The sequence below is a fragment of the Lycorma delicatula genome, chromosome 3 (assembly GCF_047948215.1).
Source record: "Lycorma delicatula isolate Av1 chromosome 3, ASM4794821v1, whole genome shotgun sequence".
Taxonomy (NCBI): domain Eukaryota; kingdom Metazoa; phylum Arthropoda; class Insecta; order Hemiptera; family Fulgoridae; genus Lycorma; species Lycorma delicatula.
Genome location: NC_134457.1, coordinates 176,088,570 through 176,160,658, shown reverse-complemented (window position 1 = coordinate 176,160,658; position 72,089 = coordinate 176,088,570). Strand labels below are relative to the sequence as shown.

The following is a 72,089-nucleotide window of genomic DNA, read 5'->3' as shown; positions in this document are numbered from 1 at the left end:
TCAGCAAATAAATTTTTTTACAGTATGACTTTTTGTATTCTACAATAATTCAATAAGGATTTAATAAATTCATTATTTAGAATAAAAACTTAAATCAGTCGTCAATAAAATTTAATAATTTTAGTGTTAAACTTATCATTTTGGATGAGTCTTATATGATTTTTTGTGATACTTCAAATCTGTTAGTCAAATATTTCTAGATGTCAGGATTTTTTAGTTACATACATTAAAAATTTTATTGTTTTAATTTCTCGAGAATTATTTAATAAAATGTACACTTTTATCATATTTATTTTAATATGTTTTGCAGTTACTTGGTGTTGTATTGTACGTCCAAATTTCTATTCCATTAGTTACCTGTGAGCATGATATCTACAAGCGTTCATATCCTAATCACATTTTCAGAATTTTGTAGAAAAGTATCTAAATGAATTTTGGGGATATACTTCCTCCTTATATATATATATATATATACATACATATAAATAAAACTTTATATTTAATTAGTTATTTGTCATTACTTTTTGTGGTTTTCAGCATTCATTCCTGTTTTCCAGAAAAACTTTTCACAACCTTTTAAAATAATCTTCATCCTGCTGCTCTCTAGGTGACATTCAAGTTCCTTCAAAGTTTTTATTCCTTATTAGCTACCTACAAAATTATGGCCATTCTGTGATCCAATAACTCTCTGACTTTTTACATTACTTATCTTCAGAATGTTCTCTTAGGCCTTGACTTCACAATCCATTGCATCAATAATTTTATTTTCTGCCTACTTTTATCTTTAATGGTGGATGCACAATTCCTTAAAGTTTACATGATTTTACAGTACTGTAATATATATGAAAGAAACATATATGTTTCTTTTCAGTACGAAATCCTCCCTTTTGGTTCCTTTATTTTAATAATTTTTTTCTTATTATTTACTATCCCACAGTAAAATGCAGCAGAATTTGTGAATCCAAACTTAAGTCCTATTAAAAAACTGCTCTTTGATCTCCGCATATGAAGCACGAACACTTCTTTATATTGTATCATTTTATACAGAATTCATGCTGCCATATGACTCTCTCATATGCTGTATAAACAATAAATAATGATAGATTTTTATTTTCATTATGAAGATGAACAATTCTCAATTTTTTTTTTCAAATTTATGGATTACTTCAAATAATCTGGATTGGCATGGTGCCCTTATTTAATAAAGCTTTGATATTGTACACTAATAGTAAAACACAAGAAACTGTTATGGTGGTTGTTTATAAGAAAACAAAGCACTTAACAGAAGCAAAATAAAATTCACTGTAAAACTATTAATGTTCATTTTTTAAATGACATTATTAATATATATATTAATAAAAAAACTTATAAACATTAGTAAACAATGACATTAGTAATAATATAGTTATAGTTATAGTTATAACAATGACAGTTATAATATGCAAGCTGAAAATTTACTTCTCGCAAACTGCTGTGTCTAGTGTACTATTTGTACACTATGTTTATGCTAGTCTATTTATACTGTTTATGCTGGTCTGTTGTTTTGCATTTTATATACAAATGTGTCATATTACCTAGTATCAGATGATATCATCTGGTTAGACAGAATAATAAACCCCTGCTCAGTCATCCCACAGAAGTTAGCCAACAGTTTGGTTGACAAAGACAGGGGCAAACCTTCAGCTCACTTAGTGTAGTAATTATATGAAGTTGTTATCTAAATGAGATTATATACTGTGAGGTAACTATTTTAGCAAAAATAGTATTTTTTCTTTTTTTTTTTAGCTAAGATTATTGACTTCAAAATTTATAAAAATAGATAACTTAAGGAGAGCCATGTATTTGATTGCTTTGAACAATTTACTTGTGAGTTTTTAATATGTGTGTACCTTTCAGGGAAAAATGAAGACATTAGGGTAAATAGTGAGCTCATATTCTAAATTCAATGTTAAAAATATATAAACAAAGTCATCCATTTAATTAAATTTTTGTTGACCAGTGTAATTATAGTTCTTTTAGTTTTTATTTCTTTTAGAGTTTTTTTTTTATAAAGGTCTTACGGAAACTTTGCTTGAACGTTTTTGTTCAATAAAAAATAAAATAATTATTAATGTAGATATTGATTAAATTCTACTTTAAATCACTACATCATTATCTACAATAAAAAATGAAATATTGCTGAATACTTTTGTAATGAAATATTGCTGAATACTTTTGTAATAAAATAATGCTGATAGCAGTAATTAAAATTCAATAGTCAATTTTAAAAATATACATATCAATAAAATTTATAACAATTTTAGAATACAAAGTGAAAAATAAAAAAAATGTTATGAATAATTAAGTAAAGAATAGTTTAATTTTTAAGCTTGAGATTTTTTAAAAATTTTTGAAAAGGTTTGAAATAAACTTTTTTTTGTTTTACATCAAATGCCTAAAGCACTTGTTTATACCCAGTGCTGTATAAAAATGGTCACTGAATGCTGAAAAATGGAGCTTTGGCTTCAACAATTTTTTCACAAAATAAGTTAAACAAGAAAATGTTGTTTCTGGTCTAATTCAAATTTCACATGTATATATATTTAAATACACATTAAAATGCTTGCTTGTTAAGCAAGGATTTTGTTGCATCTATCATCTATCACCTTGCTAGGTGATTCAGAAATACAATTTACTACTGCAATCAGGACCATTATAAATTATTGTGATAAAGAAAAAAAGTGATAAAAGAAAAAAAAACTGTTATATTCTTTTATAATTCTTTTTTTACGCAACTTCAAAAAAGGAAATAATCAGAACAGTACATATTTTTATTATCTTTTTTATAGCTGTTAAACTCTTATTACTTTTCACCAAATGAAAGAATTTTGATGACTATTTTATTTTATAAACAAACCTTTTTCTACTGGTCCCGTAAGTTTTCCCAGATATCTTAAGTGAAAAATTTTTTAGGTAAAAAATTAAATGATCTACTATAACAATTAAAGAATTCTTTTTGTAGTCTTCACTATTTAGTGTATTTTATTTTAGTGTAGTGATAAATAGTCAGCAAAATTATGATGTTCAGTGAACTTCAAAAACAATTGGCTAGAATATGTGCATTAATTTTTTTAAAAAAATTTCTGAATTTTAATCGTTACTTTTTAAATGATCTGAAATTATTCTTTTGACATTATAAATGAGCAGATAAAAGTAATGCTTTTCCCATTCTAGAGAGCTTATTTCATTCTTGGTAGTAATTTTTTGCATTTCTTCCTAATATTTTTATCAAGAGTCAATTTTTCATATTTGAAGTGCCAAATCAAGTATCTGGCACTGCGGTACTATTTGAGATCAACATGATGCCGAATTCAAACAGTTAAATTGTAAACTGAAAAAGTTTTTTTTTAACTTTACAATGTATTTTTATGTTTTATTTTATTCTAATTTCACTTGACTCCAACTTCTAATTCTATTTTATTAACATGATATATAAATAAATCTTTATTCTGATAAAATATAAAAAATACATTATATAAATCACATTAATATAAAATAAACTATAACAATAAAAATAATGTTTAAATAAAAATCCATATTAACTATTTAAATATCAACATGAAAAATGTTAAGGCAAATACATTAAAAATAAAAAATTACCAAAAAATAATTCACCATTAATTCAGATGCCACTACTGAAAATTAATCTGAGCTCATATTTAAGTAGGCAACTCATTGATCAGGATGCAGTTATATTGTATTTTTTTGTTTTTAATTGGTAATATTTAAAAATTCACCAGCAGAATAATACTCTTTCGATAAAAGAAAATCTATTAATTGTATTTTAAATAAATTGGTGTTAAAATTATTCAAACAGTTTATAATTTACAAAAAATGTCAATGGAAGCATAATAAGTCCCTTTCTGTAACCTGAAATATCATGTTGAGTTATACAAAAGGAGTCATTGTCTGGTTTGGTAAAGGTAGATATTGTTATTTTTTAAGAATAAGACCATCTTTTTAGCAAACATTGCAGATTCATAATTACAAACACAAAGACAAGTATTTAATTCTCTTAATAAGAGTCTTCACGATTCATCATACTTACGGAAGCAGATGATAATCTAACATCAGATACCCATTTTTATATCTTAAAAACTCATTCTGACTTTATGAGATAGCCCCAAGGAGATAACATTATACTTAACAAAATAAATATTTAATAATGATGACTAGCTTAGTGTTTTATTAAGGTATTTAAGAACAATACATTACGACTTGATTTTGTTAAAACAAAATTAATTCAATCATCCCAAATTTTCACCGAATAAAATACAAAAACAAAATTTCATTTTGTGAGCAAGAGAAATATTATCATTATCATTAATAAAAATTCTTTACATGTAATCAGGAATAATATTATGTATACCTGAGAAGCAAAAAATCTATCCAGTTAATAATTTTTTGAGTTGTCATAGTAGAATTTTCAATTCCTTTTAAATAATTATCTTCAGACACATATACAGTTGTTCATCTGCGAAAAGGGTTGCAATGAATGACTAAAAATTCTGTGGCAGGTCATTAGTAAAATTAAAATAGCAAGGGACCGAGAACAATACTTCTTGAGGCACTCTGCATTTTCTACAACTTGAAGTGAGGATTTTAATTTTACATGTGCATTCTTATCAAAAGATGAAATTTCAACTACTTGGTACAGTGAGTAGTAAGGTTGAATTTAACCAACTGTAAGCAGCTCCTCGGATACCACAGCTAATAATTTTTTCACCAGTAAAAAAATGTGGAAATAAATTGAATGCTTTATTGAGATCTTCAAAAATAGAAAATGGAATCTTTTTATTATCTTCCGAATTTAGAATATTTTCCAAAAACTTGAAAATGGCTGTCAGTAGATAATTTTTTCCTGTAACTATAATGAAATTTTTTTAATATGGTGTGCTTTTAAAGAAAGTTAAAAGTCAATTTTTCATTATTTAGAAATATGGTTTATAATGAAATTGGTCAATAATTTTGTAAATTGACTGATGAATATTCTCTAATGCAGGTTTTTGTAATTCTAGTAGGCAGGAAGATTGAAATATTTAAATTTATTAACTCAAAGCGACTTAATAGTTCATTTGTTGCAAGACTAGAATTCTTTAGAAAGTTAACATTTTAATTGCCATATACTGTAGTATTGAATTTATTCGGAATATTAAAAACAGTTTATGATAATTTAGTCAGAAAGACTGCAAAAGAACCAGAAGTATAATCAAAAGTAATTTCAAACTAGTAGTGAAGATGTTTACCTGAATTACTGTCCAATTCATTTTAAAGAGGAAAACAGTAGAGAGTATAAATATGGTAGCAGATGTTGAGATATTTAGCAATAATCTTAACAGTAGTAACTTTCATTATAAACTAACTTAAAATAATTGTTTTACTTAAATTTATACTTACAACAGATTTTTATCATTAGTCACTAATAAGTGTTAACCACATGAATTGATTTCATAAATTTGAAGGAAACTGTATCACCTCCTATGTAAATTAACTTTGTTAACTCAGACGTAATATATTTCAAAAATATACTTTGGGGTTATAGTTTTATGCCCTATTCCATCTCAGAATGCAACTTCTGATTTTATAGACAAAGTAGATCCATTACACAGTCAGGATGTATGTTGTTTGCTATACTAAGTATTAATACAAATTTCTTTGAATATTACACAAATGTCATATGATAATGAATTATTTGATCTAGGGACAAAGCAATAAAATCCTCTGACAACTTGATGGGTGTATTACATCAAGAAAAAAGTAAGTGCACACCCTGATACACAAACAAAGGACTGTAGTATTTCAAAAGATCAGTTGAGCAATGCTTGGAGCATTCCCCTTTTTGGTGACCAACACATATGATGTATTGATGTAAGAAACAATATAATTCACATTAAAAATTAGTAAGTAAAATTTAAAAAAAATAAATTAGATTATGAAATGAGTAATAATAATAATAATAATAATAATAATAATAATAAAAATGGTTACCATAAAAAAAAGAAACAAATGACATGTAAAATGCTCCTTTTAACATTGTGATTATCAGTGTTAACAACTAACTAAATTACTGAAAAAAGTATTACAGCTGTAAAGCCTAAAATAACATGTCTTAACTCAGAATTTCATGTAGTGAAATTTCTCGAAATATAATCTCTTTATATATGTAAAAACAGAAAAAAGTACAGTAGATGAGCAAGACAGAAATATATATAGCTGCATGCACACGCATGCGGATGTGTACATGGTCATATGTTTTGTAAAACAATCATCTATTTTTTTTTTTTGATTAAATACTTTTTAACACTTTAATAAAATTACTTTATAATACTTTTTCTGATGTTCACACAAAAAAGTTTATTTTTTTAAAATTGTATAAGTAGATTTATTGATTGTATTATGTATTCTCAAGTTTTGCTACACAGCCATAAATATTTTATTACAATAGTAATAAAATAAAACTTTATAATATAAATATATAAAACAAAAATAATTAATTTTTTTTTAAATCTTTATTATCTAAGTTTAATTATCTGGCTACTAATCAATTCAATATGTTATAGTTTTGAAGTAGCTCTTTCCATTGAATTGAAATTTTATTTTACGGCATTTAACTGAACTTCTTGAAATAAATGAACTTATGTTTTATGTCTGAACATTATTCTAACACAACAATTAGTATAGTCTTAACTTGTTACCATTCAAATTTTTCATCTCATATTGCCTTTCTATCTTATGATAGTCTTTTGTTAAATAATTACCTTGTACAATAATTTTTCTTCAACAATTACATTATTTTTATAATTTTTAACTTAACATCTATTTTTTTCTAGTATCCTCCACAGAAAGTGGATATTGTAAACAAAATAATGCTCAAAGTTAATGTTTAAACAATTTTTATCTTTTTAGAATCTCTGAATTTATTCTCGAGTAGCCCAGAATGTTAAGCACACACTGGCTGCTAATAGAATAATCTTCTGGCAGCTGTTTTATTAAACTTCAAGTTCAATCTACATTAACATGTTGACTTAAATTCCAGTTTTTTTACTCTTTTGATAGGATTTGCAGAATAGGGTAGCAGCACAAATCTGTCATGTATTAGTGATCTTTGTAGCGAGCTAGATTTAGACATTTTTCATAGCGTGATACCAACTTTCCAATACCCTCATCATAGAACGGAGCCGCCTGTGTTTTCAGCCATGTTTCTACGCTGGTCAGCAGCTCAATGTCTATGCCAAAATGTCCTCCTAGCCAGCGTTTCATGTGAGCAAAGAGGTGAAAATCGGATGGAGCCAAGTCTGGGCTGTATGGTGGGTGATGAAACACTTCCCAACGAAGATGCTGCAGGAGCAGGAGCTTCTTTGTTACAGCTGCAGTGTGCGGCCGAGCATTGTCATGAAGAAAGACAATACATGATGACAACATTCCTCTCTGCTTATTCTGAATTGTCCTTCGTAGATATTGAAGAGTCACGCAGTATGAGGCTGCAGTGATGGTCATGCCACATTCCATGAATTCCACAAAGAGAACTCCATTCCGGTCCCAGAACACAGTAGCCATACACTTTCTGTTGGAGAAGTTTCACTTGAACTTCTTTGGTTTACTGGAAAATGAGAATGCATCCATTGTTTGGATTGTTCTTTTGTTCAGTTTCGAAATGGACCCGTCTCATCCCCTGTGACAATTTTGTTCAAAAAATCTTCTCCTTCATTGTGGTAGCGCTGGAGAAATGTTAGGGAGGCGTCCAATCTCATTGTTTTGTGATGGTCGGACAGCATCTTGGGAACCCATCTCGCACACAGTTTACGGTACTGAAGTCTCTTACTCACAATGGTGTAGAGCTGACCTTGAAATTTCAGGAAACGAATCACTCAATACAGAAATTGTAAACTGACGATTTTCTCGAATTACCTCATCCACTCAATCAACGAGATCATCGGTTGACATTCACTTCCTTCCCTGACCGCCTGCATCATGAACATCTGTACGTCCTGCTTTAAAGTTCCTGCACCATTGTCGCACTTTGCTGTCACTCATTAAAGTTTCACCATACACATTACTTATTTGTCGATGAATTTCAGCTGCATTACACTCCTCATCCTGAAGAAATTGAATTACCGCACACACTTCACACTTGGTTGGAGATTCTATTGTTGTAGACATGTTAACGTGCTAGCTGCGTGTTCAGAACTAAATGAAGTGACATGGCGTGATTGAAGGCCATACTAGAGATGCTGCACAAAGTTTCATCCGATTTTTGCACAGGTTTTTATTTTGCAACTGATCGGAGCTTGAACCCTCGTATAAACTGTATCCCTCACCTTAATTTTAGCTACATAAAAGTTAAGCATTAATTTTCTTTAAAATAAAACCACACAAAAAAGAATAGAATGTCAACTACCAAAGAGATATAAATTAATTCCATCACTAAGTTAAGCAACATTGGAGGAAGATGTGAAATTTTCTTTAGAAACAGATTTAATTAAATTTGAGTATCTGTGGGCATATGAAGTAGTTTTAATATCATCAAAAGTAATCAAAATATTCTTTAGAAAGCAAGTTGTTAAAATTTCAGGCTTGTACTGAAATTTTAACAACTTGCTTTCTAAAGAATTTAGAAAATTTATGAAAATTGAAGATAGCCAGTATAAAATTAACTTTTAATGGTCAATTTTGTTTTATCATGTTAGGACTATGACATGTTAATACAAATGTAAACAGAAATGAAAGCAGCTAAATTAACTTATTGTGATATACCCAACAGTGGATAAGGTGTCAGCAACACCGTTGAAAATATGTAATAACAGCTGTATTGGTATACCATTGCAGCCTAAAAACAAATAAAACTGGCTATATTTTACCAGCATTTGATTGTTCATATTTCTGGTATAACTCGGCATCATAAAGTTTCAATTATTATTACTGGTTTACATGTTAGCTTTAGTCTGAACAAAACCAATTTGTTTTTCTTTTCTTTTTTTTTGTTTAACCTCCAGGACCAACGTTAGGTAATGCTTCAGAGGATGAGATGAATGACAATTTTTGTAGCATTTGAAAATGCCATTCCAGTCCCGGGTTCAAATCCTAGTCAGGCATGGCATTTTCATACATTACAAAAATTGTTATTCATCTCATCCTCTGAAGCAATACCTAACGGTGGTCTCAGAGGTTTAACAAAAAAAAAAAAACTGATGTGAGGGAGTAAAAAATCAATTTTTTAAAAAACAAATGTTTCCTTCAAGTACATATCATTCTGAAACAATTCAGTTTTCATTGTTTATTTAACAAGGCAAGAATACAAACAATATTTAATTAACATAACAGTATGACATTAAAAAAAAGAACCATAAGACAGAGGAAAATGTAAAAAACTTTTTTAAAAATGGTCAAATGCACTATTAGTTGTGAGGAGTTGCGAAATTAGCCTAAAACTTTACACATAATCAGCAATGTAGTCATTTTATGAGAAATAAATTCATTTATTATAAACAATTTACATACATTTACAAGTACACATAAGGCGAGTTTCAAAACTGAAACAATTTACATACATTTACAAGTACACATAAGGCGAGTTTCAAAACTGCCCTTATCTACCATAAGGGTTTTTTTTTGGGAAATGACAAAAAAACCTTCTCATAATGTTGTAATGTCTTCTCATAATGTTATTGTGTTTAACCTTTTTATTACTTAAAAAATTAGCTAAAGAATTCTCAAAATGTTAGTAGAAAATGTTTTAGTATTAAACTGTGTGAAATATTTACATAAGTATTTTGGATAAGGACAGTTCTGCTGCAAACTTATGGAAAAGGATAATTCTTTAGCAACAACTACTGACTTAATTCTCTTCTTTTTAAATTGTCATTTTATTTTCAAAATAATATAGTTAAAAAAAAATCTATGACACCTATTTTGTTTTTTTAACAAAATTTTTAAATTAACATACTTGTAATATTAAAGATAGACACATTACAAAGAATTTTGATCAAAAATTAGCAATAGTACAAAGTAAAACAACTTAAAGAAAAAAATACTAAGAAAGAGGAAAAATGATACATTACACAACTAAATAATCCTCATCATTGATCATGTGCTCCTCTGTGTATCTTGGCTTCTAGTACTATTATTTCTTCATTCTGCTGATAATCAAACACACCTTTGTAGACTAAGGTCATCAATACTTCTCCACTCATGTCAAAATGTTTACTCAAAAGTTTGTCTACATAATTAATGTAGTTTGTTTAACGGGAACTTTATTTGGCAATTGAACTAATTTAAGGCTACCTAGAGACTTTCCTCACCTAAGCACAGACATAGGAACTCCAGTGTCAGCCTTATAAGTAGTTTCATCCATGACTAAAACATAATTTTTTTAATTTTTTGATAAAATTAATCTCTTGCTTAAAGAAAATTTTAAATGCTGTGCACTGAAGGTTTTAAAATGTCTTGAAAGGCATTTTTCCAATCCATTACAGAAATATCTGAACCTAGTTCCTTTACAGAACCAATTATTTTTTTTTTTTAAATTCATTATACTCTTCAGGACTGATAATAATTTCTGTATATTTTATGATGTTTTCAATTCTGCCAAATTTCTAGTGGCAGAAAAAATGTCCCACTGCTGGGAATATTACTTCTATTTGCTGTACATTTTTTAAAACCAGCTGGATGTGTGTGAAACACATTTCATCAACAGACCAATGAGAATTGATTTTCTTTTTTGTCCTGGACAGCCATCTGCAGAAAAGCGAATAATCTATATGTTGTTCAGGCTGACAATATTAATTGAATCAAAAATGGCAGATGTAATTTCAATGGCCCCTTTGTATTGTTCATTTTCCAACCACAAGTAAACAATTAGAATATCTTTATATTGAATTGATTTTGATTTACCACAATACACAGCAAAATTGTACTGTACTGGTACAGTTGTCAGCTGTAATAAGCCGACTGGTCTGGAACTGTCGGAAGTACTAATTCTTTTTGACAATAAAATGTTAAAACAAGATGTACTCCATCATTGTCTTACTTCAATTAGTCATAATAAGCTTTCGCTTTTAATTTGTATACTCTAAATTTCAGAATTAAATCATTTTTATCACTGCTACAAACAGATTTACTAATCTGAGAATGAAATTGTATGCAAGTAGAACATTTGTCTGTTCCTGGTGATTTAAAACTGATATTGAAATTGTGAACACAAATGTTTCTGAAATAGTGATATTTCACTTTTAAAAGAGTATCATGACTATGATTATATGTATGCCACAGCTTCCTAATGCCCAAGAACGGAGATAGAGCCATGTGGTTATTGATCTTGAATAACAAGATTCAACTGACTTTAAAGTTTTTATAAATTCAATTACAGATTCTCTACGTTTTTTATATCGTCTGTCTCCTGTATTTTGTTTTGATGAATGAACATGATTTAAAACTTGTTCTGCACATCTCTGTATCCTGAACCATGATATATTAAGTACTGACAAAAACTAGCTGGCACATACCTGTGTTGATCCCTTTTTGGGTTGAATAAAATACTTATTGGCAAACATTATTCTAGAACTGTTGGGTACTCTGGCTCGAGACTTCCGTTTCTGGATGCACTGAGAAGTAAACTTCAAAATAACAGCGTTTTGGGCTATTTTATTAGAAGACTGATGGAACCGCTTTTTATCTTGCATACCAATTGCCATACATTTAAAGGTTTTTGTAAGATGGCTACATGCTACCCTACTTGGCAAAGCCTTGGATTTATTCCTGCACAAATCAATAGTTATTAGTCTCCAGGAATTAGGAAGTTCACTAGAATATAAAAAAAAAATATATATATATATATTAATGGCTACTTTAAATATAAGATTGAAGAACTGAAATTTATTCCATGTAATTAAGAAAAATAATCTGAAATGCTAACCTAGCTGTTTTTGCTTTTTTCTTTTCCATGTATGAACTTGTCTTTTTACATATCTACTGTTTAGATCTGTAACATATTCAATTATTACATCTTTCTCCATTCTACAATTTTTTCCTTTAAGTAATATTACATTATTTTTATCAAAATCTGAAACCAAATTCTAAACTGAATAATAAACCCGCCTACAAACGAACAAGTCAGCTGTAAAACAAATTTTAAAAATTTCTGTTGTACCAACAAAATAAAAATAATTACTTTAATAGTAAAAACAATTTTATTTCATTATTTACTTAATATATAGTAAACTTGTACTGATACGAAATAATACTTTCGTATTTTATATTGAAGTTAGTTTTATAATGTAGAAAAGGACAGATTTAAAATAAAATATAAAAAATCCAGTACGTAGAACATGGGAAAATTATTTTTGCTACAAATTATGTGACGTGAAAAGAAACGTTTTGGTGCAACCATGTATGTCGATTTAAACATATTTTTTTAAATTAGGAAAACGTAGTTTTGAAACATGATTTCTACTGTAACAGATTTAGAGATGCGTACTGATTTATAACCTACGGCTAACTAACTTTCGGGTAAGGACAGTTTTGAAACTGAATGCCTCACATGTAAAAAATATTAATTAATGTGACAACTGCGTTTGTTTTTCATTTAAAAGTTTCTCCACACGTTTATTTATTTATGTTAGAAACACACAAAAGCAAATTGTTTTCAAGTGATAAAGGACGATTTCTACATTTAGTTTTTATCGCAACCATAGACGAAAAACACTTTCCACAGTGGTAGGATACGAAGAATAAGACTAATATTTTTATTGCTTCTGTGATTAAATTTTCATATTCACTTCGACGAGTAAGCCAAAACCTCTCTAAATCTTCAGATGTGAATTGTAGTAGTAACGTTTTATAGGTAAACATTTCGATTAGATTATCGTGAATCTCAAATGACAGCAGCTGCATCAACGTTTTCATTAAATAGATTCAGTACCCATATCTTCAAGAAATCATTGTTATCTTCCGGGAAATGCTCGGCCAGCTAAAGATTTTGCTCACGCAAATGCATCTTCATGCTATCCAAACTGTGGTGAAATAAGTGTCTTCATCCAAATTTTTCTTAAAATAAGTGAGTGGAAACATATCAAAATGTTTGCTTAGAAGTCGTATAATCCAGACATTCATTAGGCAATAATCCTTAATGAAAACATGTCTCAAATAAATTGTTTTTATCAGGTCCTTGTAAATTGACATTCAAGTTCTTTAAATGCAAAAATACATTGGTTAAGAAAGCCAGCAGCAATATGTACCAATTACATATTTAAAAAAATATTTAGAATGGAGTTTGTTTATTCTGGAAAAATATTAATTCATTTCGCAATTCCAATAACCTGGCTAACATTTTTCCCCACGATAACCATTTGAGTTTTGTACGGAAAAAAAAAATTATTTTCTTTTCTCCATTTCATTGCAGTTTAGCAATCAGTCTATTCTATAATGGTAGACTTTTAATAAAATTAACCATTTTTAAAATTTTGCAAAGAATTTTTTTAAAAAATTTTCTGTCATATTTTTTTGTGGTAAGAGCATGCCTGTGAAGGAAGCATGCATTCGTTCCCCCTTGGTATAAGACGATCTTTCAATTTTTTCAGAAATTCACTGTTCTTTCCTGTTGTCGCATTTGCACCACCACTACATATTGCAACACACTTTGTCCAATCTATCTTATAGTTTTTAGTAGCTTCATAAAGAACATTAAAAAGACATTTCCCTATTGCATGACCACATATTGATTTGCAAAGCAACATATTTTCTTTGATGATCTGTCCCCATCGAGGGACTACACATATCTCACAAAACATAAAAACTGAGGAATGTTTGCCGCATTTGTTGATAAATTAAATTAAATACTAAAAAAATTCACTTGAACTCACTTACTAAATTATAAGATTGCGAACATCGGCAGCAATGTTATTGATTCGCCCTGTTACTGTGTCGTTAGAAACTGGAATTTTTTCACTTTTTTGCTTCTTCCACCCCTGTTAAAACACTGACCATATCAATTGCAGCAAGGAATATGAGATTTTCTGCGATTGTATGGGGTTTGGACATCTTGGTTACTCTTAAGGCTACGAGATAAATCCTTCAAGTGTACATTTATTCTTCAAGTGCAGCTTGATTTACAAATAGAAGCTCTTGATTTCTCAAAGTGTGTAATTTTCTTTCGAAAAATTCCAAGGGTTCACTTTTATGATCACTTTGTTAGTTTCCACATGTCGAACTAATTTTGATAGCCTCATGCCTTCATCGAAGGCTGGAAGTAATAACGAACTGGAAAGTAAACAACACACTGTGGCCTTCCATATAATGAGGCCAGAAACATAATATAAATAACTTTCATTGTTCAATCTTGCCTTTTTTACAAATTGATTCACTGGATGTAGATGGCTGAATCAGTTTTTTTCACAAATTTATACATTCTGCATAAGAATGTAATTTAAAAAAATAGTTACACCTTAGACCGCACACTAAAAAAAAAAGGAACCTCCATATTTATTATTTTCAATGAATTACGCATTTATAAGTTAAATAAAGGCAGCAGACACACACTTTGCATTCGAAACTAAACTGATGTTCTGCAATCCCTTACACCTCTTTTATATTGCTGAAAGCATGACATATTCAAATGTATCATATGAATGTTCAAACATGAAGCTCTCACAGCGAATATTATGCAAGCAGACCAAACATCAAGTTGGAATAAGTAAATTGCTCATGCTTGCCACGCATTGCTGGCTTGCTCACGCCATTTATGCATGTTCATACCCGTTGCTATCAACAAAGATAAATAGTTTTAACTAGACTTCACTGGGTTGTGGTTTGGGAGGAGTCATGAAATAGTCATTAAATATATATATATATATATATATATATATATACTTTTTTTTACTTTTTGGGAGGAGTCATGGAGCTTAAAAAGGTTAAGAATCACCGGTTTAAAGGATTTCAGCACAATATCTCATTCCAGTTACCAATTTACCTTCATTTACGTTTTTCTCCAGTTTACTCTTTTTAAGAATTTATTTCCTTGTGAATAAGATAATTAAATTAATTTTTTTAATTTGCTTTTTGTTTGTGATTTTTAATTTCTTTTTTTTGATAAGTTTATTCTTTCAAGATAATATCGCTAATTTTTCCACAAAAGAACTTCAACAATAGCAGTGCACACTTGCCACACCATTTCTTTATATAGAAATAAGAAAATATAAATTTAAAATCATATATTATTTGAGGTTTAGATTTAAAGTTTTTTAATTTTATGTTAATTAATCATAAGCTGTGTTAGTTTAGAAAAAATAAATAAATATTGTTTATTTTGTAATATCCATGAACAAACATATTTCTAATTTAAAAATAATTTAATTCATAGCAATTAATTAAGAGATTCATAAAAATTAATCCCATAAATTTAATTATGTACTATTTAATGTGATTAAACAGAAACTGATGAGCTTAGCTGACTGAAATTAAATAAAAATCAGTAATTATTTTTATTACTACTTTATTATTTAGTATATAATTAAATCACAATGTTTTCTACAAACTTTTGTATAGTCACTGTTTAATGATTAATTTAAAAAAATATATATATAATGAAAAGTAATAAAATATAAATTTATTTTTTAAAACTGTACATTTCAGTTAATAGACTTTCATGACCGGAAAGCATCTTGATCTGTCTGGAAAGTTTTTAATTAATATCCTGGCAAAACTTGCAATTTTTTATTTGTTGCAAACATCACATATCCATGAATAAGCCTTTTGTGGTTAATTCATCCAACCAAAAAAAAACTGGTAAAAGTGATGTTGGTAGTTACCTAGAATGTTCAGAAATCTTAACAGAAATTATATTTAAGCAATATCTTCACTTTTCATTGTAAATTCCAAATAGTTAGCTTCTATATTTTGAATTGTTCTGATTAGATTCTATTCTCTTCTTATTAATCTTCACTTATCACTCTCTTTGTCCTTTAATCTTCTCCAGACCATATTTCAACTGTCTCTAACTTTTCTTTTCTCCTTTTTTTTACTGTCTATGTTTCACATCTATAAGGAAGTACATTTCACTAATCACTTCCTGAAGTCTAACTCCATCTTATCAATAATAACTGTTACTTTTTGTTTAACTCTAACTTTGCCTCTGCTACTCTAGTTTTTATTTCTTTTCTTTATGCAATTTTCTGTCAATATTGCCGACATAACCTATTATGTTTTACTAGTTAAATTTTTCTTTCTATTGTACAAAAACTCACTCATTTATTGTCTCCTACCCTATTCTATATTGTCATAATGTCTTGCTATTTTGAAACTGTATTAGTTGGATAACTTACACTTTATCTCCAAAAAAGACCATGTCATCTGTGAGCCTTAAATCAATTTATTTCTTCCTCCTGTGCTGAATCTCTTCATCATCATGCCTTCAGTATACATCTCTTACACATTTAAATTGCTAAAAAAAATAAACTGCAAGTTTATGTTTATTTTCATTTTTTAGCTTTGGTCATCAATGTAAAAATACCTCAAAAGAAATAAAAATCTTTTTGGACTCACGAATGCCATTATTTTCCACACTATGTGTCTGTACATCATTTACATATACATCACTTAATTTCTCCACCTTTAACAAGTACAAAATAACAAATAGAACAAGCATTTCATTTCTTGAAGTGTCTTTATCATCTATTGAGTAATGAATATTGTTAACAAATAAATTTGTAAGTCATATAACAATCTCTACAGTATCAACATTAATGAACAACTGAAATACATAAGATTCCTTTCATTATGTACCTGCACCATAGTTTAAGCATGGGTAACTTTTCCAAAATATTTTTACATTTAGTCTTTCAAAGGGAAGCACATTTAGTTTTATGCCTTGCATGCTCTTACCTTACTCAAAAAAAAAAAATTATTGGCATCAGATTCATAATTTTTATCATCTTCTTCATCATCATTACTACTTTATTCTAAATCCGTTTGGTAGTCATTGAAATGAATTTCTTCCTCATCTTTATCAGAAACTTCACTTTTGTTATATTCATCATTATCTTGCAGCTTCGCTTCAATGTCATGCAAATTTTAACAAGGTTATGAATTTCATTGATAATTTATTTTATGTGGTATTATTTTCCGTGGTGAGGTGGAATACTGCTATGTTCAAAGACATTTTTGCTATATTGGCTACCATATCTACACATACTCTTGTATTACTAAATACCTCATAAATATTTTTACATCTACATTTTGAACAGAAAATCCAAAATTTTACATAGGTTGTGAATAAAATTGGTTTTTCATGACAGGCCATCACAATAAAAATTGCAATTACTGCGTGGTAGATTTAGCTGAAACCTGGGCTGCATTAGGTACAAAACTTTAGAATAGATTTCACCAAGTAAGTAAATAACAATAAATTTAGAGAAATAGTATATAATAATCCTATACATGATTAAAATGAAAAAAAGAATAAAATAAGTATTTCAAATTATAAAATTTTCATTACAGTATCAAAGTATACTTAGATCTTAAAGTATGTAATACACTCACTCAGGGCATCAAATCATAGCTTTTACAAGAATATTATTACAAACATCACAACAGTGACATAAAGTTATGGCTTAACCAACAAATGTTATAGATTAGATTCCACACAAATTCAAATGTAACCTATCATTATTTTGTTAAGCTGTCTTATCACTTAGTTTGATACTGTAATATACTATACTCCAAAATGGCTTTGGTTCTGAATGTATGTTGTAGTGTGTGATAATTTTAATTTACTTCCTTATCAATATTTTTATAATTGTAATTTCTGCCTTCACTTCCTTCCAATTCACAATGCCCATTACTGTCAGTAATGGGCATTGTGAATTATAAACCTAAGCTGCTGGTAGTAAACAGGCAAGAAATAAACCTTCAGTGTTGATACAAAAAAATGAAATAACAATAAAAAAATTTCAAACAGTTCTTCTGCTCAAGAATCTTTTTGCAGTGCAACTCACTACTTAAGCGAATATGAGAAAACACAAATACAAAGTCTGTTGTGGAAATTAAATTGAGCTTAATTGAACAATGACTAAACCAATCTTCATCAAATTTTCTTCTGCACAACTTCAGACAGGCTACTACTGATTTTTAAATTTCAATTAAGTTAAAATCCTACACATTTATTTCTCTTTATTAATATGCATATGCATTTTAAACATTCTTACTTAAATTTATTATTTTATATATATATTCACATAAACACACACACGAGGTCTGTTCAGAAAATAACGCACATTTTTATTAAGCATCAATGGAGAAATTTAGTGATGAGCGGTTGGCAGCATTGTGTTCTGCATAACCTCCTGTGTAACCACATGTGCTTGGATTATTGATATCATGTTATTGGTTTGAGTGTAATGTGTTTAAGTGTTAGAAGCAATTTTTGTAATGTGCGATTTTCAGGAGCAACAATACAACATAAACCTTTTGTGAAACTGGGGACAGAAAAGCTTCTACTTTTGAAACAACCATATGGAGATGATGCATTGGATCATACACAATGTTATGAATGGTTCTCACGATTTAAAATTGGTTGTCGGTCAATTGAAGATGACCCTCGACCAGAACACCTTCGACTTCAACTGATGATACCCACCTTCAAAAAATCGACGATCTGGTGGGTGGAAATCGCCGAATGACTGTCAGAGAACTTTCAGAAGAGGCTAATATTTCAATTTGATCATGCCATGACATTTCGAGTGAAAAGTTGAACATGGATTGAGTTGTAGCAAAATTTGTTTCTTGTTTGATGACCGAATAGCAGAAAGAACATTGAGTGGACGTTTGTCGGCAATTTCTTGAACAAGCCAGTGACAATGATCATTCATACAGAGGATCATAATAGGAGACAAAAGCTGGGTTTATTGCTACGACTTGAGACAAAAGTTCAATGACCACAATGTATATATATATATTTATATATAAATAATATATGTATATATTATGTGTGTATATTGTACACATATATACATACAGGTACAAAAAAATAAGTGTACTTTGCTATTCATTTATGGATTCTACATAAAAAAAAAAAAATCTGTTAAAAAGTGGCACTTTCCCTTTGGTACAACAATTTATGTTTTAAAAACAAATTTATATTCCAAGATACAATTGAAAAATCATTACATTTGGCTACACTAGTATACGAACTTTCTCAAATAAATAAAAAATTATGTGTAAACATGTTCACAAATTTCAAAATGGTGGCTACATATTTTTTTTAACCTTTTATATAACTGTAATTGTTATTTTTATAAACAAAAATGATTCTTTCCTAATAAATTTTACTTACAGTGCTTTCATTATAATCAAAACGACACCTACTTTTACAAAATCTGTTGACAAACAACTGAGTTCACAGAAAATTAATGACAATTTTCAGCTGATCTCAATTAGTTAATTCATTTAAATTAGCATGGATTTTTTTTTTCATTTTGCTAAATAATAGTTAATGAACTTACTGTAAATAAACTAAACTCTGAACTATTATGTATATTGCATAATGGTAGTCCTTTTATTTACTTAAAACATTAATTAAAATAATTATTAATAACAATTTTTCACAACTTTACACAATCTGCTTTTAACAATGTGTCAAGATTATTTATCATTACAGGAAAACAGGATTTAACATACTCTACACAATTAAACAAGATTTATGCAAATTTGAACAGAATTTAAACAATAAAAACTTTAAATACACAAATAATAGCATATAAATTTTACTTTCAATTTCCCTAGAGCCAATATTCAAATTGGCCTTCATTGATGACAGTACCAGTAGCAGTTGACTTCAGAACTGCCTAACTCTTTTAAATATTTCATAATATTGCTCCAATGTTAAAAATTTTCTTAAGTTTTCTACTGAAAATTTTCAACTTTAAACATTGGTGTAATGTAAACAATACATTTTACAAGTTCCCAAAGATAGAAATCTATTGGGTTTAGATAAAATGATCTTGGGGCCAAATTATTATTCCTGAACAACCAATACAACTTTCAGGAAAAGTAATTGTCCAAGTACTGGCAGACATTGATGCTTAAGTATGATAGAAAACCGTCATGCATGAACTAGTTACAGAGGAATGATATCCAAATAATTCAGGAGTTATTTTACTAGGAAATGGATATAATTCTCACTTTAAACATGATTTAAAGGTTACCAAGATAGCAGGAAATGTGGATCAATCAGCGAATTTGCCAATGACACTAGCCTAACACTTACTTAAAATGATTGCTGAAATCTTGACTGCATATAAGCATGAGGAATTTCATGTGCACAATGGCAGTAATTGTGAAGATTTGCAGATTAGTTGTGTTTTTACAAAATTTCTTGTCTCAGCCATTTTCATAAATCACTAGCAAGCAACTCATTGTTCACAATATAGATAAAATTACTGGTTTTGCAGAATTGTCATATCAAAACAATTTAAGTAATAATTGATTTTCAAGACTAGAAAAAAAACCAATGCAATGAAGATAAAAATGCAGTAAATTAAAAATAACTGATTACTAGTATACTACAACAATGTACTCATCACAACTGTAATACAATACAAAAACTTTACCGCACAGCTGCACAACTTGTTACTGTTTTTGCTAAATTTAATTTTTACATTAATAACTAATATTTAATTAATTTAAGTTGTTTTAACTATTTCAATTTAGGAATTTTTTATTTGCGATGATGAAATGTGCCTGAAAAATATTTTATTAATTTTCTGCAACAACTCTGTAACTTTAAAAATAAGGTGTTATTTTGTTTACATTGAAAGGCTCAACAGCTTTTCCTAAAAAAATTTATGATTATTAAGATATAAAATGTATCTAGATATTATTTTTAAATCTGTGAATGCATTTATTATAAATGTTTATTTATTAGAGAAAGTTGATGTACACATGTGTATCAAATGTTGTATCCATTCCTCAACTTGATCTTGAGATATAAAGTTGTCTTCAAAAACATAACAAATAGAAGAAAAATTGCCATTTTTTCATAAATATTTTTAGTTTATACTTTTGTTACAGTGCACATATAAAACTATAATAATGAATGATTGTTGCACACAGCACAGTTTTAATCTTGGTATAAGCTATGGATACAGCAGCCAGCTCCATCAATAAGGGGACTTGCCTTACATATCGATGCTTTTTATTGAAAGAAAACAATAGTTTCCATTTAACTTATACTGTAGCTGATGCTACCAATATTCTTAAAAAAGCTGACAGTTGTACAGCTTTCCAGTCATGCAGCTTTTTTCTGATGCACGACTTACACACACAACTTAATTAAAAATATTTATAATTTTATTTAAATATTTTTTGTACAGCTCTACATCTCAGCGCTTCTTGTAATGACAGGGGGTACTGTTGATGCAGAATACTCACTTAGCACTAGTTTAGAGCATTTTTTGGTGCAATTTTGAAAAATGTTTTTGAAGATATTATTTTTTATTAACAAATGTGCCAAAGAAAATTAAGACTAATTAGATGAAATATCAAGAACCTGAGGATGACCTTGTTCTACAGCCTCATCCTTTAGACCTTTTAAGTTGAAAATTTAATGGCATCAATGCCCCATATACAGAAGTAATCTGACCAAGTTTGGTCAAAATCAGTCCAGTAGTTCTGGAGAAATAAGGTGTGAGATACTGAACACACATATGAACATCTGGAAAATTTCCTTCCAGTTTTTTGGTTCCTTAGGTGTCAAAATATCAAGATCCAGTGAAAACCGCATATGCTCAAATTGGACCAATTATAATAATTTCCCTTCTATAGCTATAGTGCTAGTCTGTAAAGTAAAATTAAATATAATTCTACTTTGGATTTGGTCAATAGAAGAATCAATAATTGGTATTCTCTTTAGTTAATTTCATTTACTTGGCTTTATTTTTAACAGTTTTTGATTAAATATAGTGTGCTTCTCCTCTGGGCACAACAATGATAGTATTGCACTCATCGACAGATTTAAATAAAGTTAATGTAATTTAACTTACTGTAACTTAATTTCACCCCACAATGCAACTATCTTTTGATAAATTTGCTCATGACACATCTATTACAGAAGTACAGACAGCCCATGTTATTTTTTTTTTTATATAAGTATTAAAAAAAAAATTATTTCAGATAATACAAAAATTAGTTTATAATCAATTCTGTTTGACATCAGATGCATCAATATTGGAATATAATAAAGTACTGATTTTAAAAGAAAACAACAGCGGAATTCTGGTTTACAGCTCAAATCATAGAATATTCAGCCAATAAAAATCAACAAACAAATAATAGGTAACGTAACTTAAGAATGGAAGTGTAATTGGGACACGCTGAAGAGTCATCAATTGATTTTCTTAAAATTCCATAAAAGACTGGCATCTACATATTATTTTTATTTCTTAACCTGGTTTGTAAACATGCTCTAAAAACCGGAAGCTGTTCAATTTATATGTTGGGATTATGGAATTGTACTACCGTTTTTGCAAAGGACTAGGCAATATTTAATTGTAAAAAAATGAAACCGTCAATTTTAACAAACAGTTGATAAATGCTAAACCAAGCCCTGATTTTGGACAGCAATAGGTCCAATATGAATATGTTGTCAAAGTGCAACAAAATGATCTGCTTTACTTGCTAATTTTGTATTAACTGAACAATGATGGATGTGGCATCAAAGTGGTGCTTACTTGTCAGCATTCACTTACTAAAGCCATCAAGAGATTTTTGCATAGAAATCCAAAAATGCATGTGAAGGCTGTAAAGTACCTAACGGTTAGTAAACACAAGCAATTATTTGGCTATAAACAATATAATAAAAATTATAAATAATAATGGCAGTAATCAGCTAATCAATTATGTAAAATAATTTACAGTCACTATTTTTTAATGAAATACTATACTTATCAAATTAAAATTTTCTCATCGGTATATTTTTACGATAGTTTAACTTGTTCAGTCACATATATCATTTACTTCTCATTAATTGTAATAAGAACTGTCTTTTCTTCTTATTCATGTAAAAGTATATAAATATGTTATAATTCAGTTGGCCTAATTTACCAGCCGACATTTAAAGTATTGTTACTTTGTTATATTATTTAGTCTAAATAAAGCTTTGATATACTACACATGTACATTCAGTAGCTTGCATATATTCTACAACTATGTAATATACAAATCAAATTCATTGTAAAACATGTAATGAATGTTACATACATCTTATCAAAATATACTTTAAACATAATTAATTTATTTTATTCATTACAAAATATGAACCAACAAGTTATTATAGAATAATTAGACCTAACCAAGGTATTGTACTAGGGCAGTATTATTTGAAGATATTTTTTGGTCCTCAAACTGCGGATATATAATCTGAAAATTTGATGAATCTTCATATTCAACAAATAATTACATTTAAAGTCTTGCAACAATTAGATCTACATGAACATTTACATATCTTTTTAATTTGTTTTTACATTGAATTTACACTGTTTCATCAATTATGCAATATCATTTGATTCATTTCATACTTCATCTACAATAATAATTCACAATGCTAATTTAAGTAATATTATTTTGAAAATGGATCAATTAGAATAATTAGACAAAGGGAATTAGTTAAGGCCTGCTATAACTAGGATTAACGTTAATCTTAGTTATAATTAAAAGTTGAAAGATTTGTGTACTAATTACAAAATTTAATAAATAATTTAATTGTAATTGCAAATATAGAGTGGCAAAACTATTTTAATATATTACTTAATTAATTAATAAGAGATAACTTAATATTAAAAAAGTACACTACTTACATTGTTTGAGGAGTGAAGCCTTATCTACCATTGACAAATGAAAATTATATTATGACTTAGAATCTAACAAAATATTCTCACATCTAAATTTGCTTGCAGCGATGCAATTTTCTGTTAATACACATGAATTTATAGTAGTCCAATTTCTATCTAAATTTTTTAACACTTTAAACACACCTTTTAACAAATGCTTTACTTTAAATAATAACAAACAATATAAAAATCAGTTTTTATTCAAAATTTAACTTTTTAAATAAAATTTTATTCAAAATTTGTCCATTGATTGTACATCCTTTTTGGGAAATAATTGATTTAATTGTCTGGGGAAAGGCCATTTCCATTAATCGGTTATTCAAAAAATCAATGTTAAGATTTACGCTAAGAAACACAGTTGTGTATTGTGTTTCACCCATATGGACAAAATTGATTCTAAATTATCAAGTCTGAAATTCAAATTTCAATCATACATATCATGTTGGCAATGTAATGAAGAAAAAATAATCGAAGAAAAGTTAAAAGAACACGATTCATGCTATTCTGGGCATCAACAAATCCAGATGAGACAACTAAGGTCGAATGTTGAAAGATATTTTTTTTTGTTATTGAGAAAGCACAACCTAGAGTACAGATATCATCGATCAATTTTAGAATAATAAACAGTATTCACAATTCTAAGAATAAAGTAGATCATTCAAATATCTCAAGAGAATATTCCCCAATCAAAGTGTAAACATGTACGGTGTCTGTAAAGGAAACTATTATAACCCCTAAAACCTTCAATTCACATCTTAACATAATACATTTAAACGCATTATTAATAATAAACATAACCCTTATCATGATTTAAGGCCACAATCAAAAACATAGCTACATCAGTTATTGATGTATACTACCACTACCGCACACAAATTCTTATCAATCTGTTCAATTATGATTCTTCAAGGAGGGCAGAGGTCTAGAACTTCAAAAATTATGGAATCTATTTGCAACGCCATTTATCATGTAATCATCGTGTTGATTTGGTATTAATTACAACAAAACTTCCACATCCAAGTTTATTTGGGTTCTGACAACCTAGTTAGGATTGTTGACCTAAATACAGCTAATGGTCAGTTACAAAAACCTGTGCATAAATTATGAATATAACCAATCTGAGGATTGATTTAAATATTTTAAATAATATTTTTTACTGGTTTTATACTATTGTAATATCATTTATGTTCTACTAATATGAATGTTGTGTTCATGAATATTGTATCATTATTTATAAAATAATTTGTATATATTACATTAATTTGTTTTCATATTTGTTCTTTCACTATTAAATGTCTATAGACTAATTATTGTACATGATCATTATGGTACATATTTATTCACTGAATATATTGTATAATACATTTATTTACAATTATGTAATTTATTGAGATTGCAAATCAAGCATTGACATTATTTTCATATAATTACTATAACATTCCATTACAATATTACTCCTTATCTTCTTATTCATGAAAAAGTATGTTTGAAATGTAGACATTAATTCAGTTAACTTAATTCACTACCTGACATCTTAATTAAAATATACTTAATGTATTTTATTTATTACAAAATATGAACTAGCAACTCATTATAAAATAGAACATAACCAAGATATTGTACCATGGTGGCAATTATTTGAACATAATTATTACAACTTAATTCTAAATTAATGAAATTATTATTATTGGTCATAGTTACCTGTTTGATTTGTAATATTAAAATCAGTTGGCCATAATCATAAAACACATACATATGCTTCTTATTTTTGCTCCAGCATTAAAATTAATTTTGTCAATTAATTTCTTATAGAATTTCATAATGTTGTCTGATATTCATTTTCCTACTTTGCCAAAAAAAAATTTTGAGCTATTTACCTACAAGTAATAATTTTTCAGACCTCCATTTACCTTAAGATTAGGAATAAAAAACAATTAGTAGAATCATACACAAGGTTTGTGTTAGTATATGGTTGTGGTTACATGAAGAATATATGCCAACTCGTGACAGTTGATAAATGGCTAGTATGGTACATCATTATGAAATTACAGCCAATTTTTTGGAACTGTGGGTGGCAAGCAAATAATATCAAGCATCAATAAAGTGGTTATATAAACACAGGGAAATTACATTTTTATTTGTAGGTGATGAAGCTTTTGCACTGCACCCAAATTTACTGTCTCTATGGTAGTCAAGAAGCTAGGCCAATGTAAAGAAATGTTTAAAAATTAAACATAGCAAGATATTTTGTTGAGAGTGTACATTGTTGAATGAGCAATAGATGAAGAATATTCCCACTGGTTAATGAATTTTTCTAGATTTTATGACTTCTACCCACTGGGTTGGTCTAGTGGTTAACGCGTCTTCCCAAATCAGCTGATTTGGAAGTCGAGAGTTACAGCGTTCAAATCCTAGTAAAGCCAGTTATTTTTACACGGTTTTGAATACTTGATCGTGGATACTGGTGTTCTTTGGTGGTTGGGTTTCAATTAACCACACATCTCAGGAATGGTCGAACTGAGAATGTACAAGACTACACTTCATTTACACTCATACATATCATCCTAAGAAGAATTATCTAAACGGTAGTCCGGAGGCTAAACAGAAAAAAGAGAGAAAGAAAAAGATTTTATGACTTCTACAGTTCAGACATGTTTTATATTAACAATTATAGAAATTCTAAAGGACTTAATAAAAATACAGTTGATACAGCCATGGATTTAACTCTGAATTAATAGATATGAAACAATATTCAGAAGGAATTTAAACTATTTAATTTCTGAAATTGGATCTATTTTCTGGCAGAACAATATCTGCACTGGGTCCATACTAAAGTATATAATTAATAACTATATTGTTTTAAAAAATTGTATCGTAATAATAAATAAAATTGTGTCATATAAATATATACTTAAAAATGTATATATACCTGTCATTTTTCTCCTTTTTCAACACTGTATCAACATCTTTGAAGATTATTTTATATACATATTTCCAAGCTGCAAAATTAAGCCTCTTGTCCTTATAATTGTCAGTTGTTTTGTCCCACACAACTGGTCTTTCAACTATGTTAATAATTCATTTACATTTAATTCCAAATTCATTTTTAAATAAACCAGTAAATTGTATTTTTAGATATTACTAAAGAATTTTATACCCCCATGTTGTGTAATCAACATTCTATGAAATAAAATATCTAAGCATGTATATATCAACACTGTGGATTGCAAATAATTAATAGTCTGTAGTCCACCAGGTTTACAACCAACAATTTACTGGCTCATGGATAAGCATGTCAAAACATGTTTCACTGCCAACCTGAGGGACTGTCTGTGCACTGGAACTGGGAAATTTGTCAGGCTGGTTATGTACAAACACACATATCAAACAATGTATTACTGACAAATCAGTTATTTTACTGTACTGACAGCCGGTAAAAAGTTTTATTGTGGACAAGTGGCCTAAAGCCTTGCGCTAGCACTACAGAGTATAACTACTGATTTTTATACATGCAAGCATAAAATTAATGTAATTTACATCAAACCCCTAAATAAAGTAAAAAAACATAATCACATCAGGCATCTCATACTTTGAGAAAAGAAGGGATAAAAGTTTAATGGGGACACTGAATTTCTAATGATGAAAAAGGGTGACTAAGACTATATCAGAACATTTTCTTCACGTTGCTAAAATAGAAATTTTATCACCTGCCACCTCATAATTTATACATTAGATTAATGTATGAATTTTAGTTACTGTTTTGCACAGATAAAACAAGAGAAGTATACTAATTTTATTATACATATTTTTGACAAACTGATGCATCAACTCCTGTCTAGCTGAGGGGAATAAAAATACAGCATAATCCTTGCGTCAATACATATCTCACCATTGCTATCTCAGTTTTATAATAAATTAAATGTTTATACTAAGTCTATGTACACATGAGAGCGCTTAACGCCACGTCAAGTGCGGAGTTAGCATTTCAGAGTGCTGTACACATGGAGAGCACTTCCACAGTGCTTGGAATGCATTCCATACAAACAATTTACACGTTCAATCTACAAAATTACTGTCACAGTTGAACTATGGAATTGGAAGAACTAACATGTATTTGGTTATTATACGGTCGATATAGAACAAGAAGGAAACGGCAGTGGTAAGTGCATCCTATATTAAGAGATAGGCTAACAAACAGTGTATTTGCGACACTGTACCCAAAACTGAGGGAACACTCACCAAAGTTTTTCAATTATTTTCGAATGAGTCATTTGATGAGTTATTAGCTTTAATAAAAGATCATATTTCCCCATGCGAGTATGTAGTGAGGGATAGCATTTCACCAGAAGAATAACTCATCATCACATTAAGGTAATAGTTTATTATTTTTAAAAAAATTATTATAATTTATTACAATTATTAATTTTTAAAAGTAAAAGAATTACAATAAAATTGTCAATTTGAGGAAATTATATACTTAAAGTCCCCTTTACTAAAAATATATACGCTGATTTATAAAAACAGCAACGTCTAATGTAGTGTTATATTTAGTTAAGATATCTGAAATTGCAGAACTAGTTTGAGAACTGATGCTTTGTACTGATAAAAGGGCAGATGAAGATGCTAAATTTTCTGAAGGTTGCTGGTTAGGTTTCTGGTTGATTTGCTGACAGAAGGGTGGTTGTTGAGTGTTATAACCGATGTTACTGGAGAAAATGTCTTGAGATACAGTTGGTATTTGACTATACTGATGATTGGCCCCGAAACCAAATTCATTGTAGGACTGCGGTTGGTACAGGTGATAACCTTGGGCTTCGGTTTGTATCGGTATGTTATAAAAATCTTGAGCTCTCTGAATAACTTCTAATATTTGAATCTTAGTTCGAATGCGAGCATGTTCTGGTACTTTTTGCAGCTCCTTATACAATGACAAACAAAACAGTTTGTCCTCATCTTGATTAGCGATTTCTTCTTCTCGTTTTTTCTCTTCTTGCAATACTTTTATTTAAAATATCAACAAAGTGCTTGTCAACAGGATTCAATTTAAATTTTTTGTTACCAACCACAACATCCTAACTAGGTCCAGGAACTGTCGGCGGCTGTAAATCCTCACATTGTAATTCCTCTTCGAGTTGTATATCATCGTCTTGTATGATGTTTGTAGTACTTTTGTTTGTTAAAGATTTTTCAAGAAACATAAGTCGTTTAAAGTATACATACATGTTATGTTTACTTGCTCTGGTTCCAGTTTTTATTTTCTTCTGCTTTTTTAATTCCCTAGAAAAATTGTCTCTTACACTTTTCCACTTTTTCTGCAACGTAGTTCCTAAAAACAAAAAAAAGTAATGCACTACATTACAAACAATGTATTTCCAATAGATAAAACTTTATGATAAACTAACAATAACACAACCTACGATAAACATACTATAAATACTAACTTAAGAATATAATATAATCACATAAAAACGGACACAGTAGGCCTGTAGGAACAGACACAATATACAACAGAGATATATGTGTACATTTTTTCTTTTCCAGATATTTCGCCACAAGATGTTCTTTTGCTGAAATATGTTACAATTACAGATTGGGGAAATCTACAGCTGCAAGTTTGTTCAACTTTGTGGAAAATACTGAAACCTCTTTGTATTCCACCTATTTCTGAAGAGAGGTGGAAAGAAATCAACAAAGAGTTCCAAAAAATACGCAAATTTTCCGAATTGTATAGGTACAATAGATGGAAAACACATCTTAATTGTGCAACCAAGTGGCACAGGGTCTCTGTACTATAATGATAACATTTCTTTTTCTACTGTTCTTCTAGCTGTATATGATGCAAACTATTGTTTCCTATATGTAGATGTCGAGGCTTACGGCAAAAGTAGCGACTCAGCAATTTTCCACGAATCATTATTCTACAAAAATGTAAAGGACAGTGAATTTAATATCCCAGAACCTAAACCAATATCAAACTTAGACAAAACAAATTTATCTTACGTATTTGTTGCTGATGAAGCTTTTGGGCTTTCAAAACACATTATGCGCCCTTATGTTGGGAAGCAATTGCCTCATGAGAAAAAAATCTTCAACTACAGACTGTCAAGGGCTCGTCACTACATAGAATGTACATTCGGAATATTGGTCAACAAGTGGGAAATTTTTGAAACGCCTCTGAATGTTAAAATAGAATTTGCCGAATCAATTATCATGGCGTGTTATGTCCTACATAATTACGTAAGATGTCGTGATGGGTTCAGGGAGGAAGATACTTATTATGTTGCACCATTTGTAAACCACAGTGAAGAAAGTTTGAATAATAGAAGCAAATACACACAAACTGTGAGAGACAAGTTCGCATAATATTTTGTCAATGATGGCAAACTTCCATGGCAAGACCAAATGGTGTAATCATTTTTGAGAGTAAAATTTCCAGGTTTTCTATGTAATTTGTAAAAACATTAGTATTTAGTTAGTTTTCATAATCATTATTTTTTAGAAATTGTAATTTAAAAAAAAATTTTATGTGAATATGTAATATATTAAAATTATCTACATTCACTATTTCTGCATTTTCATTATATTATATACAGTTATATATTATTTAATTAAAAAGTTCTTTAATTAAAGAATGTAGTTAGTATTATATTTGCCTTATTTATAAAAAAAAAAAAAGGAGTGGTTGCCTGTAGTGGTATTTAAACAGAATGAACGATCAAGTTTTAAAAAACACTTTTGACCAACTAATTGTGCAATTCATCTATGGATTCATGGTTTTTATTATAATATGTAAAGTGTTTTAATACGTGTAATACTTTGATAATGTATTATTACGAAAGTAAATGCTTATTTTTTCCAAAGGAAATCTTATTCTTAATAGTAAGAAAAGTTGTGTATTTATTCCAGCGGAAATGAAAATAAAAATAACACTTCATTACTAATCTAATAAATAAACGAAACAGTTAATATCTATTATACAACCTTGTATTATTTTTTAAAGCATTGACAAATCTATTATTTGAGTATCGAATGCTAAAAATAGACATGGTAGGCCACGAAAGAACTTCTGCGGTGAAAGTAACAGAAGAACTATAGACAAAACATTTCTTTACCGGATGAGTTCTAAAGACTGGGTGATATCTTTTTCTTACAAATGTGTTCAACTAGTGATTTGAACACATTTTTTTTGTTTTTGTGTAATTTGTGTATGTACTTTATAAGATAACTAATTAATAAATTAGAACACTAATAAATTTTACTAAATTTTGTAATAATTAATATTACCAGTGCTCTCAGGGCGGGGGCCTGTAGCATTTTGCCCGTCTGCTCCCCCCTACTTACGCCACTGCTTACTTCTTTAAGTAAAGAAATTTTGAATTAAACAATACGAAAATGAAATTAGTTATTTGTAGGATATTTACCTAATTGTTTCTTCTCCTCCAACGTGCTACTTTCCCCAGAAAAAATGTCGACCAATTCCTGCCAAGCTGACTTCTTCAAAGCTATTCTTGTAATCTATACTTTCCATATCCCAAATACATTTTTTTTGTACTTCATCAATCAATAATTCAGTATCAAAAGTTTCTGGTTCCATGTTGTTGCTGTAGAAATTATATAATCACACCTAGCGTACAAACTGGACAAAAGCACGTGCTCAATTGACCGATTGTGTACTTTGTAAAATCTAACTCATAATCGACATGGCGTTAAGCGATCTTATGTGTACAAGGCCATATAAAACCTAGTAATGAAAGCACTCGGTAATCGAGTGATTGACGAGGAAACTAGGAGTGCCGCGCTTCGGTGACGTTGAATAAAAGTGCCTGATTCCATGTGTACACTTCCTATGCTCATTGGTACTTCTAAGTGCACATTGATCCAAAGCGGCATCAAGTGCTAATCATGGGTACGTAGCCTAACTTTGGGATGACAAGTTTTACATATTTAAAAAAAAATTTTTTACAAGAAGTGGATTACCTATTTAAGAAAAAAATAAAGATTAGCACTCATGACACTTTGTTATGGAAAAATAAGAAATATGAGTAAGAGAAATATTAAATGGAAGGAACTTTTTCTAAGAACTTCTGTCTATATAAATATGGAAAAAACAATGGCAAAGAAATATAACAGAAAAGAAGACAATTAGAAATAAAACCAATTTAAATAGACTGAGATCAAAAGCAAACTAACACAATTGATAATAAGGATCTAAGAATAGAGATATCTTCAATGACATTCATGTCATTGAATTGTATGCTGTTTTATGGTAGTAAAACATGGTAACAAACATAAATAGAAAGAAAAACAGATGCCTTTGAAATTTGTTGTAGAACAAAAGAGTTTTCAACCTTCCATTAGATTTATACATTTCCATATACATTTTTTAACTGTATAATACAATAATACTATATTGTACTTTGTGTACCTACTACTATTTTTAAAAAATATGTTACTGCGTCAATGATTTGTTTTCCAAACAAATCCTAGTTCTGAGAAGTGTCAAATAATCAATTATAATAAATATAAAACAATGAGGAAGAATGTAGGATATTATAAGGAAATTAAAAGATTAGCAAAGAATTAAATGTAAAGGATGATAGTAATAAATGACACTTAAAAAAAAATTCTCTGAATTATTCAATTTTTACAATTTCTGATTCCGTAACACATAAATGAAATTTTGTAGCTCATCATGAACATGTAAATAAAATAAAGTGAAGTTAACTCAAACAACTTAAATTACATCAAAAACATATAAATTATTTAGTTCAATATCAGTTTGGTAAAATTATTGTTGTTATGAGTGTAATTATTCAATTTCTTTGTAATAATTTAGTTGCTGGATCAAATGTTGAAAAAAGTCTTAGATTAATTCTAATTATACTTAAAACAAACACACACACACACACACATACATACACCCCATTATATATTAAGTAATACAGCTCTGAGAAATTTTAAATTTTATTATATAATAAGCAAAACAGATAAGTTTTTAATTATATACATATACACTGTAAAATTACAATAAATTAAAATTCTAATGAAATAGTATTTAACAACAATTTTTATACTCTTGGTTTTTTGGGTAAAGAACCAAACGCAGAAATTACAGTACTTTTTGTTCCAGTAGCTGTTGTGGTTAGTGCAGATTGTTGTAAAAGTGTTGCAGGACGAACAGTCTGAATTGCAGCTAAATTACTGCCAACTTGGTCCCATTTAGATTTACGCCGTTTAGAATCATCTTCTGTTCCAGATCCTGGATTGCTACCACCTCCACTTCTCTTTGCCATTCCCACTACAAATTCAACCTGTACAAAATAAATTACAATTATATGAAGTGCGACAATAAAGTAATGAGACTGATTTTTCTTTGCAAGATGTGGCAACCCTCCAGCTTGTGTAGGCACACCATCTTTGACCTTGGTCTATAAGCTACTTCTAGTCCAAGCGGCTCATTGATGCAACTGCTCAGTCGTGAGTTGTGCTGTAGTAAGTGAACACGTGTTTGTGTCTCTCGTCACAGAAATGAAACCGCAAAATATTGCGCAATGGTATGCCATTTCTTTTTGCGTTAAATTGGGTGAAAACACGACGACAACTTATGGTAAGCTTCAGAAGGCTTTTGGAGAGAAGATTATGTCAAGAGCTCAAGTTTTTCGGTGGCATAAAATTTTTAATGAAGGCAGAACGAATGTTGAAGATAAAGACTGCAGTGGACGACCATCAACTTCATGGACAGATGTCAACTTGACCAGGGTGCATGAAATCGTACGATCTGATCGAAGATTATCCGTGAAAATGATTGCAGAAGAACTCAACATCAATCGAGAAACGGTTCGTCTAATATTAACTGAAAATCTATGAGAAAGATTTGTGCAAAAATGGTCCCCAAAAATCTCACACAACAACAGCGAGAAACACGGAAAAATGTGGCAGCCGATCTGTTAGAGCAAACGGAAATCAATCCAGATTTGTTGAGCCGTGTTATCACTGGTGATGAAGGTTGGTTTTTTCAATACGATCCAGAGACAAAACGCCAAAGTTCGCAATGGTGCTCAAAGGGATCATCACCCAGAGCAAAAAAAGCTCCCATGTCAAAGTCAAAAGTGAAATGCATGCTTGTGTGCTTCTTCGATTCCAAGGGAATTGTTCATAAAGAGTGGGTGCCTCCTGGACAAACATTTAACCAATATTTCTACAAAGAAATTTTAGAAAGACTTCGTAAACGAGTTCTTCGTATCTGTGCCAACATAGCTGATAATTGGATTCTGCACCACGATAATGCGCCATCCCATACTGCTCTGTCAGTACAGCAATGTTTAACCTCAAAACAAATTTCAGTACTACCACAGCCACCTTATTCACCAGATATCGCTCCATGCGACTTTTTTCTATTTCCAAGAGTCAAAATGGCGTCAAGGGACACCATTTTCACACAACACAAGATGTCCAAAAAGCTGTGATGAGGGTCTTGGAGGATATTATAGAAGATGAGTTCCAGAAATGTTACCATCAATGGCAGAAGCGCTGGAATAAGAGTGTGCAATCAGAGGGGAACTACTTTGAAGGAGACAACACTAAACATGACTAAAACGGTAAGCAACATTTTTTTTCACATCAGTCTCATTACTTTATTGCCGCACCTCGTATATAAATGTAGGTTATTTATTAGAAAGTTTAAAGTAAAATATAATATAAACCTTTATGATGAAGTTATAATATATATTTTAAAATTTCATACACAATTTTAAAGCAATAACTTAGCTTAAATCATTTTAAAAATCCTATCTCACTAGTTCATAATTTTCAAGATATTTTTATTTGTTGACTTGTAATCAGTAGCAGATAAATGTTAAAGAGTATTTGCTGCTGTTAACATTCACATAACATAAGTCCAGAAAAAATGCTCTCTTTATGAATTATGGCTACAGTAAAATTTCTCATGATTTCTATTTTAAAAGTAAAATGTGACATCAAAATTTTTGGGACACAAATTAAAAGGATAGAGTATTTTAATATTTCTTCTGGATCTTTAAAAAAATAATTGCCCCTGAACTCTATTACAGAAAATTGCAAGAAAATGTTTATTTTCAACAATTTGCGTCAAAAGAAACTTTTTTAAGGTTAGGGATTAAATTTGATGTTAAATTATCATTATCAATAAGTAAGTAAAACCTTTTAAGAAGAAATTAATTCGGAGGAAACTAATCTAAGTGAAGTCAACTAAAGACAAATAAAAGTAAGAAATTTGATTTTTATTTAAACCAAACTGGATTAAAACATGACAGAAAATGTTATAATTTTAAACCAAAACAGTCATATTTGATGATATAAAAATAAAAATGTAGACTATAACCTACTCAACAAATGACAAATGAATACATTTCAAACTTACCTTCAATTACATAAATTGTATGAAATGTACAGTTACTGTTTACACAATTTTCTATTAAATCTAGATTTCATGCAACTCTATTTTATCAGGGTGTATAATAAAGTGTTTAAAGGAGAACTCTACAGGTAGCCAGTGGCATTTGGTAAGACTGTGGAGGCCATTAATTGATTTGCCATGTCATCCAACTGTTTAAATAAGTTACATACAAGTTATTCAAAAAATGTCGAATGAGCCCATCGTGTCAGAAAATCATTTGCTGTCTTGTTGTAAGGAAGCATGTTTAGAAAGAGTTGGCAAGTTATTTTCAAAACATTTTGATGTGCTTAAAAAAAACTTGTAGTAGTTACAATGAGTTTATAAGATTCAACAGTTCAGTAATTTTTTTTTTTTTTTGCCAATAATGCACATTACACATTAGCAGGAAACCTATTAGGAAACTAGTTTCTAATATGATGCTGCGTGTATTTTTAGAACTCCCATTGTTGATTATTTCATGAACAACTACATTTCTTGACAAAAATAGTTTTTATCAGTAAATAAAATAAAACTAACGTTATGATGGCTGATGGCAGTCATCATAACGTTAATTTGTTCCATAATTAGTGGTTTTAACTATGAAAATTGTAAAAAATTATCCACAACACACGTTTTAGAGGAAATAAAGTATGAACATTTTCAATATATAAAGATTTTTTTCTGAAATATTTGCCATACTTCATTGCATGACAAACCAACATGATAGGAAATTCATCTGATACATCCCAAGAAACAGTGAATCAATCTTTCTTTTCACTTATACAATATAGTTATCGGCATTCAATTGAATATGATATGATGGAAATGAACTAATCATATGTAGACACTAAAATACCAAAGCAAAGATTATGGGGTTTCGAATGCTGCTCTTGGGAAATATTTCTTAATACTCACAATCAATACGAAGTGCTGACGCACTACCATTAAAACTCTGTAAACAAAAATTATGCTCATGTATTCTGGTAATCAGGATTTTCTTCTTTTTTTATTTTTGATTGTGTTAAATAAAAATTGTATTTTATTAAATTTTGAAATCTTATAAGAGTAAAATATAAAATATTAGACTTTGTTGTTGAGCAGTAAATACTGGAAAAAAGTGAAAGTAAATCTTTCTTAAATAATTTAATTTAAATTAATTTTTTTTTAATTTTTAACTTACAATTTTCTTTTGTAATACCAAAATTACTATTGGTTTGATTTAAAATTATAACACTTTCTGTTGCTTCTTACCTTGTTGTCAAATTTATTAGTAAATTTAAGTCAAACTTAAGTTTAAACTTTAATTTGTTTATAGTTGACTGAACTTAAATAAATTTCCTCAATTTAAACTTTCAACAAATTCCGCTACACTGTTCTATTAGCTTATTTAACCAGACACCTGAAAATTCCAGGTTAAAAAATAAAAGGTCAGCCATTTTTCCTTACAATTTACATACCTATTCCAAGAATTATGATAAAATTTCATTTTACTTTTGAAGGAGAAATCAGTTAGAGCATGCCATTTCTTTACACTAAAAAAAGTGTTTTAGAATTTTCTTTGATGTGTACGTTTTATTTATAAAAGCTGAACATTTGCATTATTTCTATTTCTTCATTAATATAATATTATTGTTTTTTTTCCAGATAATCCCAATATTTTATTGTAGGCTTAAAAGCTTATTGATATATATATATATTATTATTATTATGCTTTTACGGCCAACATGGGACCACTTAAGTCAATTTTAGTTGGATAGTTGGATCTTTTCTGAGAAAAGCGTGTTATTTTACTCTTCCGAGCTGCCCAGTATTTCTTACCTTAAATACAACACCCTCTTCGTTGTATTTTGTCGTTTGTCTGTCTTTTGTTTAAATCTAATGCTTTTGTCTTTTAGCTTTGTAATTTTTCCAGTTTTATTCTGTAGGTCAGTCAGGGAAATTCTTTCATATCTTCTCTAACTTCTTTCATCCATCCTACTTCTAGCTTTTGGAACCAGAGCTTTTCAATGATATTTCTTGATAGTCTTGTTTCCGGTGTCCTTCCAAAGAAAGAGATTCTTTTTTTCTGCATAGTATCAGTAACAGGCTCTATTTCTTGATACACCATCTCATTTGGCACAATCCACCATTGGCCTTCTTTTTGGTGTTTTTTATTGATACACGTTCTGACAATTCTCCTCTCTATTTTCAGAATTTTTTCAATTTGGTTTTTCTGAGTGATTTTGAAAAGGGTCTCACTTCCGTAGGTCACTTCTGGCTTTACTACAGTTTTATAATGTTTAAGTTTTGTTTTAGCAGAAAGGCATTTTTTGTTATATGTTGACCAAGTTATATATAAACTATTATGAATAATTGAAAACGATACAAATTATTACATTCTTAATATTACTACTTTTTTACACGTACTGTACTATTTTTTGAACTACAGTTTCATTATTTAGAAAATTCAGTAAATGCCAGTGTACTAAAATGATATTTTATCATTTTTAATACTTCTGGATCTGATTTATATATATTTTTTTTGATTTTCATTAGAAAATAGTACTGAAATACAAAAGCTGTAACTTAAAGTTGGTTTCCCAACATGCAGCTTCAAATTTTGTAACGGCTGGGAAAGTTCTGGTTATAATGAACTGATATTATCACACAAATTTTCTTCATTTCATTTTTGTTGCCTGTAATGAGAAAACGACATTTAAGTAAACAAAATAAGTTTTGAGATAATTCACAACAAATTGGCCTAGAACTAGTCGTATTTTAGAAAATAAATAACTTCTTATGGTCACATTTGTAATAGACAGCCCTCAAATATCAACTAGAAAGGTTTCTTAGGTATTATCCACATGTTTTTGAAAGATTACTTTATGCACTTCATGAAGGCGACTTTAACAAAAGGGTGGAATTTAATGAAGAATTTATTAGTTGTGAAGCAAATCCAATTTCTCTACTTTATAGATGTAGCAAGATGATGCATGCTTCAAACTGAATGAACTAGTGAAGGCATAAGTATGTTTATTTATCTGATAAAAATTCTCACATAATCATGGGGTAGAAATTTAATGTTTAGAGCAAACGATGAAAATTAAAGCTTGCTTGCATAAGACAGATAGTTGTTGCGCAAGGCATTACTATTACTCTTTTCTCGCAACATTAGGCTCATTCAGAAACTGAATGTTTTACAATACATATTTTCATAAATAGCAACTCTTCTACCCAAAATTAAAATTTATAAGTATTTTGTTAAATTTTAGACAACAATTTCTTAAAATTATTTAGCGTACTTACAGTGTGCCAAATAAGTAACGAGAGTGATTTTTTCCAGGAACACTTTCATGAAATGCACTATACATGGTAACAATTTTAGATTGTGCTTAACAAGCAGACCCGTCGATCATGTCGATGACTCAGCCAATGTATGCACAGCAGCTGTGAACATAACATTGTGCAAGTAGTGGTGGTCAAATGTAACATCATGGATCAAAGAGCTGTGACAAAATGTTACTGTAAATTAGGAAAAACGGCATCAGAAGTTTACAAAGACATGCAACGTGTTTACGGGGATGATTATCTTAGTCGTGCACAAGTGTTCCACTGGTTTTCAGCATTTAAGAATGGAAGAGAATCCATTGAAGAAGAACCACACGTCAGATGTCCTGTGTCTGCTCGGGTGGATGAAAATGTGGAAAAAGCCAAGCAAATTGTTGCCAGTGATAGACGAATTACCACCAGAATGCTTGCAGTGGTGTCAGTAAGGAAGCATCTCTTTGCTCACATGCGTCATATCAGGACACATCTGTTCCAAAGCAAGAATTGGGTTCTTTTGCATGAAAATGCATCCGCTCACTGCGCACTACCCATGAAACAGTTTTTAGCATGAGAACAGATCTGTGTGCTCGAACACCCACCCTATTCGCCTGATTTGGAACCTACAGATGTTTTTCTATTTACAAAAATTAAATGTGCTTTAAAAGGAAAATGTTTCAGTGAAATTGAAGACATCCAGTGTGCTGTGACCGACATACTGAAGGAGGTACACAATCAGGATTTCCAGCGTTCTTTCAACAACCTGTATGATCGATGTAATGTTGTGTGGAGATGCAAGGGGATTATTTTGAATTCATATAACTGTAAAATTAAAATAAAGTTCTTAGTTTCAATGTAATGCTAGTTGTCTCATTACTTATTTGGCACACTGTATATAAATATTTTTTACTGCATATAGTACAAAAACGTATAGTTTATGCTTGTATTAATAGATTATTAATATACCCCCTCCATCAAGTGAGTCAAAAATATCAATGACCACTTTATATGAATAAAGGTTATCAAAATATTTCATTTGAGTTTATAGTAATAAATATAATCATTAAATAATAGGCCTACACACTACAAATTATAATAATTTATTATGAGGTTCATTCAATAATTATACAGACAAATAAATAGCTGTACAGCAAAACTGGTTTATTAAATAAATACAATTTTTTGTCAACTTTTTCCACGTAATCCCCACCAACTTCTCTGCACTTGTCCCATCTTTTTACAAGTCTTCTTATCCCCGCAGCAAAGAATTCTTTACGTTGATCTCGATGCCAGTTTCGTACCTTTTTCTTTATCTTTCCATTGTCATTGAACGTGATGCCATGCAAAGCTTCTTTCATCAGACCAAATATATAAAAATTCGAAGGGGCAAGGTCAGGGCTGTAAAGAGGATGAGGTCGGAGTTCCCAAACCACATTGCCAATAGTTTTTAGTGTCAGTTGTGCCGTATGAGGTCAAGCGTTGTCTTGTAAAAGAACCACGCCTTTCCTCTGCCATCCCAGAGATTTCCTCTTCAATGTGGGCTTGACTTTGTTCTCAATGATGACCGAGTAGTACTGGCTGTTGACAATGCATTGCTCCTCCAAATAATCACAGAAAATCAGCACTCCAAAAGATGGTTAGCAAGATCTTACCAGCTGATGGTTACATTTTGAATTTCTTAGGACAGACGACTCAGGGTGTTTCCAATGCATGCTTTGATGCTAGGACTCTGGCTCAAAATGATGTATCCAAGTTTCATCACAGGTTAAAAATCTGTTTAAAAATGCGTCACCTTTGTTACTGAAACAATTTTGGAGTTCAGTGGAAGTGTGAAATCTCTTGGCTTTGTGATGAATGGCTCTCTGGAACCCACCCTACACACCTCTAGTTCAGTTTGTTTGTTCAGCTAGTTCAGTTTGTTTTGATTGATGGAATGAGTTGTGCCAACTCGACATTTTTCAGCAATTTGTTTAACTGTAATTTATTGGTCTTCTTGGATAGGTGGATCAATACAAAAGTCTGTCTAACACCGAGGTTGAGACTGTTACAGGATGCCTGGAGCGGTACTCATTGGTCATGCTTTTGCGGCCACTTTTTAACTCTTCCACCCAAATTACAACGAATCAAAAACTATTGGTCCTAGAAGGATGAAACAAAAAGCAATTTAATCATAATTCTCAAGGTAAAAGACTGGTCCAGTGGATTTATCTATTTATCTTCTTTCTATGATAAAATTACCAATAAAATTGAACATGAAAAACGATCAAATTTCACGTTTGGTAATTTTTTTCAAGAGACAGGGATGGCATACACAGTTTGAATTATTTTTTTATATGTGGGTAAATTTTACTAGTTTTACATAAATAATATTAATGGTGATATATTTACGCCTAAATGTTTCAAATGAATTTTTGAAAACTAATTTCTTTAAAAAAATTCAAATTTTGGCTTAAAAAATTTCCAATTCCAGATGGAGCTGGTGATAAAAATCTCAAATTTGCACAACTTAGTGTTTTTGAAGATGTTTATGGCAAATAAAAAAGTTATTTGCCATAAATAACTTTTATGGCAAACTTCTTTGAACTTTAAAAAATTTAAAGTTTAAATTTTTTAAAGTTCAAAGAAGCAATACAATTTTGACTTGCAAAATAAGTGCTTCAAGAAGATTTCTTGTCTTCTTTGAACTTTAAATTTTTTATATTTAGTCCTTACGTTGTTGAAGTTGATGTTTTCAATATTTTTAAAATATATTTTTTTTTTAATTATTATTGATAGGTCGTAATTTAATGATAACTTAACCAGTACCAGTAATCTAATATAATTGATGCAAAAATACTTGTAAAACTTACCCAAATTGAGATTTCTATGAGTAGCTTACATCTTTTTTCAAGAATTCATTTTTATTTTTATATTGGTTTATTTTTTGTAAACACTATCAAAGAAAACATAAATTTAGGCAAAATTTTAATTATTCTTCAATGAAATAGCCTGTTTTTGTAGCAATGAAAGTTTATTATTTAGTGTGGTTAACCAACAGCTGTGATATCTCTTCTGATAATTCTCTTGAAATTTTGTGAGAACGACCCGTCACTACAGTGACGGGGCTTTATCAGGACTTTGCAGATCAGTATCCACGCTTTGTCTTATTGACACTTTTGAAATGATGTATGTGGTCCAGCTGGGTGGAAAAATGAACCTGCATATCATCATTTTTGAGGCTACTACCTACCATTTTAAAAAAAAATACTTTTGATACAGTTAACACAAAGAGACTTTCCAGGAACTAAATTTAAATTTAGATAAATATGTTCTTTAAGACTTGCTGATGTTATCTGCCTTAAGTTTTTCTTTTTTATGAGTTCCCAAAGGGTCACAACAACAGAACTGGTCCATACAGGTGACTGAATTTTGGCAAAAACGTTTTTTCATATTTACAAATGATATCATAATTAACACATAAAAAAAACAAGTAGTTGGTTTTAATCACTAAATTCTCAAATTTTAATGAGTTCTTCAAATAACAGTGTATGTACCATACACTGTTTTATGAAGACACTCTTCATTCACATAAATTCCTATGGAACATTGTTCTTCCACTGCTTTATGTGAAATTACTTGAAAATTATATAAAAATTAACTGATTTTAAAAAAAAATTTGCAAATATAATATTAAGTAAAACTTATTTTAATAAACACAGGATGAAATTTGAGATACTCTGTAAGGATGTGAACAGGTCACTGACTAATTTCAAACTGACCAGTATGTAACTGCAAAGCTAAATGATGCAACAAACATAAATGAGCATGTTGCAACATGAATTTTTCCTGATGACTGGAAATGACTTCAAGTGTCTGTTATAACATGAACACTGCAGTTGAACAGTTCACATAAGTTTATTTCAACTATAGTAATAAGTATAAAAATATTAAAGTACAAAGAAGACAAGAAACCCCCCTTGGTGCACTTATTTAGTGAGTCAAAATGGTATCGCTTTTAACAGGTTTTTCATGATTTTTGGAGGTTATAACTTTTTTATTAGTACAATACACAAGAAACTTTTTTATTTACCATAAATATCTACAAAAACACTAAGTTTTGCAAATTTGAGATTTTTATCAACAGCCCATCAGAGTTATTTGAAGCCAAAATTTAAAATAAAAAAAAAAATTAGTTTTCAAAAGTTCATAAAAATTTAGGGATAAGTATATCATCATTAATATTATTTATGGTAAAACTACTAATATATACCTACATATAAAAAGATAATACAAACTGTGTATGCCATCTATCTCTGCCTCTTGAAAAAAATTACCAAAAGTGAAATTTCACAGTTTTTCATGTTCAACTTCATTGGTAATTTTCTCGTAGAAAGAAGAGGAATATGTAAATAAACCACCGGTCCAATCTTTAACCTTGAGAAAATATGAATAAGTTGCTTTTTGTTTCATTTTTCCAGGACCAATAGGTTTTTAGTTATGATTTTTTTTGTAAACCCTTACAATCACAAAAATAGGTGTGCACACCATAAAAAAAAATGCTGCCACAGGTAAATTGCTTCAATAAAAAATTAAAAAAAAATATTTTTAAGGTCCTGAGACATGTAGGAAACAAATGGGTAAGTTTCAATTTTTTTTTAATTGGTCAAGCAACCAGCTTAAGGTTTTTGGGACACTTCAAATGGATTGACAGCTATCAACAAAATGAGGGATAAATGCATATCCCTAGACAGTGGCAGTGAAAGTGACTGTTCTGATGAAGGCAGAGATGGTGAACTTTCACAGAAACTGGACATACAATGCAAATCTCAAAATAATTAAATAATGCAAAGTAGTGTTAATAATAATAATGTACAATCAACAATAATACAAAAAAAAAGAATTTGAAAATTCTAAATATTGCACAAAAAATAGGTGGCAATTATTATAGTGTATAATAATAATACAATAATAATTGTACATCTAATTTACTGTAATTACAGGGTACAATAAGCATTCAAGCAGTAGCTAAGATTCTTTTAATTTAAAAATACACCTAAATTAAAATTTTTGTATTTGCATTCTTTATTTATTGAATTGTTAATAATAAAAAATTATAATAAAATATGAAAATGGTTAATAAATTAATGTGCTTAAATTACAATTATTATCCCATTGTAATAAAAATAACATTAGGTAATAGGTCGGTAGTAATGCGGTCTCGATCTTCTCCAATACAAACTTTTATTTTTATTGTATGCACTGTAGCTGGAGTTCATATAAGGTGTGGGCTCATAAAAAACTGAATTATGGAACCTTAATTGTCTGATGGATGAGTAACAAGCAATTCCTATCAGAAGATATTATTCCTAAAATAATAAACAACCTTGTATTTGACAGAAGCTGTCCATATGTTTGGGAATAAAATGGGGTCTTCCTAGCTATGCTCTATTCTGTAAATGGTTTTCGAGTAGTTTGTTCATATTCCAATCTGTACCTATAAAGCAACGTGTCCTGACTGACCAATTCCTCAATGCCCAGTTAAACTAATGAAAATAAATTTATGAAAATTTGTATACATGTTTATTTTATGGTGTAAATGCACACTAAGAAACGATTTTTTTTAAATCCCCAGTTTAAAGGGTTAAAATGGATTTTTAATTTTTTTTTGAAACCCGGCTATTTTTTTAATTTCTCAGTAACAAACAAAAAAAATCAACTTGACATTTTGTGTATGTAATTTTCATGTAAATATTTAAAAACCAATTTCTACATTTTTTGAAATTCACCTTGAAAGGAGCGAAGAAAGGCACAAAAAAACAAAGCAATTTTTCCCCATCTCCGACTCTACTAAATGAGATATTCACTAGATTAGGGCTTGCAAATGCTCTTCAGATAAATATCTAAAAATCATGTGACTGTATATGCAATTAATAAAATTTAAAAAAATTACGACAAGAAGCACAACTAATCATAGCGTGTAGGAGATGCTAGTCTATGTATGTAAAACAACATGCGAGTGGTTCATAATCAACATCCAGCAAAACTACTTAAGACAACTGATGAAAATTAATAATATGAATGTTCTTCTTACAATGTAAATGCACACTAAGAAAAAACTTTTTGAAATTTTGAGTTTAAAGGGATAAAATTAAATTTTACAATTTTTTAATTTTTTTGGTAACAAATGAATAAGCTGGCTCATTCTATGTCAAAGTGGGTCAGGGATCCGCAGTCAACCATCTCCAAACTTCATCAAATTTTGCATGGACATTCACTCTGGTCTGAAATGCCATTTTACCAAATTGTACTCTATATCTGTTATTGATGATTTTCTGTGATCTCTTGAAAAAAGGGTATTTACTGCTTGCACATACATGCAAAAAATTCTAACTTTGACTTATGATTTTGAAGGCAATAATAAAGCTATAGGTTTGAGTTTTAATACTTTCGGTTAACATTTAACGCTGTATTCAAATATGTTATTCACAAGTTTCATTACCATCTGGTTTTGAGATATAGCAGCTGATATTCAGTTACCAAGTTGTTGCAACATTTTGTAAATCAAAGTTTGAGCTTATATTCCTTACCTAGTACTTTAATCAGAATGAGACTTTGTAACCTGAAAAAGAACATAATTGTGTATAACATCCTAATTTTTCATAGAAACTGGAGGCTTATATATCAGGAGATATTCATTATCAAATTTGGTCAAAATTTTTATCTAAATTTATTACCTACCTTTGAAAGCTTATGTCTCAGGTATACCTTCTTAGTTTTTATTAGTTTATAATAGTTAGAAAAATCAACTTTTGAACTACAAAATCCATGCAGTTTATTTTTGACCCAAAGTTTATAAGTGGCAGTTAGGCAGTAAAAACAGTTGAAAGATAATGAATGCATCTTTCACACAGGGAGCAAGCAAGTTTTCCACAATGTTTATGGATTAAATGAATTCTCTCTAGTAGAAAATACATTTTTATTAAGTAATATATCTGTTTTGCTGCCTGTTAATATAAAGTTGTTAACTGTACCTTGCCTCCTATTGAATGCAGAAAAGACAGTTTCAAATAATTATATCTGTTATGGCAAGCACAATTTTTAAAAATATTTATTACACATATACAAAAATACTAAAATTCATAAACAAAATGAAATATTATTGTAGTAGTAATAATAGACTGCACTAAAATATTACAATATTATAGAACACGGTAGTTTAAAAATAAAATAAAAACATTTAGTCAGAAACTTTTTAGCACAATACTTTTAATTCCACTTCAGCTTAAATTCTTAATCCTAGACTGAATGTATTCTGAATACATACATTGCCGTCCTGATGGATGTCATTGATGGTGCTTCAAGAGTAGCAAAATGTGTCGTTCTGGAATCCAGCAAGTGTCTTTTCTAGGGGGCCAATGATAAGAATGAGCTGCACTATGGGGGTGCATAAAACTAATGAGGGCATCATGTTCTTCAAACGAGATGTTACATATATTTCCAATCCTCCAAGTATTGTCATATATGCAAGTCACATATTGGCTTGGTTGCAAGCTGATAAGTGATATACCTTGTGGGTTATCAGGTTCATACACATCAGCTTCAAATACTGCCAACTTGGATTCTACTTTTGCTAACTGGCTTAAACGTTTGGTTCTCTCTTGTTCCAACAATTGTGTGACCGCCCACTCCTAAACCAGCTTTCCTGTTCAGGTCAGATTCTATCAACTTCTTCTCTTGGAATAAAAAAATAACCTGATTCCTAGTATAATTTCTTTACAAAACTCAAAGTCTCTTGGTGTCAATACCTGGTTTTCTATAGGTTGCTGAAAACTGGCACGTGCTTCAGAGGATATGTATGAGAGTAAATGAAGTGTGGTCTTGTACAATCTCAGGTCGACCATTCCTGAGATGTGTGGTTAATTGGAACCCAACCACCAAAGAATACCGGTATCCATGATCTAGTATTCAAATCCGTTTAAAAGTAACTGCCTTCACTAGGATTTGAACGTCAGAACTCTCAACTTTGAAATCTGCTGATTTGCAAAGACGCATTCTCCACTAGACCAACCCAGTGGGAAGCTATAGTATCTTGTCCTCTTCTTACTTTCTGTTTCAAGTAGCCTTTTGAATCCCGTTTGCTGACATATTTAAGCTTCAAAGGAGAAATTCCAAGTGGCAACAGTGAGGCATCCATTCTTCCAAAAGCTTTTAGCATTTCCACATCACTAGATTCTCATTCTGGTTGATCATCCTTTGGCTAAATCTCTCTTTGAGCCAATTATTGCCTATATCATGGGCATAACTTTTGACCTGGCTTGAAGTCACAATTTGTTAAAGCTTTTAATTGATCAGCAGAATCAATATCAATAGGCCACAATTCTTTTCTGGCTTGTGCAACTCTTTTCCAAATGGATTACAGCAGTCCTTCTGTAGGAATTCAAACTTCATCAGCAAAACAGCTTTATTATAGGTACATATGTCAGCATCTTCATTAAAGCTAATTTCAGATCACCACTGTAAAAGTTCTTTGTCCATTGCTGGTGGTTCTTTCACAGGCAACAAAAAAGCTTTTCCATAATTCAACGTTAAAGAATTGTAGCATTCAGAGCCTCATTTTAAAACAATTCAAAACATAATTGGAGATAACAATAAATTTCACAACTGATTATAGAAGTTATTCACTAACAACTATGTTCATTCACAAAAAGTTGATGCTTATACCAGGTTTGTAAATATGAAACCAGAATTTGCCCATAGATGGCCCTAGCTGTCAATGTAGTTACCATCAAACCACACCATTGGCGCCATTTTCTTTCTTTGACAGCTGACAAAGATTTTCAACTCACAACAATACAAGTTTCATTCAACAGCATGGTTTTAATTAGAATTGAACATGTCGAGTTTTGTAACTACAAACTACAATTTGCAGAGGGCATTGATTTTCTGTTACCATTTAAAGAAAATTGCTGCAGAATTGCACTGAATGCTTGTTGAAGCTTACGTTGAACATGCTCTTGGTAAATCACAGTACTTTGGGCAGTTTAAAAAATTCAAAAGTGGCGACTTTGACGAGAGAAACAAAGAACATGGATAACCATCGAAAAAGTTTGAAGACAACGAATAGCATTGTTGGATGAGGATGACGCTCAAACACAACTCACGGATCAATTAAATGTAACATGAGAAGCCATCTCCATATGTTTGAAAGTCACGAGAAAGATCTAGAAGATGGGAAAGTGGGTTCCACATAAACTGAATGAAAGACAACCAGGAAACTGAAAAACCACTTGCAAAATGCTGCTCGCCAGGTACAAAACAAAGTCATTTCTCCATCGAATTGTGGCAGGTGATGAAAAGTGGATATATTTCAAGAATTCTAAGCTTAAAAGATAATTGGTAACTCCAGGTAAACCATTGACATCGATTTCAATGCTAAATTGCTATGGAAAGAAGACAATGCTCTGTGTTTGGTGGGATCAGAAGGATGTGATCTATTATGAGCTGCTAAAACCCGACGAAACTGTTAATACTGAATGCTACTGACAACAAATGATCGATATGAATCAAGCAGTTTCACTGTTTGAAACAACCAGAATATCAAAAAGGCAACACAAAGTGATTTTGCTTCAAGATAATTCACAATCACACACAACAAAACCAGTCAAGGAAATGATTGAGGCACAGTTGGGAAATACTTTCATATGCGGCTTACTCACCAGACTTGGCTCTGTCCAACTATTATTTATTTGCATCAATGGGACACAAACTTGCTGAGCAGCACTTTACTTCTCATGAAAATGTACGAAAATGGCTCAATGACTGGTTTACCTCAAAAAAGCAAGTTTTTTTTGCGTGGCATTCACAAATTGTGAGAGAGAAGGAAAAAATTTACAACTAGCGATGGACAATATTTTGAATAAAATATTTTTATCATTTTCATACAATAAATGTGTATTTTCTATACAAAAATTCCAGTTCCATATTTATACACCTAGTATACCCTATCTTCAAAGTAAAGAACATTCTAGAAGAAATGTCATTTTCCAGAAATTTATAGAATGTTTTGGAGAATTGAGTTTTCCTGAATATTCCACAACTTTTTATAATGTTCTGTATAACAGAGTTTTTCATAACATTCTAGAACTTTTAGAAAATGGATTTTTCCAGATCAGCCTATAGTTCTACAATAGTCCAAAAATTTTCTTGAACACTGCAAATTTTTTTCAAGATATATTGTAAATTCTGGAACATTCTTTAAACAATTTAATAATATTCTGAAGCATTGAATGTTTTTCCAACTTCAACTGTTTTAATTAACTGAAATGTCCACAGATTAAAAATCTGTCACATGCAAAAGATTAATTTTATCTTTGAAAAGCTTTTTTACCTACTATAATGTACAGGCCAAAAAACAAAATCCATGAATTATGTTGTTGAAAAGCTGCCCTTTCCATCTATTATAAAACAAAATCTGAGAAGATTTTGTTGAGAAGATTGGCCTTCGAAGAAGGGCCAAAAATCATGATAAAAATGTTTGACCAAATTTAGTGATGCATGCCTCCTGACATACGATTCCAATTGCTTTGAAACTGCAGGATCCTAAACATAATTATTCCCTTTTTCATATTACAAAGTCTCATTTTGATTAAAGAATTAGATAAGGAAATATATAAGCTCAAATTTTGACTTCCACAATGTGACAAATTTTTGGCTGAATTTCAGCTGCTATATCTCAAAACCAAATTACAAAAAAAAAACTTGCAACTAACATATTCTGATGAAGCATAAAAAGTTAACCAACAGTACAAAGATTTTAATCTGTATCTTAACTATTGCTGTCAAAACTGTTAGTCAAAGATAACAATTTGCGTCCACAAAATATAAGTACCCCCGTTTTCAAGAGGCTACAAAAAATCATTCATACCAGATAAAAAGCTGGAATTTTGTAAAATGGCATTTCAGACCATGGGGAACCTCTACAAAAAAATTTATAGTATTTTGAGATGGTCAACTGGAGACGATTTTTAAAACTGGCCCACTTGACGTGGAATGACCCAGCTTGATTTTTGGTGTGTATTTTGTTGATTATCTAACTCAATTTCAATAAGAAAGGTTAAAACGTTTGAACAATGCAAATTTTCCCTAATTTCAAATATACTAAATGAGATATTTGCTAGATTTGAGCTTGCAAATATTCTTCAGATAAATATATAAAAACCATTTTCAAGTTTTTTTTTTGAATTTTAATATTTTAACAGGTAAAAAAAAAATTTCTTTACATTTTTGCTGTTTTATGCTACTGCTATTAAATGAATCTCTATAAGATTTGGTAACATTGTAATGATTTATGTTTGTAATTCCTATGTATGTATTTCATGAAGAAAACTGCGACAGGAAAACTCAAATAGCTTCAACAAAAACTTTCTTTTGCTTAAGTATAGAATAGCATCTACAATATACTAGAGAATAAATATCTGAGAAATGGTTAGTAAGATTTCTATAAAGTATGCAATTATTTTTACATAAGGTTTTTGGTTTACAATTGCTTCAGACACTTCACTTGAGGATTTTTTTTGTTACCTCTGAAAACAAGCTTGCTTCAACAATTGAGTTTTCAAGCCTATTATAACCGATTAAAAATTCTCTAACTCGATTTTTTAAAAATAACTTTAAGGCATTATTCATTATATTCTACTAAACAGATTTGTAAAATACAAGATTACTATTTTATATTTTCCCATTTTCATGTTTTTTTTTAAAAGGTTGCAATACCTGCAATACTCGCAGATGCATAGGGACACTATGTTTGCTTCATCATGAATTCATTAAATTGTAAATTAAACATTACAGTAAAGTTAAAATAAGCTAGGAGCCATAAAGTCTTGTACAGTCTCAAGTCAACCTGAGACTACACTTCATTTACATTCATGCACATCATCCTCTGAAGTATTAACTTAAAGTGGTTCCGAAGGCTAAAAAGAAAGAGAGAGGAGCCATAAACTATTAATGCTAGAAAGTCCTAGTTTTACAATCTGTTTTATGCAATTCAGCAAAAATATAAGACTACTATAACTACATTTACGACTGTCATATATGTGTAAAGCTAGTAAATATGTCATACATGGCAGTATCCAGTTGCCTACAAGATATTTTTTAAAAATACAGTCAAAAACTATCATTATTTTTATTCTAACTAAAAACATAACTTTTCCACACAGATAACCTACTGACTAGTTCTTATTACTTATGAAAAAAATGAGAAATAAACCCTCTCTTTGAAGTAACAATTTTCATCAGCAGTAAGTCATAGATATTAAATTTACAGCTCATTCTTTGTATAAATTTATTTATATGGAATACCTGCAATAAAAATTATTAATTAATTTTCCAATAAACAGAAATAGAAAATTCTGGGCAAATATTTTATAAACTTCAATTTTGTTCATATTTTAATACATCATAGTACATATGCTTAGGTTCAGTAAAATAAAACCTAAACATCAGAAAGCAGGGTTGGACAGTAGATGGCCCATGCAAGGTCAAAGTCTGTCTTTAAGTGGGAGTATTTCTGGAAGGTAAAATCAAGAACATTATTAACTAATTTAAATAAAAACTTAGATTAAATTGAAATATCTATACTTACTTTTGTTTTCTCTTTCCTCTCTTTTTCTCTACGAGCCATTTCTGCCCTCTGAACTTTATCCAGTTCTTCATAAAATGATTCTTTTCCCCAGCTTAATGGATCATAAACAGCAGGGGAAAAATTAGTCCCCAGTTCATTTATCTGACAATACTGGATTAATTTTTCATATATACTAGGATTCCTAAACTCTTTTCGTTGTTGAATTTCATAATTCATGTCCAAACCACAAGCAATCATTTTTTCATGATACCTGGCAATTTTTTCTTGCAATTCATTTGAGCAACGACCAGTTGGTTCTGGAGGCAATTGTACATCATTTTCATCAGGAGCAAGTTCAATTGTATTTTTTGGAATATCTTGTTCATTTAGGTCGTCATCCTCCGACACAATTAAATCATCATTATATGAAACCAGTTTAGCAACAGGATTTCTTGTACCACCAGTATCATTATTCACCTTTGGGGAAGATTTCGGAGTGTAGGTATCTTTTTCTTTTTCTGAAGAACTACTCCTGTCATCACGTTCTGCAGCATCTTCTTCTCCTTCGGAATCAGTATAGGTAGCTGTAAGAGACGCTAAAGCAACACTCTGAAATGCCATACCGAAACCTAAGCTATATCTACTAGTTCAATAATTCATAAAGTTAACTAAATAAACACAAAGGGCATTCTTTTTTTAAATATAGGTTAAACACCAACGTTAAACAGTAAAAAAATATTATGTATGACTGAAATGTAAACAACGTATTAACCTAAAACTCAAATTTTACTGAAAACGCTTAAAAAATGAAGCGCTGTATTCACAAACAAATTCAAACTTATTATTAAACAAAATTACCAAAAATTAAATATATATCGTCCGTAATCTGAAAAACACGCACTTAATACATCACTTTTCTAACGCTTGACGAGAATCACTAAACTACGAAGACGAAAGACCAGGGCTATACCAATGCTTACTAAATAATATGCCACTTTCACCTGCAGCCCAACAAGCATCATAACAAAAATAAAATCCACTCCCAGAGAAATATATATTTTATATTTTTGTAAAATATTATATAATGATTTAATTTCTAATTTCTAAAAATTAATTTGATGTTTTTATTGTACACAACAGTTTTTATTGTACTTGATTATTGTAACGTATCAAATACACGTATGAACAATTTTTTTGTTATTCAATGACTTGTAAATACATATTTTCATTAAATGAAACAGTATTTTTCATTTTCATATACAGCAGAATAACTTAAATGTAATAGAGAAAATATCTTTAGATAAGTGGAAGAATAAATAAAACTACAAAATCAACTTTCTAGGAATGTTTAAATTGTGCAAAGGTATATTTTCAAACAACAAAGCGCATTATTTGAATTGCACTATTATACTGATACAAAAGGTTTTGCAAATATTCTCTGTTTTATTAAAGTATTCTAAACAGTTTTAAGAATATACTTGTCCCTGTAAAATGTGTAATAATGTGGCATTACTTAAATAAAGTTTTAAGTTTTATTGCTATAAAATCTACTTTTTTTAGTGGTAAAAGTAAATAAAAAAAGTTGTGAATTAGTAAGTTTAAAAGAAAAGAAAGGAGAGTTAGAGAAAATATATTCTTACAGTTATGTTTAAGATTATGATCCATGACCCACCAGGTTGGTCTAGTGGTGAACTCGTCATTGCAAATTAGTTGATTTTGAAGTCAAGAGTTATAAGGTTCAAATTCTAGTAAAGGCTGTTACTTTTATATGAATTTGAATACTAGGTCATGGATACCAATGTTCTTCAGTGGTTGGGTTTCAATTAACCACACATCTCAGGAATGGTCAACTGAATAATTACTTGTGAAAAAATTATCAAATATAATGACCTTGGATTAGTGAAACTGAGCGGTTCTGATCATAAAATATTTTATTATGGTCAAACAAGATGTAGTAGCATCAACATCTAGAAATACTGCACAAGTCAGCATTTTCCATCTCCAAGTTGCAAATCATAATATCAACATTGAGAACAGCTTTGATATTCTTGCATCACTCACTAAAGGTGATGGATGAAAAGATTACTGAATACATTTTTACATAAGTTTTAGAAAATTTATTATCATAAAAATTTGCTTATATTTACCTTTACAAATTCCATCTTTTCCTTCCATCTTTTTTTCTCAAAATTTTCATCTTTTCATTATAAGAATAATTGGGAGACACTTCTTCCTTTTGCATAATTCTTAAAATGCACTATTATTATAATTTATAATGGGAGTACCTTCATTTTTTGTCAAGTGTGAGATGACTTGAAACAGCTGTTAACATCACTGTTACTTTCATTGGTGAAATGACAGGTAGTATCTACTAAAGCCCTTCAGCAGCCTTGTCTCTCCATCAATTTGTTTATTTGCACCGAATGTCCTGACTAAGAGGTTAAAATATATTTACAAATAAAAATATTCTCTCTTTTGTCTTGTAGCACATATTCAACTGATAGGAGAGGTCATCCCTTACTTTAACCAGCATATCTGGAGTAATGGAAGTGATAGCTGCTTCAACTGTGTGTCTCAAATTAGGTAGATAAGTAGGCAGCAGAGGCAAATATACAAGATCATTTATAAAATCCAAAAGAAAAAAATCTCATGGGGATTAGATCCCAACAAATTCTGTCATTGGGTCAATGCCAACCAATAAAGTGGTTGGGCAAAATGTCACTCAACCAATCCTAAAAAAAAGTTAAGCCAGTAAAGACTACTGTTTGCTTCTTCTTCATAACAGTCAAAATTTTAGCGAATTATTTTCAGATATTCTGTCAAATATTGTATTTGATCTGCAGCTAGTTTAAAATAAGGCTCTTCAGTTTTGAAATGTCAAGTTTACTTTGTTTTTCTTTTTTAAAACATCATCCTAAAATAAATTGCAGTGTACATGTTTCTAGTTTACATAGTATACTCAAGATATTTGTTTCTTCATTTCACATGTTACAACTTAGGTCAGAATCCTGAGATAAGGTAATTTAATCCCGAGATACATAATTTCTGTATAGTTTATTTTTAACGATTTTAAAGCATCATATTTTGCTGACCATCTTGTGTAAGAAAGAACTTCAACACAAATAGTCTTTCATTAATTTTTAAATGCGATTATTGTTTCTGGTATATCTCTTCTTTCATGAAATTCCACCTATTTGTCAAACCAGAGTATATACTGGTGATGGTTCTAATGAATCACTTTTATTTTGACCATTTTATGTTTGGTTGGTGGTAACATGGAATACTTTTGAACATTAAGTAAAGCTGAAGAGAAATATTTTTGTTTCTGTAATTCTAAAAATTCTAATACAGATGTTTGTCCTAGAGCAGATTTTTTTAAGTTTTTGGGATGCAATTTTCTTTTTACTGCTTCACTGTGACATTGCATTTTCATTGCAGAATCTATAATCAAAACAAAAATTAAATCAAGTTATTTTAAATTAAGAATTAAATCAATAAGCAAACTTACTTTTTGGAAGATATTGGACATTTTTATAAGTTTTACTATTGTGCGAATATTGTGAACAGAACGGTATTGTACCAGGATTGTGAGCAATGAAGTGTTCCGCAATATGTTTTTGAAGTTTCTACCTGCTCTCTGAAGGATTGCCAGTAATCCATTGGCAAGTTGAGTTGGTGTAGGTGAGGTATTACTAGTTATGCTATGCTATTAGTACACATAGTTGATTGAATTGCCTATCACTAAAATCAGTAAAATGTATAAAAATTATTTTGTATTTAAATTAAGTATTTAATTTTATAAAGTATAAGTCTAATAGGTTCTTTTAAAACATCCAACAAAAGGTTCTTAAGATGAGGCCCTTCTGACACTGGGCCCCTAGACATGTGCCTAACATGTCTCGTGGATTATCTAATTATGCCTGGGATCTGGGAAATATCTATTTAGAAACTACTAAGAAAATTTTAGAATTACTAATTTCTTAAATTAAAAATGTGATTTTGTTTAATGATTTGAACTTCTTTTAACACTCTAGATATTATGAATAATAATTCTACCACTGGAATAAGTTAGGTGAAACATATTAAAATGTATAATTGCTACTTTTCAGTAAACATTATTTGGTTAGTAAGTTGAGCTCCTAACTAAATCTACATTCAATACATCTGTATTGAATTTTTTAAAAAGAGTTTTAATGGATGTCTAGGTTTTAAGTAAACTCTCCAATAAAATTTAGATTATTTAAAAAAAGGGTTCAAGAAATAATTTGATGAATGATTATGTGAGTGAGTGGTAATTTGCACAAAATAAATAAATATTGATGTATATCTCGGTATTTTTTTTTTAGAAAGCAAAATTATAAAGATTAATTGATGTAAGTTAGAAGTAAATATAAGGTTAATTTTTAATCAACTTACTTTAATTTCAGTATTATAACCAGCAATTTGCTCTACATTTATTTAGGTAAATATAAGCAAATTTTTATGATAATAAATTTTCTAAAACTTATGTAAAAATGTATTCAGTAATCTTTTCATCCATCACCTTTAGTGAGTGATGCAAGAATATCAAAGCTGTTCTCAAGATAGATAGATAGATAGATCAAACTGTAGAAGAATTGTAGATCCCTGCATAGGAACTGCAGGGAACCCAATATCCCTGCAGTACCTACAGGACTATTGGGCTCAGTCCCTGTATGAACTGAACCCAATATCAGAAAAAGTAGAGCCCACCATGCTATGGTTAATTAATACAAAGAAGAAGAGTCTTTATGCATGTAGATTATTTATTAGTACCAAAGGCAGATTTAAATGGAAGAAAATAGTTTTTTAAAACAGTTGTATGGAGTGTAACAATTTATAACAACAAAACATGGACAACATGAAAACCATAAAGCTGAAAAATAGGCTTTTGAAATTTAAAATAAACCAAGAAAAACCCTGCAGCAAATTCTTACTCTAAAAGTATGGGTCTTTTTTGATCACAGACAAATATTTTTAATATTTTTTTTTTAGGTTAGTTAGCCAGGAAGCGGACTCTCCAGGTATTTGCTTAGTTTGGTAGTCTATGTCAGATAATGGCCAAATCAGATATGCGCTGCATCCTGCTACCGAGTTAGAGACCTCTGGGATCGTTTTAGACCCCGCCATGCTAATTATGTTACCTTTTTGCTGAAGTTACTATTATTGCTTCAGGTGTTACTTCTTGCTGGTTTCTGAATTAATTGTCAAGTGAATATGGATGCAAACAATTTAAGAGAGAATTAAGTGAAATTGACAGACTATTACATAAAAGTTTATCTGATATTGATTTTACGCCTGATTTCTCTGATGCACTGAAAAAGAAGGGTTTGACTTATGTTAGCACCATGAAAATAAAACAAACTAGAAATTCCTTGCAGTTTCTTGCCTGATAAAAAAAATAAAACTATACACCAGTGAGTTTGCTTTCGCACCAGATAAAACTCTTGTATCCTACGTACCAAAAAAAAAAATTCACCCTGTAATATTGATTTCTTCAATGCTCCATGAAAAATTCATTCTCCCGAATTGAGAAAAAAAACAAAAAAAAAAAAAAACAGAAATAATAGATTTTTACAATATGACCAAAGTTGGAATAGATAGTCTAGATCAAAAATGTATTTGGTAGGTCGTCGCACTAGAAAGTGGCTGATGGCTATTTGGTATGCAATAATGAATATTGCAGGAGTCAATTCCAGGATTGTATTCAATGCTGCCCATCCAACTGGTTGTATGGTAAGGCGGGAATTTCTCTTATCACTTGGAAGACAACTCATAGACAGCATTTGATTCTGCAATCTCAAAAATAGAACCTACTCCAAGAACACTGATCTGTAATATTAAAAAGTCTGGGAAGAGTAAAGAGGTTACAGAAACTTGCAGGTTTGAACAGGATCCAGGCTCTTCAAAATGGGAAAGGTGTCATCTGTGTCCAAGAAGTAAGGACAAGAAATACACTGAAAGGAGCTCTAAATGTTCAGTAGGTGTTTGCAAGGAGCACAGTACTAACGAAATAGTCTGTATAACGTGTAAAAACTGATGAGAAAAGTTAATGAAAAAAAAATGTTACTGCTGTCTACCAAAGTTTTCATGTCAGATTTCAGCCTATAAATTGATTTTTTTTTTTTTTTTTTTAATAGCCGTCAAAGAATATGTTTAAAATTTACAAAAATATGGAAATTAAGTTAGTAATTAGTTTTTTAATAAAAGATGCTTTACTCAGGGTCTACAAAAAAACTTTTAATTTGTTCTAAAAAATGTTAATTGAAATAAGTAAAAAATAATCTTGACTTGTAAGATTTTAAAATAACATATTGTAAATAATGTATAAATAAATAAAGAAATATTAGTAAAATATCTTTGTGGGGGGGGGAGGAAAAGCTTGGGGTCAAAAAGACCACACCATGTCAGATGTGTTATCTTTTTTCACCGTGCCAGTTAAGGGTTAAGTAAATTGAGCCATGCAGGGTTAGTTATTTAGTAATGGAATAAAATGCAGAAGGTAAAAACTAAAGAGGGAGTCAATTATATAAAAAAATTAGAAGTTAAAGTTTTTAACAAATACGTTAAAATTAAAAAAAAATTAGCATTGAATAGAAATGTACAGAAAACTGCAAGCAGCTTATATTTTGACAAATAACAAAGGAAAACTGTTAGTACGATATACTACTACAGGTACAGGTACATGGTACACACAATATCAAATCAATATCTTCTGTCTCAGGAAACAGCAGCCTGTACTGAAATAGTAATAGTAAGTCATCTAGAAGAAGGAGGTTACTTTCAGATTAAGCTTCCTATCCAGTTTCTAATTCCAAGTTTTGTTTTAGTTATGTTGAAATAAAATTGTATTTAATACCTCTTTTGACCATCAATTTTTTAAAAAAGGAAGCTGTCTTATTTTAATTTTTAAGACATTTTATTAATCACAGCAATCTTTTAGAATTAAAAGGTAAATCTAAACAACACTGTAAGTAACAAAAAGATTTTTATTGATTAAGGTATTTGAGACAAGATTCTGAAAACTATTGCCAAAAAGTTCATTAATTTTATTATTTTTTTTAGCTTTTTAAGTTATTAAAAATTATAACTCACTTTCAATTATATTATGGATCCAAATAATATTATTAACATTTTAGATTTTCTTCCAAAGGACCTTTTACCTAATTAACAAAATCTTTTTCAAAGGAATTTTCAATAGTACTGTAATAAATGGTATGCATCTTCAAAAGGTTAAATTTGCATGCAATAAAATAATTTATTCAATTTTTGTTGCATTTATTTATTTATTTATGCATTGTTTTTGTTAATTTTAGATGGTTGTAAATTGTTCCTACGTGTTGGGATCTTTGTTTTAATGTAAATTATTTAGTATGTAAGTTATGGTTAACTTCTGTAGATATTTACCACATTTGTATGAGGTGATTTATAAAAGCTGCTTCTGCTGTTCAGTATAGTGCCTTACTTTATTATAGTAATAATAGCTCTATCTTAAAAGCTATTAAATTATGCCTATACGTGTATGTATTTCTTATATCTGTCAGATGCAATCTGACTGACAGAGTATTCACATATTCTATGGATGTACATTCAATTTGACAAATCAGTACATTCATTGAGATAGTACTTATTGATGTAGTCTGATGTAGTATTTATTGCAATCAATGAACTTTAATATTTATACTTGAGGATTATTTGCATTTGTCAGTGAATTTTTTTGCAGTTTGATTATGACAAAGAAACTTTCTTTTTTAAAAATATTGGCAATTCTGAGACTGTTTATTGATGTATGTTTATACATTATCACTTTTTTTTTATTTATTTTTTAATACTTTATGTAGTGTATTGTCTAAAAGTGAGAGGGTCACCATTAACCTGTGTAAAATATTTTAATGTATTAAGTTTTTCAGTGCAGTTTGGTGAAAAAAGTGTATGTAATAGGTGACATGACATTTGAAAGATGCTACATGTTTGTATGTATTTTAGATATCTTGGAGATGTGTGTTAATTATAATGAATTTTGGAAGATAAATAACTTATTGTGTTCATATTTTGCTCTGAAAATAACATAAATTAGAGTATAATGTTTTGATAGATATGAGGGATGTTATGACTTTTTCTGATAAAATCAACATATTAAATAACATGTCTAGATCAAATATATTATTTAATTATAAATAATGAAGGGTTGCCTAATCTGATTACATTGAATCTATTGTAATAACAGATTCATAAAAATACATAGTTCAAATGGTTATTTTGAAGAAAATTCAAAAAATGTTTAAAAGTACAGTAAATTATTTATAATTTTTTTAAATAATTTTAAATTCTATTGGTTTCATTTTGCTGTTCAATAGCTCTGTTATTGTATTTTGAAATACTTCTTTACAGAATAAATTAAAAATGCTGTGGTGAATCATAGTCACCATTAGAAACAATCTTTGCAAACAACTTATACAAAAATAATAATATTTAACTCTGTATTTTTTTATATAAATTTTTATCTTATTCAACCATATGTATGGGATGTACATTAGGCTGTGAAGAGAAATTAATTAAGATTGCCTAAATGACAATTCTCACTTTTTTGGTTAACAGGTGTCTCAATTTTTTTATTTTCATCCCATAAACACTAATAGATATATTTGTTTCATAATTATTGTTTATTTTTTTATTAAAGTTCCATTATTATTTCTTTTTACCATTTATTTTTACATAAAATTTTTTTCTTGGTATTCACAGATACTGCATGTTTACTGTTAAATTGATTAATTTAACTGTCAAAATGGAGATATAATTTTAAATTTTGAGTAAATATTTTATAATTGTTTTTCAAATTTTTTTATTTTCCAGTTTGCTCTTTAATGTTAAAAAGTCTTTAATTAGAGAAAGTATTAATTTAACCATTATATAACTGTTTATAATTATTAAAATTATTCTGTATGTGTCAAACACAATTAAATTTATCTTGTGATGTTATTCTGTTATGAATTAAATATTGAATTATATTAATATAACTGCTCTCTTTAATGGAACCTTTTACTCTCTTTATTGTGTTACCTTTCCTTAATTATTCTGGTTTATGGTACTCATAAACAATTTTGAAAATGAGATTTCTTTAGAATGTTGTAGTACTATTGAAATTGATGATATTGAATTTCAACCCAAATATCCTTATCAGTAATATGTATGAATGTAATCATTTTTTTAATATTATTCATATGGATTTATGCTATCTAAACAAAAATTCTGATGAACTGGTATGTGTACTACAAAATTGTAAAATCAAGTTCGATATTATAATATTATCAAGACTTGGATGTCTAATGAATGTTCCTTAAATTATATATTGAATGGACAATCGGCAGTTAATGAACCGGGTTTGAGTAGATGCAATGATATAAGTACATTTGTTAAAGATAATCTAACTATTAAAACTATAAATAAATATAAAATTTTAGAAATTAACTCAATAATTTTGGACATACAACTGCCACATGAAAGTGTATCTATTATTGTTATCACATTATATCGATCTCCATCTACGTCTATAAATATTTTTCTAGATAGCTTAAATGAGTGTTTACAATTTTTTAAAACTAAATGTAATACTCTTCTAATTGGAGATCTAATATTTATTTGGATAAAATACTCATGTTTCAAAGAATATTTTATTATTATGGCAGCTAACGGTTTCAAATCATATATTAATAAACCTATTAGGGTTAAAAATAATAAAAGTTCCTTTATAGATCATATAATCTTTAAAAACACTTCTTTTGAGCCTAACAACATAGTCGGTTCAATCTTTAAAACTAATATAATTGCTACTTTTGTACTAGCATCCAATTAATTCATAAGAGTAAAATAAAATAAATTAGTAAAAATCTTTACTATACAGAGATCAATTTTGAAGTTTTAATAAATTTAAATAAATTTAAAAAATGAAAAATGGGAAAACACAATTAGCTCGTCTGCAAATGCTGATGAGTCAACCCAGCTTTGTTCAAATAAATTAATGGACTATATTAAATATGCCAACTAAAAAAGGTATTAGTCATAATATAGACCTCTGAAAAATTTGATTACTAGTGAGCTAATTAACAGTATAAGAAATACATAATACGAAGTAAACAACCTTGTAAACAACTTCACTAAACAACCTTTCAACACAAACTTAAAAACTTAATATACTAAATACACAAATTTGTTAAACAAATTAATATAACAATGTAAATTTGATTATTATAAAATAAAATCACACAATCTAAGGATAATAGAAAAAAAATTTGGGAATATATAAATGACTTACTACACTTAAAACAAAAAAGTTCTAAACTGACTATAGATTCTGACATCTTAAATGAGCATTTTGCACAAATAGGTAAAATTTATTTTGAAAAGTTGGCAAATGATAGCATTTCCCTTACATATAATAATAAATCAAATAAATACCCAGAAACAGTAATTAACTCACCAAATTCCTTTTTTTTTATCTTCAACAGATGAAAATGAAATTTCCAAATGTTGCTAATTCTCTCAAAAACAATTCATCTCCAGGAATTGATAGAATAAATAATTTTCAGTTAAAAACCCTGCCTTACATACTAAAACCATTTAAAATAATAATAAATAACTGTTTGCTGAAGGACACTTTCCTGAATCATTTAAGATTACTAACATTATGCCTTTATTTAAATCTGGAGATCCTGAAAACCTAACAAATTACCGGCATATTAGTCCACTAAATAACTTTTCTAAGGCACTGGAAAAATGAACTAAAACAAAGTTAATAAAATATTTTAAAAATCTTAATATAATTCATAATAATCAATATGGTTTCTTAGCAAATAAATCCACCGAAGATGCCATATCACATGTAACAAATATCATATCTAACAATTTTAAAAATAATAAAAAAACCTTAACTGTGTTTTTAGATTTGACCAAGGCTTTCATCATTATACTGCATCTAAGACTTTTATAAAAATTGGGAATTCATGGCAGTTCCCTTAATTATTTACCAACTACCTGGGAAACAGATCTCAATTCTTACACTTGGCAACAAAAGAAGTATTAAAAAACTATTTAGTTATGGCTTACCTCAAGGAACTATAATAACTCCTGTATTATTTCTTATATACATTTCTGATTTGATAAAATTAAATATTGATAATATAGATATAGTCTCATTTGTAAACAACATTAATTTTTACAGAAAACTCATGGAAGAGTGTTAAAGATTTAAGTGAATGAGGTCTCAGTATTGTGAAATCTTGTTTAGATGAACACATACTTGATGCTAAAAAAAGTATATATTTGACATTTTCTCCAAATGGTAGAGGTCAACCAGAAAATTTAGATAATATAAATAATATTCATCTATCTAATTGTGATAAATTTTCTAATATAATTTGTCAATGTCCAAAATTAATTAGAGAAACTTGAGTTAAGTATTTAGGCATTTTAGTGCACTCTCATCTTTGCTGGGATGCTCATATCAATTACATATGTCACAAGCTCAAATATTTAATTAATAAATTTTATAATGTCAATAGATTGAGAAATCTGACTATATCTAAAATTTTTTATTTTGGATGTGAACAATTCATGCTTTAATATGCAATAAATGCGTGGTTTTGAGCAGCAAATATACATTTTAATAAAATTTTTGTAATCCAAAAATATTTACTAATAATGCTTTTGAGTAGACCTAGGCTTTTTCATAGCAGGGATTTATTTAATGAATTCAAGGTCCTAACAGTTAAAAGTTGTATATTAAGAATATATTATTCATAAATAAATACAAAACGTATTTTACCATTTATAAAACATTATATGATCTACGACCTCCAAGAATTACTTTTGAAGTATGTTGTAATAATTTAAATGTTTATAGAAGTCAATACATTATATTTCTAATAAGTTAATAAATTTCATCCCTAATCATTTCACATATGCTGCTAGTCTTAATATAAAGATCATTAGTGAAATGATTAAATGGATTGTATCAAATAGCATCATTGAGAGGCTCTTTTAAAGTACAATTTTTTTTCATTAGTTTTTGTTTACTGTGAATTATTACTAGTATACTGTATTGACTTTCTGATGTATCGGCTAATTTGTTTATTATGCTATTGTATTTTTATGAGTATATCTTTTATATTTTATTCTTTTATTTTTAACTTTAATTTTATTATATTATATTACAGTGTATTCTTAATGTAAATTTTTGTAACTGATACCTGCACTCAGTTTTTACTTTGTAGGTATTATTATTTCCTGTATTCTAATATTGTATGTTATTTATATATTTATAATATTATATGTTTTTTATATATGTAAAGGTAGGCTGGAAAATTTAAAAAGAGAAATGGATAGGATAAATGTGGATGTAGTAGGAATTAGTGAGGTTTGGTGGGAAGAGGAAGGCGACTTTTGGTCAGGTGATTTTAGAATAATAAACTCAGCTTCAAATAATGGGCAGGCAGGAGTAGGTTTCATAATGAACAAGAAGATAGGGAAGAGAATAGAATATTTCAAAACGCATAGCGATAGAATCATTGTAATAAGGATAAAATCAAAACCTAAACCGACAACGATTGTTAACATCTATATGCCTACAAGCGCCCTTGATGATGATGATGAGGTAGAGTGTGTATACGAAGAGATTGATGAAGCAATTAAACACGTAAAAGGAGATGAAAATTTAATAATAGTTGGAGATTGGAATGCAAGCATTAGAAAAGGCAAGGAAGGAAATATAGTAGGTGAATATGGGCTGGGCAAAAGGAATGAAAGAGGGGACAGACTTATAGAGTTTTCAACAAAGTATAATTTAGTAATTGCCAACACCCAATTTAAAAATCATAATAGAAGAATATACACTTGGAAAAAGCCAGGCGATACTGCAAGGTATCTAGATTATATCATGGTTAAGCAAAGATTTAGGAATCAACTCGTTGACTGCAAAACTTACTCTGGAGCAGACATTGATAGCGACCATAATTTGGTGATAATGAAATGTAGATTGGGGTTTAAAAACCTGAAGAAAAGGTGTCAGATGAATCGGAGGAATTTAGAGAAGCTTGAGGAAGAGGAGGTAAAGAAGATTTTTGAGGAGGACATCGCAAGAGGTCTGAGTAAAAAAGATAAGGTAGAAAAGTTAGAAGAAAATGGGAGAATATTATAAAGGAAATTATAAAATCACCAGAAGTGAACTTAGGTGGAACAAAGAGAACTGGTAGAAAACCTTGGGTTTCAGACAATATATTGCCTCTGATGGATGAACGTAGAAAATATAAGAATATAGGCTAGTGATGAAGAAAGTAAAAGGAACTATCAACAATTAAGAAATGCTATAAACAGGAAGTGCAAACTAGCGAAAAAAGAGTGGATTAAAGAAAAGTGTTCAGAAGTGGAAAGAAAAATGAACATTGGTAAAATAGACGGAGCATACAGGAAAGTTAAGGAAAATTTTGGGGTACATAAATTAAAATCTAATAATGTGTTAAACAAAGATGGTACACCAATATATAATACGAAAGGTAAAGTCGATAGATGGGTGGAGTATATTGAAGAGTTATACGGAGGAAATGAATTAGAAAATGGTGTTATAAAGGAAGACGAGGAACTTGAGGAGGATGAAATGGGAGAAACAATACTGAGATCTGAATTTAAGAGAGCATTAAAAGATTTAAATGGCAGAAAGGCTCCTGGAATAGACGGAATACCTGTAGAATTACTGCGCAGTGCAGGTGAGGAAGCAATTGATAGATTATACAAGTTGGTGTGTAATATTTATGAAAAAGGGGAAGTTCCGTCAGACTTCAAAAAAAGTGTTATAGTCATGATACCAAAGAAAGCAGGGGCAGATAAATGTGAAGAATACAGAACAATTAGTTTAACTAGTCATGCATCAAAAATCTTAACTAGAATTCTATGCAGAAGAATTGAGAGGAGAGTGGAAGAAGTGTTAGGAGAAGACCAATTTGGTTTCAGGAAAAGTATAGGGACAAGGGAAGCAATTTTAGGCCTCAGATTAATAGTAGAAGGAAGATTAAAGAAAAACAAACCAACATACTTGGCGTTTATAGACCTAGAAAAGTCATTCGATAACGTAGAGTGGAATAAAATGTTCAGCATTTAAAAAAAATTAGGGTTCAAATACAGAGATAGAAGAACAATTGCTAACATGTACAGGAACCAAACAGCAACGTTAATAATTGAAGAACATAAGAAAGAAGCCGTAATAAGAAAGGGAGTCTGACAAGGATGTTCCCTATCCCCGTTACTTTTTAATCTTTACATGGAACTAGCAGTTAATGATGTTAAAGAACAATTTAGATTCGGAGTAACAGTACAAGGTGAAAAGATAAAGATGCTACGTTTTGCTGATGATATAGTAATTCTAGCCGAGAGTAAAAAGGATTTAGAAGAAACAATGAATGGCATAGATGAAGTCCTACACAAGAACTATCGCATGAAAATAAACAAGAACAAAACGAAAGTAATGAAATGTATTAGAAATAACAAAGATGGACCAATGAATGTGAAAATAGGAGGAGAAAAGATTATGGAGGTAGAAGAATTTTGTTATTTGGGAAGTAGAATTACTAAAGATGGACGAAGCAGGAGCGATATAAACGGCCGAATAGCACAAGCGAAACAAGCCTTCAGTCAGAAATATAATTTGTTTACAACAAAAATTAATTTAAATGTCAGGAAAAAAATTTTGAAAGTATATGTTTGGAGTGTCGCTTTATATGGAAGTGAAGCTTGGACAATCGGAGTATCTGAGAAGAAAAGATTAGAAGCTTTTGAAATGTGGTGCTATAGGAGAATGTTAAAAATCAGATGGGTGGATAAAGTGACAAATGAAGAGGTATTGCGGCAAATAGATGAAGAAAGAAGCATTTGGGAAAATATAGTTAAAAGAAGAGACAGACTTATACGCCACATACTAAGGCATCCTGGAATAGTTGCTTTAATATTGGAAGGTAGAAGGAAAAAATTGTGTAGGCAGACCACATTTGGAATATGTAAAACAAATTGTTAGGGATGTAGGATGTAGGGGATATACTGAAATGAAACTACTAGCACTAGATAGGGAATCTTGGAGAGCTGTAGCAAACCAGTCAAATGACTGAAGACAAAAAAAATATATGTTTAAAAAGAGGAAATAAATTTGAATTGAGTATCTTGCTTTAAAAGAAATAACATTTTTACTATTGTAGACATTAACAAGGATCCCTTGATTTACACAGTTAATTCATCCCTGAAAATTGTTACGTAAATCAAAACTGTTTTCACAAAAAAGGCATTCAGTACAGTACTGTACTACTGTACAGTGTAATAACTGTATGTGTATATATTTAATAGGCTAAATTTGTAATCCTTTCTGCAGGTAGAAGACACAAAATTTTTAGACAATTTAGCTAAACATGCTTAAAATAACAGAATATAAATCGAATCCAATACATTAAATATGATTTCGTACAGTACAGTATTATAGAAACAAAGCAAAAAAATACAAGAAAAATAGAGTACAAAAGAAAAATCATAATAGAGAACAGTATCGTATTATTAAAAAACATTAGCTTAAAATGAACTTATATAGGCCTAAATACAATAAGGAATATTAAAAAAAAATTGTCATTTAGTTCAGCTTAGATTTCTTAAAATAATCGGCTAGTTTACTCTGCTTTACGCATAGTTGCAACTGATCTAGCACCATCTTGTACCATTTCATATCACCTAACAATCCATTTACAACCTCTACCTCGTTCTTGTTCAGGACCATTCTATGTTCATGTTCATTTTTCTACCTCGTTCTTGTTATCACTACTACTTGAATTGTCATCTAGTTGCTCATCTGGCTACTTGGTTAGTGCTAACAAATATTCATTTTCTAAAAATTGCTTATTGCCTTCCACAAGTTCATTTATATCTTCAGCATCTACTTTAAGCCCTACACTGTTGGCAAGTTGCATGACTTCATTTTTAATAGTACCTGTAATTCCTTGTCCATTATCATCGAATGCAGTTTGATCTTGATCTTTATCTTGATTCAGCTTGTACCTCACTCCACAAAGTGTACTCTCTTTGATTTCTTTCCAAGTTTTGCCAATATTGCCTACAGCATGAAGGATGTTACATTTTTTCCACAACATTCGCAAATCACATCTCATTACTTGAACTGTTAGTCGCATAAACCACTTGAAAAAACTCTTTGAATAGTAGGCTAAAACAATTATTAAATCAGTGGAAAAAATGCGCCTCGTTACCCAAGCTTTTCAGTTTTTTTGAGTTATTCGGCTTCTTCATTTGTAATGGCTGATTCACATTGAATCAAAATGTTATACAGGTTTGAACATTTTTTAATATTTTCAAACCATCGTTTCCTTGCATTGAATGGGTTGATATCAAGCATGGTATTTAGGTCCTAATAGTTAATACAAACTTAATGCTCTTTCACGAACAGTGTTTGTTGTCACGGGAACACGACGTTGAGTACAATCTTCTATGAAAATGTTGAATAGTTTTTCAAGTTCAACCATTAAAAGAAAATGTAAATAAGACATTCGTGAAACCTGAAGAGGAACAGCATTTTTTCAGCAATATAATTTTAAAATTATTTTAAATTATTGAAAGAACTGTTGATTTGACAAGGTGAAGATAATTTGCTATATCAATGTTACGTAAACCATCATCACGTTTTTTATCTCCTCCAACTTTGTCTCAAGAGTGATAGTTTTCCTTTTCTTTTCCATATGTTTAAGGTCAGACATAGTTAAAAATCACGAAAAATGTAAAATAAAAAGGTAATACATAAATAATTCACAACAAAATGCTAAAATATCACACACAATAAATTACAAATATTGTATGTACTGTAGCCTTTGTATCACGCCTTGAACACAAACCGATCAGAATTTTTTTTCCTGTTATCCTCAGGGAATCACCGTCAGGTATTACTTTAGAGGATGAATGAGGATGATATGTATGAGTATAAGTGAAGTGTAGTCTTGTACAGTCTCAGGTCGACCATTTCTGAGATGTGTAGTTAATTGAAACCCAACCACCAAAGAACACTGGTATCCACAATCTAGTATTCAAAAACGTACAAAATAATTATCTACTGCACAGTAATATAACGTAAGACAGAATAACACCACACAACATATTCTCTGAACAACTAATGGCTGACAGACTGTGATCATTAAAATGTTTATAAACCAAACACTTCAGTATTATCAACTTAACAAACTTCACTATACTATCATTGAAATGGAAAACCTATTTCATTGTTTACTGTATTATATGTGTATATAAGTCCTTTTGTATTGTTTACTGAAAAACCGTTTTAAGAATTCTTTCACGAATATTATTTTATACCTTGTATTTAGTGATTCTGACCGCCCTTAATTCGAAACAAGACACACGTTAAGTCAAGGGACAGTGTTATTAAATTAACCGTGCAAATTCAAAATCGCTTAATCAAACACCAAGGTATTACTGTAATTACAAGAAAGTAACTTATAGGTGTGTATCTTGTTCTTTTCAAACAGAATTAATGAAGCAGTTATTTCTTTTTTAATCTTTTAAAATATATCTTTATTTTGTTAAAATATGCTTATAGAACATTTATATGCATTTTGGTTTGTTACAAATTAAATTTGTTTTATTACTTTGTCTAACTCCATTTTGCTAATGTGTTTATTAGAAGATGATTTGTTTTTTTTTGTGGATAGTGAAAATCATGATGATTTCTAAACATTTCAATAATTTGTTTTTATCAATGTAAACTGATAAATAAATATATACATTGATAAGTATTCCTTTGATGAATTTATACGATAATTATTTTTCATTCATCAAAATAGAAAAAAATATATTATATTGCTGAATTAGCAACATAAATGACAAGAAATTGAAATAATTGCATTTATGAAAATGTTACAAATTTTCTTCAAAGTATATTTTGAAGATTTTAAACTTTAGCTGTTTTCATTAAAAAGCTAATTCAATTTTTTTTGTGGGTATTTCTCTGAATTAAGTACTTTAGTCATTAGGTTATTGGACAGACAGTAGTAATAATAGCCAGAGGTAGAAAACACAGATTGAAATGAGGAATGTGCCTGTGCATTCCGTGAATTAGTCAAATCATACAGTAGGATGGGTGTGGGAGTGGGTCACAGAAATAGCAATGCAAAAGGGGGAGTCAGGAAGAATATTAAATGGGAAAGCATGAGCTATGCTGGTTACATGCTGAAAGTCCACCCCATCAAACTTAATGCGCCCTTTGTTTACAGACTTCTTTTGTTTCGTCTATCAAAGACATTTCTCATTATTTAAAGCCATTTTCTTCAGAAAAAATTTGCTCCCTTTTTTCTTCTTCTCTCAGGTAGCTTTTATTTGTTAGTGCAAAAAAGCATTAAGAAAGCACATGAATGAATAACATTATTAAAGTTCTTTTATTATAAGTTATTCACCCTTTCTTCTTAAAATAACACACACACATATATATATATATATATATATATATATAATCCTTATCTAGTTTTCATCTAAAGATTGAGTGTTATGCCAATGACATCATAAAATTGTATGATACAAACAAAATTCTAATGTATGAGTAATATCCTCACATAATATTTATTTAAAATTAAATTTAAATTATCTGAATTAAATATTAATGAGACACTTATATTACGTACTGTATGTGTAATAAATAAATAAATTTATATAAATATATTTAAAAAATGTATATTTTACATTTTTTATTTTAACTTAAAATTGATATCTTACAGGAAATTTTGTCCATGAGTAAAATGCCATCTGCAAGAAATGAAACATTCATTAATCATTCTAAATACAATTGGATTAAGTTGTTTAATGTCAGAGATCTACTAGGACCAGTTTATTTAATGTGACTTTTGTCAATGGCATTTCATCATCCTCCCTTTACACTGTTCAATTTTTATGATGTTCCTTCCTGAGAGAATGCAACTTAAAGTGTAAGACTGTTATCCATTAAGTTGTAAGGGTGTAATGGGTGACTGGGAATCAGAAATGCAAAAGATAGGATTTATAAATGAAGTGACGTAGAAGAACAGTTAAAATTAGGTAGGTTGATACTGGTAATAATGAGGAAGATTTACTATTTACTAGAAAAACAAATTCTCTGGAAAATGTTTACTAGCAGAAGGTTTACATTGAGTGATCTGGCATTAAAGCTTGTTAAAAAAATATTAAAAAATTCATAAAACAAATAACCAAAGGCTTAGAATGTGAGAAATATGTTGAGATTGTAATACTAGCAAAAAATTGAAAGGAATGAAGTTCATTAAAGTAATGAGAAAAAGTATAATGTAATAATAATAGTGTAGAGAAGTGAATTAAGAGGATACAATAAATATGGTTCTTATAAAATAAGTTTTAGGGACCTAGTTTAACCATCCTGTAACTTTGGTAACTATTCTGTATACATTTCTGCAGGACTAAATAGGTTTTAAAACATTGTTAACGTTGAAAGTATATTTCTTTTGAAATTTTACTTACATATTTGCGATGATCATGCATATTGCTTTTTTCATTATTTTCTTGCATAATGAATGAATTCAAAACAAGTTGAAGGTAAGTAATTGGTACTGTATAAATTGACAACAGATAAAAGAACCTGTTCAAAAATAATGATTATGAGATAATTGCCTGCATTATACAGGTAGAGCTTATAAGGTGGGATTTTTTTCTTATTATTTTCTATGAAGAAGATTAAGCTTTGATTAATTAATTATATTATTTAAATTACATTTAATTAAATATATCATCTAATGGTATACTGCATTATTAATTCTTTCAAAATATTAATTAAAATAAAATGAAAAACCATGTAATTATTTATGGTTGCCATATTCATTGGATTAACTTTTATCTGCACATCATTTCAAACAAAATTAATGTTTGAAATTTTATCCTCTTTTATATTTTTAATGTTTATATAAAATAATGTTACTGATGAAAAATCCACCAAAACTGTATTGTCAGTATTTTAATTTTAGCAATTTTTATTAAAGTACCTTTTATTTTAATTAATAATGAATAAAAAAATTGTAAGATGCTTTATCAAAATCTGTTCATCAATAAAAATGTAAATGTTCTAAATTCTATTTTTATTTCATCAATAATAATAGTCAAGGAAAACTTTATGTAAAAAATAATTATATACTGAAAGAAAGATAACAAGAATAAGAGGTGAATTAGACAATGTGTATATTTTATTACTAGAGAAATTAGCTACTACCTAACACTGCCTGAAAACGACACATAAAAATTAATTTATTAGAAAACAGATTTAAAAAAAGTTCTTAGTAAGTAGGAGTTAGACAATTGGGAAATAATTTTGTTATAAGTGTTGAAGAGATTTTAGTGTTGAATAATGGTAGAGGATCAGTATTAATAAATAGCCTTTTAGAATTTTAAATTTATTAAAAGTCTATTAAATTTTGTTATTAATAATAGAAAATAATAATTATTCCATCAATTAAATAAGGAGATCTCTCTGATTCATGGGTGTTTCATGCTATTTTTGTTATTCTTGAGATAAATTTTTGTCTCATCCAATCCTACATAAGTTCATAAGTTGTATATGTTAAGTTAGTACAGAGAGATTGACTACTTTAGATCACTTTTAAACTAACTTTTAGCTTTTGATTGAGGTTATCTAAAATGAATTGTGTAATTATTTTATTAATTTTTATTTTTATTATACAAATTGAAATACTCAGCTTGTAGTGTTTCATACAGTTTGTTTAATTAGTTAACTGTTGTGTTTATTATT

General features: G+C 29.4%; 2 protein-coding genes across 2 annotated transcripts in view; both read right to left on the bottom strand.

Moving 5' to 3' along the window:
- The window catches only part of LOC142321041 (uncharacterized), a 21,954-nt gene extending 9,816 nt beyond the window's left edge, over window positions 1-12,138 (bottom strand). Inside the window, exon 1 of the mRNA XM_075359042.1 lies at window positions 11,951-12,138. Coding sequence (XP_075215157.1) covers window positions 11,951-12,050 — 100 coding nt within the window. The 5' untranslated portion in view covers window positions 12,051-12,138. The remainder of the gene's footprint in view (window positions 1-11,950) is intronic.
- Window positions 12,139-32,858: 20,720 nt separating this feature from the next.
- LOC142322234 (SAP30-binding protein) lies at window positions 32,859-52,204 on the bottom strand. Its single transcript, XM_075361074.1, has 2 exons — window positions 51,251-52,204; window positions 32,859-33,223 (listed from the first exon to the last, which is right to left on the bottom strand). Exons 1-2 carry the CDS (start codon window positions 51,848-51,850, stop codon window positions 32,981-32,983), a joined length of 843 nt encoding a protein of 280 aa, XP_075217189.1. The 5' UTR covers window positions 51,851-52,204; the 3' UTR covers window positions 32,859-32,980.
- Between the last annotated feature and the right edge of the window lie 19,885 nt (window positions 52,205-72,089).

Bases quoted from the DNA above. Each gene is read 5' to 3' on its own strand.
- LOC142322234 (XM_075361074.1), bottom strand. From the start codon at position 51,850: ATGGCATTTCAGAGTGTTGCTTTAGCGTCTCTTACAGCTACCTATACT. The intron at 33,224-51,250 runs GTAAGTATAGAT...TATTTTGTACAG, and splicing joins AGAGGAAAGAGAAAACAAAA to GTTGAATTTGTAGTGGGAAT.